Source organism: Eucalyptus grandis, chromosome 3 (assembly GCF_016545825.1).
Source record: "Eucalyptus grandis isolate ANBG69807.140 chromosome 3, ASM1654582v1, whole genome shotgun sequence".
Classification (NCBI taxonomy): Eukaryota; Viridiplantae; Streptophyta; class Magnoliopsida; order Myrtales; family Myrtaceae; genus Eucalyptus; species Eucalyptus grandis.
Genome location: NC_052614.1, coordinates 16,463,574 through 16,524,521, shown reverse-complemented (window position 1 = coordinate 16,524,521; position 60,948 = coordinate 16,463,574). Strand labels below are relative to the sequence as shown.

Here is a 60,948-nt window from a genome sequence, read left to right as displayed (position 1 = left end):
CTTGTGGAGGAAAGATAGAATAACTGAGTGTCTGCTTATATCAGCTAGTTTGCTTTAAGTGTTTTGAGTGTGGTGAGAGAAGGTAAATTGAAATTGTTGGTAGAGAAGAATTGTTTGAATGTTATACTTATCTCACCGTTTAGTATAACGAGTGTCTTATGTGACATCTTGAATTTTTAGTATTATATTCAATTGAATAAATTAGACCTTTCATCGACGCGTCTATAGTGTTATTCTCAAAGCCGATCACTCGTGAGATAACTAGACTATCACGAGAAGTCATTAAGAGATTTTAATGCAATGGACTTGAGAATTTGACCAAAAGTCGACTGCTAGTCTGCAATGGTCATTACGGTATTGTCAAAATTGATAAGAGATCAGGGATAGATCAATTCGACTGAAATGTGTGATCAAAGTGTGGGTGATTCCACTTGATTGTAAAATTCTCGTCGATCGACACTAGACTGATTTTCTATTGTTTTGGGTACCCTGTGCCCATAATTGAAACCTTAAGATTTTCACAACCACCGAGAGTTGCCAATGTGTCAAGTGGTTTCATTGTGGCTCGAAGAAAATCGACCACGAGTCAATTGTACTAAAGTCTCTGAAAATTATCCGATAACCTAGGTTACGCTAAAATTGCTTTGAAGTAAAATTAACTATGAATTTGAACTCGATTTCAGGAATTGAAAGTTCTATCATGTCACGACCTATTTTTAGGAACATCGACTCGCCCTCCGAAGAATTTTTGGAGATTCCGAGGTTTTTACGAAAAATCGATTCGGATGTTGTGGAAAATGAACGGAAATTCAGATGTGCCAAATTAAAGGAAATTTGGACTTCCAAGCTGAGCCTTTGGATGTCAGGGACTTATAGAAAATTGTTCGGGATTTTTCATCATCGAAATTGGACCTCAATTTGGGAAATTGAATGAGAAAATTAAAGACTAAAAATGGAAATTCGGAGCTTTACAAGGGTCAGCAATTTTGAGCTTCAAAATTGGTTAATTTAGAGAATTTATAAGTTGGAAAGTATTGGGGGACATAAAAGATAATATTGAAGACTTTTGGGGGCAAGCATTTATGGAATTTGGATCATCTTCTTGATTTTCTTTATCCTTATCCCGCCGATCTCCCTTGTGCGTCGATGACACCGGCTCATCCGCACGCCCCAAAGTCCACGGTTTGCCCTGCTTTGTTCTTTCATTTTCCTCGTTGAAGCCGTCCTAACTCTCTCTCTCTATTTGCAATCCATGAAGCCAACATCCCCCACGGAGAATTCTCTCGCCACGTTCAGTCAACCCATCATAACATCGAACCCTCCCGTTGACCCCCCACGCTGCTAGCACGCTCGAGCACACCCTCATCCACGCGGCCGGCGCACACCAGCTCACGGTCCACCAACAGCTCATCTCTCTCTCCTCCATTCTCTCGCCAACGCATCACCATCTCACACCGCAACATCAGCCACCGAAGATCGACGAAGCAGCTCCCCTCTATCATTCGTCCGCGTTCCCCGCGCGAAGCAACCCCATCTCCATGGACATCTTTGCCCGCAGTTGCTTTCGTCCATTGTCTTCAGCGTCGTGGATTCCAACTGCACGAGGGCCCCCATCCAACATCTACAACCTAGACTTGAAGCCTATGTGAATTTCCAACAGCCCAAGCAAGTCCAACCGTGAATATTAGCCCACTGCTTATTTGTTTAGCCCAAGTGCAGCAACCCAACAGCTCGACCCAAGTTGGTTCAATTCGGTTCAACCCATTCAAGGCTGTCGAGTCCAAAGCAAGCCCAGTTTTTGTGGCCCAATTCCAGCTCACTTGAGGCCCGCGCAATCAAGCCCAGTTCCGAGCCCAAGCCCGCGAAGCCAAGCCCGGTCCAACGCAATAACAAATCTCAGTTTGGAATGAGATTTGTTGGGCCAATTCTAGGCCCAATCCAAGCCCGTGAGTGTCGTCGCGAGCCCAAGTTCGGCCGCCGTCGCGCTGTCGTCGCGGTGATCCAATCTCCGTTTTTAATCAAGTGAGTTTTGCTCACTAATCCTTTATTAATATGATAATGATGCTTAGGGGTTGATTAGATTTAATTAAGTGCAATTATGTGGTTAAATTATAGTAAAATAATTAAATTAAGGATTTACTTATGCATGTTAGGAAAATAGTTAGTGTAATTAGCGAGTAGACATGTATTGTTATTTATTGAACGAACCTCGAGATTTTCCCGGTTCGTCTCGGCCTCCAATTAAGCATTACGGGCCTAAAATTGGATTTATTGGATTTATTTATTAACTTTCAAAATTAATTCATTAATTATTTATTTTCCGAAAATTAGACGAGGATGATCGACAACCAGAATTTTATGCTAATTAGTATGGTGTAGTCCATTTATTTATTTGAGCATTGATTTGTGCTGAATTGAATTAATTATGATTTTATGATTTTATTCCTAAATTAATTAATTTTGGTAATTGATGGGAAAATTACCGAGCGTCGGTTTAAAGAGCAAAAGTTATGTAATGGGCTGTTGAAACCGGTGAGTTGTTCAAAAAGTAAAATTATGATATTTTGGCTAAGGCCAACCGTGTCTCCACACATGGCTACTTTATCGAGAATGATAACAAGATGGAATTGATTGAATGGTCGGGATGGTATACTATATCGACCTACGGGCAATATGTTAGCTTAGCAAAGAGCAGTATACTAGTATACTGTATCAGCCTAAGGGCAATATGGCAACTCAGTAGAGAGCAGTATACCTTATCAGTTTATATTGAATATGTCGATATACTATATCATCTTACAAGCTCTAATATGGCAGTTTAGCAGAGAGCATTATACCTTATCAACTTAGCATAGAGCAATGTTGGTATACTATATTAGCCTACGAGCGACTAAACTGAGCAGTATACCCGATCATCTCAGAAGCGGGCTATACTATCTATTTATCAGCTTAGCAGTAAGCGGTCTTGATATGAATGGACTTTATAGATAGTATGAGATGAGCCAACCAAGAAAGGATTGAGATGACATGTAATCGGCTAAGGGCGTGTTTGATAACGATTCTATTCTCGGGAGTAAATTCTGATTAAAAATGATTCTTTTTTATTTTGTTCCCAGGAACTGATTCTAAGCACTTTAAGCCGTTTGGTAGCTGTCCAAAATTTTTGATTCTAGAAAAGAATTGTGTTTGGTATCATGCTCATTAATTATGTTCCAAATAAATTTATTTTAATTTATAAATAATTTTTTACTTTTTTTCCTTTTTTCTTTTCTTTTTTTCCTTTTTCTCCTACTCTTCTTCTTCTTCTTCTTCTTCTTCTTCTTCTTCTTCTTCTTCTTCTTCTTCCCGTGGTCAGTCGTCAAGTCGGCGACCGGCTAGACGAGGGCCGGCGACCTCACCGGAGTGTCACTAGCCCTCGTCGGTGGCCAGGCCGGCCTCGCTGGGGCTAGGCGAGGCCTACCTAGCCACCGGCAGGCTGGGAAGCCTCACGGGTTGCTAGGCTTACCTCCGGCAAGCTCGCGAATCGGCGAACGGCGGCGGCGAACGGTGACCGGTGGTAGCGAGTGGCGGCGGGTTGGGGTGGACAGCGATCACAAGATGGCTAAAGGGAAGAAGAAGAAAGGTTGGTTTTTTACTCTCAAATTTATTCACGGAACAAGAATCAACTTTTTTTTTTATTCTTGATTACACTCCCAATTTGTTCCCCGGAAACAAAAATTTTAACAAATGCGATTCTCGGCCAAAACGATTCTGGGAATAAAAATCAGAATTTAACCATGTTTGGATGGTTACCAAACAGGGCCTAAGTCGATTGATCGATGATTCGATCTAATTGATGTGATGTGATGTGATGTGATCGTGCATATTCGATATATATACTGACTTGCATGGAAGAACTGAGGTCAAGGTAAGTCCTCTGATCCGTGTTGTACTTAGGCAACCTCTAAAGTATATTAGCTTCCTAATTAGGTCTTAAGGGGTAAAACTTGCTAAGACGTAGTCTCATCCCGGTTATGGGACAACATTTCAAGTCCCTAGATGCAGCAAACCTAGATTTTGAAAATCTCGGAAGTCCGATGCAGTTTGTTGAAGGCTCCAGTTAGAGTGGTGGAGGATGATAAGGAGGAGGACGAGGCCTCGTAGTTCGTGGAACCCCCACCCCTGCATATAGACCTTGTCCCTGAACTCGTTTAAGTTGAATCTAACTTAGTAGTCCGCCTCATATATATGTGCACTGGTTTGCAATTATATAAGTATGGTTGTTTTTTAAGGTTCAGAATTTAATCCTACTTTCTCATCCCATTATTTTATTGTCTGGAGATTTTTTTATATGCTTCTGCATGCGTATTAAAATTGAAGGGGTTGGCAATGCGTCATGGGACGTCGCTATAAATCAACCAAGATGAGGGATGGGTGCGTGCCCTAGGATCGGAGCGTGACATCTTGAGCTATTTGTTACAATTCTCCCATGTTACCATCACAACGCTTCTACATATCCTACAGGGGTCACAAACCCTATAAATGGTATTAGAGCGAAGCTGCACACTCTATAAAGCATGAGCCAAGAACAATATTTATAGTACATTCAAGAAAGACCTCCAATATGAGGTTTAAACAATTCATTGTTGAATTGAGTTTAGCAAAAACATGTTCTAGCTTGTCCAAAAACCAGTCATGTACACGTGAGGTCCCAAATCAAGTATATAGGGGAGATAACTTACAGAAACACCAAGTTTTATAAAGATCCGATGGAATCTGTTATTGGACCATAAAATCCGCAACCAACCAGGATTCTTGCATTTTGAGAAGAAAAGAAGGGTTGGTCATTTTCGACTTTGAAGTCAGGGGACACACATATTAGAAATGCTGAGGTATATATAGCTCACAAACTCATGAGCTTCATCAAGTTTCCAATTTGTACAGGAAGAGATCCAGTCAGACCCTTGCTGTAAGATGGGTCCCTACACGAAGGACTTATTATACTTAACAACAACTTACAGAGAACATTTTTGGCAGCTAAAATAGATTAAAGGACCAAATTCTAGACATGAATCCCCCTACTTGCGCATCATCGACAGCTTCACATGCAATTTAGAATGCATGGAGAAAATATTCAGTGGTATGTGTGCGCCACGTCATCTGCTAACCTGGTGCACACATACCAATGAAAAGCTGGCACGTGTCCCCGAGCGAGACCCGCTGAAAAAGGGAGGCACTGATTTTTGGTTAATTCGGCTCGGCTCCAAAGGACGGTCAGCGTATTCCTTTCGCTCAAAATTTTTTTCTCTCCTCACTTGAATGGGTGAATTTTCTCTCTCCTCATAAAAGAAAGAAGAACGCGAGCCTTCCTCTGTTTCCTTCTCTCTACCCTCGCTCTTTTTGTCCAACGAACTCGCTCTCTCTCCACCCTCCCTCTTTCTAACCGGCGAACCATCACGAGCAATCAACGAACCAGGAGGCGTACCTAATATTTTCTCCCTCCTTTGATGCCCGACGCTCTCTCTGCACTCTACCCCAACTCACTGAACCTTTAGGTCTAACAGTTCCTTCGACGACCGTTGCTCCCTCCCAACAACAGCCTTTCTCTCTCCACTCGACGGCCTCATCTCAGGGCTGCATTCTCTCGGCGCACCTGATGACTGTTTTTGCTAGCGGCATATACATTTGGGAGGGTCCCCAATTGAATCATCCGGATAAAGGCATTTTTATCAAGCAAAGAAGAAGCTGGAGATAGATATTGAAATCAAATGATGATTATTGGAGATGCTAGAATTGAGTCCCCAACTGTGGCTCTTATCACGCGGCCCTTAGTTAGAGCAAAAGGTAATACTGAGATGCAAATGAGCGCCCTTGTAATCGACATGCAGCAGATAGTACACTGAGATGCATAGATGGTCAACTTCGTTCCACCACCCACCCTAAGTTCCACCTTTGCAATTAACACGACGGCGTTGCTTTCTTCCTTTTGGCGCCCTATCATTGTTGCTAAGTGGCCTCCCCTTAAGGAGAGGAAGAAAAGGCCACTGAGGAAGGGGAGGCCACTAAGCAACAACGACAGGGCACCAAATGGAGAAAGCAACGCCGTCGTGTTAATAACAAAGGCAGAATTTAGGGCGAGTCGTGGATCGACGCTGACTTTCCATGCATCTCAGTGTAATGAGATGCATCTCAATACTATTTTCTACATGTTGATCACAAGGGCACTCATTTGCATCTCAGTACTATCTTCTACTCTAACTAATGCATGCGGGATAAGAGCCACAGTTCGAAACTCAATTCTAGCATCTCCAATAATCATCATATGATTTCAATTTTTGTCTCTAGCTTCTTTTTCCTTGCTTGATAAAAATGCATTTATTCAGATGACTCAGTTGGGGACCCTCCCAAATGTATATGCCGCCAGCAAAAACAGAATCATCAAGCATACCCATGCCTCGATCACCACTTCAATATTGTACCCCAAATTTGCGAGCACTATGGCTCTTACCACGTGGGCATTAGTTAGAGTAGAAGATAGTATTGGGATGCAACTGAGCACCGTTGTGATTGATATGTAGAAAATAGTACTGAGATGCATCTCATCACACTAAGATGCATCGAAGGTCAGCGTCGATCCAAAACCCGCCTTAAGTCCCGCCTTTGCGGTCAACACGACCGCATTATTTTCTTCCTATCGGTGCCTTATCATTGTTGCTCAGTGGCCTCCTCTTCAGGAGTGGAAGAAAATACCACTGAGGAAGAGGAGGCCACCGAGCAATAACGACAGGGCGCCAAAGGAAAAAAGCAACGCCGTCGTGTTGACCACAAAGGCAGGATTTAAGGCAGGTTTTGGATCGACGCTGACCTTCGATACATCTTAATGTGATGAGATGCATCTCATTACTATTTTATGCATATCAATCACAACGGCACTCAGTTGCATCCCAGTACTATCTTCTGCACTAACTTATCCCCACCTGGTAAGAGCCACAGTGCCCGCAAATTTGGGGTACAATATTGAAGTTGTCATCAAGGCATGGGTATGCCTGATGACTCTGTTTTTGCTAGTGGCATATACATTTGGGAGGGTCCCCAATTGAATCATCGGGATAAAGGCAGTTTTATCAAGAAAGGAAGAAGAAGCTGGAAATAGATTTCGAAATCACATGATTATTGGAGATGCTAAAATCAAGGGATTGACAACTTTTATAATATAATGATCTCTTCATTTATTAATTTCCATTGTTATATAATTTCCTTACGAAGTGTAACATTTGTAAGATCTATATATAATGAAAATCATCTGAACAATTGTAGTTGAGGTCAATAATCAAACACTTTATTCTTTCATGATATCAGAGCAAATTTCTTCAAAAGGAATCAATATGAAACATGAATTAATAATAAGAAATGGATAGTAATTACAACCATGATCAAAGAAGAAAAGAGAAGGTTTTAGACCCAAAGAGACAATTATGGTAAAGCCATCTGTACAATACCATGAATGATAATCCTTACAGATGATATCCCACTTCATGGCACAATATTTGCAAAGTGTTAAAGAAAAAAGGTTACAATGATTACCTTTCGTCCTTCACTCAATTTTTGCCTCACTACCTGCTCCAATGTTGGCTGAAAAATAACAGGGAATGACATGATATCATCTTGGCGTTGCAAACCTTGATCCATGAACTTCTCATTTCCTACACTAAGCTCAAAAATTTTGTTGCAAAACAAGTTAAGACATGAAATGACTTTGTTACATACTTTCTTCATGACTTATTTGAAGTTTAGGAATCCATTGCACAGGTTCACCGGGATGGAAAATGAATCATTACTGTCACCGGTGCACAATTTTCCTATTGTAATTATCCATTTTCTCATTTGTACCTTAAATTGGCTAATTTTCATTAAGAGAGTAAAGTTTAATTCAAGGTACTTTGAATTGTAGAAGGTGTTTAATTCAAGGTACCTTGACTTGATATTATTCTGGTGACATCTAAGCTCAAGGAAGAAATGCAACAAAGGAAGCAAGTCGATCTATGAGGACTGTGTAAATGCATGAAAGTCATGTCATGGGCTTCTCCAAGAGGGTGGAGAAGTACCACTCGTTCTTCTGCGGCTCCCAATCGACCTTCCTCCCAGCATTCCACCTCAGCTTCTTGAACCCGACCCGGTCCATCATCGGCACGTACATCCCGTTCAGCTGTAGGCCTTCGCAGAAGAAGTGGTCAAGCTAGAATAACCCGCCCGGCCTCAGCACCCGATAAATATCGTACAGTGTGAACTCCAACATTGTGTTCAGGATCTAGTTGCTCAGCACGTGCAACAAGTGCACTATGTTCAGCATGTTCTCAAAGAAAGGCAGCCTCTGCAACACGCTCATGTGCATCGAGATGAGCCCTCGGGATGCAATGAAGGTGTTGAACGGGCCATCTAGGTTCATCGTGGTGGTCACAATGGTCACGTTGCGCTCCCTCAACTTGGCCATGAACATCCTACTCCCTCCCCCAATGTCTAGGCCAATCCGAATGGTGCCCGGTGGCTTAGTGGCCAAGACCTAGTCAATCTTGTAGTCGAGGATGCCGTTGTCGTACATCCAAGTGCCTTTCCCAGCCTTCCACGTCGAAGCAATCCTTACAGTCGAAGTAGCCAGGCTGAGAAAATATTGGGTGGCCCGAGAGCGCCATGTTAGTGTGGTCCCCGACCACTCACGCGACGCCACGTGGAAAAGTGGACCCCTTGCTGTCTTTTGCATTTTTTCTTTCTTTCTCCTCTCCGTAGCTTCTTCCTACCTTCTTCTCCTATGCACGTCGATTCTCCCCCTAGCCTGCACAACTTGCACATTCTCTCTCATCTACAATGCATTTATGATGGCACAGGAGCTATTCCCTTTCCTCTTAAAACGAAGGAAAAGAGAAGCAGAGGGGCTTTTCTCTTTCCTCTTCAAACGAAGGAAAGAGAAGTAGAGGCTCTGCACGGTTACTCTTTAATAGCTACGAATTCTTTTCACCCGACAAAGGTTTCAAAATTTTGAATCCCAAAATCTCTCTATGCTTGTCGCTGCTCCGCCGTGTGTCAAATGATTGTTCCCTGCCATTGCCAACAACCTACATTGCGAGCGCCCCTGCTCTGGCGCCGCTCACTTCTCTCTCCGCTCTCATTGCTACTCTGGCATTTGTTCCGGCGTTCGTCAAGCGGCCATTCTCCCGTCAACATCAACAAACCACATTATGGCCGCCCCTACTCCGGTACTCGCTTGCTTCTCTTTGCGCGCTCCTTGCTGCTCCGGCGTTCGTTTGAAGTTCATCAAGCGGCCGTTCCCCTACTGTCGCTGGCAAAGCAGGGGCCCCTACTACAACGCTCACTCGCTTCTCCCCTACTATAACGCTCACTCGCTTCTCTTTCCGTGCTACTCTAGCGTTTGTCAAGTGACCGGAGGAGTAGGAATGGCCATTTCTTCCTAAGGCAGAGGAACGGGGACGGAGATTTGCCCGTGGTTTTGCAGGAGCGAAGCTTGAGGCACATATCACACTTGAATAGAGCCGATCGATGACTGGGCTCAATGATTACACGCTACTCTTGAGACCCAAGCCCCAGAGGGAGGAATCAATTCATTGTATACTAAAAAATCCATCAAGCAATGTCTTAATCACAAAAAATGGTCTCAAACATACAGATCCGTGGACCTTTGCAATATCATTCCTAGCTACAACAACAAAATTTCTGCCGGAAAATGACAATGCATCACATAAAGTGAAACAAGGAGTTATCTAAGCCATTAAATTCTAATGTAGTTTAAAGACTAAGAAAGTAAATAGAAATGAACCTGGAAACAATTCAAAATGCTGCTTGGATTCTTTTTTGGGAAAAAAAGATTAGTGGAATAAATCTTCAATGCATTAAAGAATATAATAAGCAATATACACAATCATCCTTTGACATGGCAAGCCAAAAAATGGAAGTAAAATCCTTTGACTTACCTAGTGAAATAATAGTGCATGAAACTAAGGTTCCGATAGCGCCAAATAGCATGATGGTCATAAAGTTTCTAAAGAATTGCATCTTTTTCACCTGAAACCTAAAAAGGATGATTAGCACCAATAAATAACTTATTAAAACTCCATATCATAAGCCTATAAGAAATTATTTATTCACTCAACAGAGATTAGAAAATAGAAATGAGATAAATCCCATAAAAAATAGTCAAAACACTTTCAACCCTAGAAGATATAGGCAACCTTCTTGTAAAGTTCAAAGATGAGACGATAAATTAAATTATACAACTTGTCTGTCAACTCTATATTTTGTAAAGTATAACAAATTAATATACATGGACATTTTGCTGACAATCAAATTATTCAAATCTTCGATGATCAGTCTTCTGTCCATCTATATAGTCTATCCCTCATAGTTTATAAAGCCCATGTCAGAATTCTTTCAAAGCCTGTTTACAGTTCGAAGAACTCTTTACAATTATGGAAAAATCCAACCCAATCTCAGTCAGTGGAGTTACTTATATCTGAAGACAAATTCGAAAAAACAAACATGTAGCAACAAATGATGCCTTAACAGTTACCACGTAAAAAGAATGATGCCTAAATGCTACTGTGTAAGGTGATCTGAGAAAAGTTCTTCACCACTCCAATTGGAAATTAACTTACCCCGCATTGAATATGATAGGTGGCAGAAGATATATGAAGAAGAGATCTTCACTAAACACTAAGAGATGGAGCTTTTCATTCCCATGGTCAGTAAAATAACAATACCAGTACATAATGCCTACAAAAAAAATCGAAAGTAATTACTAACAACCTACTTGAATTAAACCAAAAGCCTTCAGCCTTCGGCGCAAGACCAAAAGAAATGTTTGCACATCTCGATGAATGATCAGGGGATGGCAATCATGGTGGAGATAAGCAAGACCTTGGGCAACACCAAGCGGTATAAACAATCCTAATACCAGCTTCTCAATCTCTTGCTTCAGACAAGGAGTGACCAATTTAGGCTTAGAAGCCTCTAATCTCTTAGGAGGACTATATCTATATGCAAACAATCTCAAGAGATACCGCCCTTTCACTTTCTTCCAATTTTCACTAACTATCTGAATAACACAGCAAGTCAGCAACAAGTAAGATAAAGCAATACCTAATGCAGATGTATTTTCGAACCTAAACATTAACATGGCACCGAATTCTACTAAGTAGAACCCAAAAAAAAGAAAACCAACCTTTGGACATACGGGAGTCGCCAATGGGGTGCCTATCAATGGGGCTTGGGAAAGTGACGGTGGGAGGCGACAATGTCGGTGGCGTCGACAGCGTCCGCGTTCAAAAGCAGGGGCGCTTCGCAGTATTAAGCAATAGGTAATTTCAGGCATACTTCTTGGCATACCATATAGACAATTTTAAAAGAGCTTGAATGAAAATATTGGAGATCATTGATGTAGTAGTTATCCCACAGCATATATCATGTAAGAGTTAGGATATCCAGAATGTTTGAAAGAGGAATTTACCTTTAGCTCGAGAAGTTCATCGTGAATTTCCTTAAAAGATATTGTCTCATACTTCCTTCGCTTTTCATTATCGTCAAACTTGAGATCAGATGCTACATAAAAAAAGATGGCACATACATGACACAAAAGAAACATTAAGGTAACGGCATTTTCTTAAAAGAAACAATTAACAGAGTGCAAAGATGAAATAAAAGTTACTTTAATGAGAAGTGATAGAGAAAAGAGAAACTGAACTGCTAAAGAGGAATTACCTTTCTCAAAAAACTTGAATATATCATTCCATAGTTGAGGTTCTTTAGAACCTGGAATTTCTACTTGATGGAATTTGTGCAGCTACTTAGCAATTTCAGCTACCAGCTTTGGTTTTCTCATATCTGTTGCATTAGGCCAAAAAAAAAAAAATTGCAGATGAAGTCAAGCAACAAGTTATAGGTGGAACTAGGGCTGAGCATGGTTCCCGGTTCTACCCGGGAACCGGAGAACCGCACCGGAGGGTCCGGTTCGGTTCTCGATTCTTGAGTAGTCGGTTCCGGTTCTCGGTTCCATTTTTCGCGGAACCGGGAACCGGAACCGAGACCGGGAATACCCTTCAGAAACCTGATTTTTCTTCTCGTCTCCACTTTCCCTTCTTTCTATTTCCTCTGCATCGCTCAACCCTAATTTTTCTTCTCTTCTTTGCTATCCCTTCTTCCTATTTCCTCTACAATGCTCCACCCTCGAGTCACCGATGACCCCACACTGGTCGACGGCATTCAGGTCGAAATCCATGGCCCCGTGCATCGGAGGAGTCTCGGGCTCTTAGGGTTCGGGCGCGGCGGTTCTTGGTTTTTTTTTTTTTTTGTTTTTTTGTGTCCCTTCCTTCTCTCTCGGGGTGGCGGACAGAGCGATTGCGAATGCGGGGGCGGAGAGAAGGGAAAGGGAGCGAGACGAAGCGGAGGAAGGGTGGTGGGTGGGTGGGTGCGACATGGTTGCCGGTTTCAAATTTGCAAAGTGAGGAAGTTCATTAAAGAGAGAACTGCCAAAAGGGATGAGGGAGGAGGGTGGTGATGATGATGATGATGAGGACGGCGAGGAGGAGGAGGAGGAGGAGGAGAGGAGGAGCGAGCCGCTCCTGAGCTGGATTGCCATATGGGGGAGGGTCTCAACGTGGCGCGAGACGAGAGATAGAGGGGAGAGAGAAGGAAGATGACCGTTTCTCTTCTTCACCTCGCCTGGTTTGACGAGTTGCGGCCGTTTCTACCATTGCTCGGTTTGACGATGCTGCCGGCTCTCGCCGTCGCGCGTGCTGCGTCCCAAAGACGAGCTACTAGGGGGCCGTGACACTGCTGTTGTTCCACCGTCAGCCGTCCTCAACCTCGCCCACTTCTCCGATCTATCCCTACTTCCCGATCAAGTCCTCCTCGACCTCTTCTTCGTAAGCTCTCTCTGTGTCTGTTTTGTGGGTATCTTTATTTGGGTTTTCTTTGTTTTGTTTGATTTTTGTGTCTACGGGTAGAAAGGTCGGAGCTTGAGCCGAGCTCAAGTGGTCGATGGTTTTCATAGACCAGTCGATGGTTTTGGGGATGTGGTCGAATCGGTGTTGAACAGGTGTGGGTGCCGATGTGCACAAAAGATTAACTCAGTACAGAGAATTAGCAAAATAAGGAGCTGCCAATACATAAAAATCAATTCGATGCATAATCTGAGAAGGATGTAAAAGTTCTGCTAGGTTTTTGGTTTCGAATGTCTAACAAGGTCCCATTCCTCCATTGACAGGGCACAAAGAAAACCAACTCCTTCGTCGAAGGCACGTCAACGCAAGCCCCCATAATGCGTGATGGAGCAGGGCAAGATCTTGCAATGTTTGATGGAGTAGCAGCAACATTCTTACGTTGCTTAACAATGTGTATACTCATTGTTAAGCAAACTAACATGGTAAAGTTTTTGGCTACTGGTTATGAAAACTCTTGTGCAAATAAAAGATATCTAACTTGCTGTTGGGCTGGTTGCTTCTGCTTGTTATGCTATTTAGTATACTTCAGTTTGTGAATTCACGTGTCTTCTACCTATCCTACATCTCCATTGGGGATTGTTGGTCCAAACCATTAAATTTTGAGATGCTTTGCTGTTGAAATACTTCATATAATCAATAACTTTAATGAGCAGTTATTTATGTATCACATTCTGGTTTGATCAACTCTGCAATATAGGAATCAAATAGGGAGGTTGATCCAAATTTAAGTTCTGCTTTTTTCCTTTGGGTTTAGCAAATGGTAATGTGGATTTTAAATTCCATAGGAGTTTTGTCTTTTTCCTTTTTCGTAATAGTTCAAATCTTAAAAAGAAAAAAAAAAACTTGTTGGAACCTAGAACCAACCCCGGAACCTGTGAGGGGTAGGTTCCAGGTTTCTTGGTTCTGACGGGTAGGTTCCAGGTTCCAAAAAATGAAGAACCTATACCCGAGGGTAGGTTCCAGGTTCCGGACGGAACCGAACCGGAACCTGGAACCGCTCACCCCTAGGTGGAACTTATTAAAATACACAAGTAACATGTTACCAGAAGTAATTGAGCACCATAAGTATTAGAAGCATTTTTCTTTTTCCAAGTCTGTTGAAGAAACTAGGCATCCGTCGTAGCAGTCCTAAATACCGAATGGTAATGAATGTGTCAAATCACTGTGGAAGCAGTTCATGAGTTATGCTAGCAATAATTACTTGTGCAAGTGGTTCAAGGAATCGTATATGATCCATTCATCTACATTTCTCTCACAGGTTAGCATCATAATCATCACATTTCTTAAACTTGACGACCACCACAGAAGTAACGAAATGGACCCTTTGAACCATACAAGTCCTTTCGACACTATCTCGCCGAGTTTCAGCTCTAGATTCTATCAGGTTGCATTTGCATGATTAGAGTGTGTCCGGATTCAGGAGAGGCACATCCAACTGTGTCCTTGGAAAACTCAAGAGATATAATGCTGTAACACAGGCATCTATGGAAGTTAAGAACCTCATGAATACCAAAGAGATCAAGAACGAAAAACCTTAACTAAAGGAAATAATACATGCTGGAAAAATGAGATTACAGAACTCTCCATTAAAGCACTCAGGAAACAAGTCCAGTCTACTAAAAAACAAGGAATTAACATACAACACAGTTATTCAAAATAAAAACTCACGTGGAATTCTCTTTCGCGGTCAATGACATACTCGGTGTTCGGCCCATACAATCTGACGGTAATGGATTCCTCATTTCCGCTTTCTTCTTTCACAGAAACCTTCAACACTACACCAAATTCTCAATGAGCTCAAAAACAAGTCCAAGCTAGTCATCTATCCCTACAATGGAATCGTCCATACATCCTACTTATAATCACACCGCAGCTGATGATCAGAACTCACATAGATTCGTGATGCCGCCGGACACAGTCTCGGCAGGGCAGCGAAGGTGGCGATGCCAACTGCAGAAAAGTCGACCACCGCAATAAGCACAAAGCATCAGAAACAAAACACAAAAAGCCCTACCTGCTGACCAAATGGCGCACCACCATATGCAACAGCAACCTTCACAACGGTTTGATATGCAAACTTTTTCGCCTCTTCATATATCTGCACAGTGAAAAACCACACAAACCACACCACAACCTCATCGTAAGTTACGGCCATAATCATGGACTGATAAAATGTCAAGCAAAGCTTACCCTTCTCATCGTGGGTCATTCTAAAAAATATCTAACGTACAATGATTCAAACCCGGTCACAATGCTTACGTCATGCAACTGTGACCCAACTTCTCCTTTTTCTTTTCCTCCCACAACCCCAGAGAAAGAGATGGCGCTTACCTGACAAGCCAACTCCCTCGTCGGAGACAGAACGAGGCCCGAAGGACACGCGGTTCTTCTCGACGACGGGTGCCTGTCTCTCTTCGAGCCCTCGCGCAAGACCCCGAAGACGATCGGCAAGCAGAAGGCGGCCGTCTTGCCGGACCCGGTCTGTGCGCACGCCATGAGGTCGCGCCCGGCGACGGCTATCGGGATCGCGTGACGCTGTATCGGCGTCGGCTTCGCGTACTTGCAACGCCTGATGTTCAGGCTCAGCGCCTCCCCAAGTCGATCTCCTCGAACGTGCCCGCCGGCGGCGGGACGTCGGAGCCGCTGGCCTCCACCGGCACGTTCTCGTACGCGGCGAAGTTGATGGCCCCGCTGCCGGCGTCGTCGCTCTCCTCGACGACGACCTCGAGGTCGCCGAACTTGGCAGCCACGTCGAGCGAGCCGAAATCCCGCTCGGGCCTCGCGTCCCGCCGTACCTCCGCTCGGCGGCCGGGGAAGCGATCTCCACAGCGGCGGCCGCGGGGGGCCCGGCGTCGAAGGCGCCGAATCGGGGGCGGGACCAAGCCGGGTCGGCGGCGCCGGGGCCGAAATACCCGTCGTCGTGGGGAGGGGCGTAGAAGGGCCGGCCGGGGGGCGACCGGGCCGGTGAGCCGGCTCGCCAAACGGCTCGTTCCACGCCATCTTCTTAGCCTTCACCTGCAGCGTAAAGCTTCACCCGGAGGAACAGGCAGACCGCCAAGAATGGAAGCGAAACCCTAGAACGAGGGTACGCCTCTGACGATGCGGGGGGCCGTACGGGGCAGCGAAGGTGGCGATGCCAACTGCAGAAATGTAGAGAGAGAATTGGTGTTTCTGGCGCTTCATCGTCTCGCTCTCGCGTACGGGATCTCCTAGAGAGAGAGAAAGAGAGGAGATTTGAATTTTGATTTGTTGCGGAGAGAGAAGGGGCGAAGTGGGCGAGCCACGTCGCACGATCTCCAGATTCAGGAAGAAAATTTCTCGGAATTATTTGCGCAATAGAGAGAGAAAAGAGAGAAGGCAGAACAGGGACATGCCCTCTTCAAACTCTGTTGTTCATTTAATGCGGGGAATGCGCGACGTGGAGAAGTCACAACAACTTTTCCCCGAATCCCGAATCCCCCGGCCCGAATTGACCGAACTGCCTTCCACGCTCACCTTTTTAGCTCGGTCTTCCCTTTAATTCCTCATCGCCAGCTGCTTAAAAGCGCCTTAATATCCTCGTACATGAATAATAATACTGACATACGAAATTCCGCAAGTTTTTTTTTTTTTTATGCACTTTTTTTAAAGACGAAAGTCAAGGCACAAAAGAGAAAATTTCCGTGGAAGCTCTCTCATGCCTCCCCCTCTTGATGCCTAGCTTTGGATGCAAGGAAGGTTGCAGTACGTCACCCTTTTCCAATCTCGTCCGCGTCCGAACTATTATTTGTATTTTGAAGGCTACAAAGTTATATGCCACTCCATGGCACTTGAAAAAGGTCAATTCAAATACATACGAACATGCTAGGGTTGAAAGTTTAAATAATAAATCACGTATCCTTCTACGATGAAAATGAGCACCTCCATTGTGATTCATACCTACTTTTGAGTCAAAATTAAGATATTTCAAGCCGATACGAATGACAATCCATCATGACATGAGAACACGAATTGCTAGTCCTCCAAGATACCTCAAGGATACTCGGAAATTATGTGGGTATAAAAGGCATGAGGGTACAATGGAGGATCAACGTAACCACAGTTGGTGGGTCTAATTACTTTTTCCACCCCTCTGATCGTTAATTGATGGTCTTTTGAATGGATTTGAAGGTTTATATGGATTGACTTTCATTTTTTTATTTAATCAAATCTTAAGTTTCACACGTAAATTTGAATATAATTTTTTTTTTGTCTTTTTTTGAAACTAGAGTGATATTTTAAATTTTGGTTAGATTTTTTGCTTTTCATCTAAGTTGCAACAAAGAGGCCCTTATTTATTTCTTTTCACCTACTGAAAATTATCACGTTGGGTAACGAGCATATAGAATATTTCTTTTCACCTAATTTGACTACCCGAAATCATTACTGGCTGTAGAAAATTATTGAGTTAGATGATTAGGCGACACTATGATAATACGAGATTTTAGATTGGTTGAGTGATCACATTTCATTTGAATATGTTATATGTCCATATCACATAATCTCTCAAACATATCAATTTGTAGGGCATGCTTGCCACTCTATAGGTGGAACCCCATATGATGTACGGGTTGGGTGGCAATTTATAATGTATTCACAAGGTTAAATTAGAGTATTATATTTTATAAAGTATGAGAAGAGATTAGTAGGCGAACACAGTGTTGCTTTTGCTTCCTTTTCCATAAACCTTCTAAAATGAGTAGCCTTAGAAAGTGGAGACCAGAATACTTCTTAATATATTCTTCCTATTTCATTTCAATAGTTCCATTCATATCTTCTGGTATACAAAATCAATAGACACCTAAATAGACGTTGAAAATATATTTTCTAAACCTGATCATTACATAAACTCACCCATTCTTGCTTGAAAAATCACGTTCACTTTGCACAAATTCAAATGAGATATTCAATCAAAAAGTCATATATGACTCAATTGAACACAAATCAAGCTCGTCCAATCCAAAAACTACTATTTTCATGCTATGGTCAAATTCAAGCCAAGAAGTCACCCCGCTCGTGATCCAAAAGCCATCTTGGAACCGTTCGCTATTGAATCAAGTTTCTCCGTATCTCCTCGTGAGAACTTTTTTCCTTTTGCCAAGGTTATGAAATTGTCCTAATAACCCATCCTACCTTCCGGCTGATTCTCGGTACTTGCCGTGCTTCGGCCGCTAATCTCAAGGTCAAACTCACGGCATCGTGGCCAAAATTTGACTTTTGTGAAGGAGCAATTAAAAAAGAGATGATGAGGAGCAATCATCCAGCAGTTTGACCGACCGCGTCCAACAGCGTTGTCCACCCAAGGAGGCAATTATCTCTATAGATCGTATCAAGAAACGTGGAGGAGAAAGATTTGAAGATTGGGGATCTTCGTGCGGGACCCACCCGGATTCATTCGTCGTCGTTTGGTCGGTGTACGTTTGCGGCTATGTTTCGACCCGAGAAGCAAAGGGCGTTCGACTAGTTATCCGCGGAATCGGTCCAAGTAGAGCAGCTGATCTCATCATCTTTTTTGCGTCCTCCCTCTCGCTTCCGCAATTGCGGCTTGTTCGAATAAGTTCTTCGCTAGTCCAAGGTTGTGTTTTGCTTAAAAGAAAGTGATTTTTCAAAATTAATTTTCTGAACTTTCGTTCATTTGACTTTTCAAAAATGATTAATCAATCAAAAATACTTTTCAATTGAGGAAAATATTTGTGCATAAGAATTAAGAAAATACATTGTTAAATTTAAGAAGCTGAAAACATTTTATAGAATTTTGCTTTTGAATTTTTAAAATTTTATTTTATTTGAAAACTAATCTTTTAAATAAATATTTTTTAAAATTTTCTTTTCCTTCTTCCTCCTCCACTGATTGCCGGGTCTAGATGACCGACCATAGGCGTGGGCTAGTGTAGGCTGACCTTGCTAGCCTTGCAATGGCAAGCTTGAGCTCGTAAAAATCTAGCAACTTCACCTTGATTGAGGCTGACAAAGCTTGACCTTGCTCGAGTCTAGCTAGGTTGGCCTTCGGGCCTTGGCAACAGCACTAGTGGCCTGTCGTGGTCGTTGCTGAGGCTTGGTGATTGGTGGAGGAGGAAGAAGGAAAAGAAAAGAAAAGAAAAAAAATAAAAATAAAAATGTTTAAAAAATGATTTTTTTTGCATGAAGTAAAAATCGTGAGATTGAAATCGTTCCGTAAATGAGATCCATACTTCATAAAAGATTTTTTTATTTACATATTACCAAATAAAGGAAAACTAATCATTTTCTTAAAAAATAATTTCCCAAAAAGTATTTTCATTTTTCCTGAAGTTTTTCTCCGAACAAATGCACCTTCAATTTATGGTAGATGCCCCTTCAAATACAAAAAACATTTGAAACTTTCACAATATGTTAATATCTACAAAGGATATTATACTATTTGTCATGTAGTCCTTTTACATATACATGACAAAATAAGGTATCGGGTTTGGACACCAATTTTTTTTTTCTGAATAACACGATGAGATTTTAAATTAGACGTGTGCAAAGTTTGATGAATTAATTTTTAGTATGGGAGCACGTATGAATTTATTTGCGAAATCTTTAAAGAAATAAGAAAGAGTTGCCCAAGTTTATTTCAAAAAGGGTTATTGGGCAAGAAATAGAGAAAAAAAAATGAGGTGTTGGGTTTGGACGCCAAATTTTTTTTGCTCAATAACACAATGAGATTTTAAAATATTATTAAAAATGTTCACATCAATGCCTATTATGCCATATAGAATGATTGGTGTTCACGTGAGTGGATTTCATCTAAAATTGGCTAGAAGTATACAATTGGTATAATTAAGAAATTTATGATGGAATTGTCAAAAGTGCAATAGGTTTACAATTTTTAAGAAAATTCTCTTAAACATGAAATATATAAAAGTTTCGCATTACGAATAATTCATAGCAATCAATTGACCAACAAAAACGTAGTAGGACTAATATTTTTTATTTTTATTTTTTTGGTTGGAGGCGCTCATCCTGAATTATATGTTATCTATTCGGAATTTCTCTACTTTCTATTCATATATGAAATGCTCTCGTTTTTTTTCCTAAATGTACGAAACACTTTGATCTAATAAGACTTTCGTGGAGAGCGTTTATGTGAAGGAATGTGGGCAATACCATAAGCAATGGTTGAATCAATAAAAGTACTTTTTTATATACAAACACCGAGGATATGATTACTTAAGCTATTGTAATACATGAATTCTAAATTGCAAGGTAAATGCAAATTTACATAAAAAAAATTAAAAACATAATTAAACTTCATTCAATTACATTTTCTGTTACTTTGTGTCACTTATCCAATTTAAATAGGAACCCTTTATAAAAATAATCTCAATTGGCGGGATGACCATTATATCAAATTTCATCCAAATTAATAATATATTCAAGCTCATTTTTAAATTATTTTTTCATTGGAACGTTATTGTTAAATATTAAGTGAAGAATTAAGTTTTTTTTTTAATTTAATGTAAAGGAAGGTGAAGGGATAAAAATTTCTGATGACGTGGCCCAACTGCAAATCGACATTTCAACCACTTTTTGTTTTTTGTTTTTGTTTTTATTTCTAAATTTAGATTTTCCAGCCAATTTGCATAGACACAATGCATAATAGCAGAAACTTCCATGATGCCGTTCTACTTTTATGGACAGGAGTTGACACATACCGGGCACTTTGCATGCACCGCATGCAGAGAGCAAACGAAAAACGTCATCGATCCCCTCAAGCCAAGACTCTTCATCCATCTCGAAGGATTCGTGGGAAGTTGTTCCGTTTTCTTTTTCCTAATCCTCTCCAAATTTAGTGTGTTGGCAGCCCTTCTTAACCAAAAGTGTACATATTAATTGCCTGCGCAGTGTGAGGTAGATGATCTAATCTGCTCGAGCTCCGGGAATGGGAAGAAGGAGTTCTTAATCATCAAGAAAACCCTGAATCGCCGATTTCGAATCCGCCAACTGACGGAGATTAAGCAGCATCCTTTCGCTCTCTCTTCCTCATTTGGATCTTTCTCCTTCGTCCTTGAGAACCCGCAACAATGGTGGACATTTGGACAGCCAGAACGATCGTAGGCATTGTTGGTGAGTTCTTGATTGTGACATAATCATTCTGCTAACAGTGCATGGGAACCATTTTCCGGGAGCCCATCGTTGTTGTTACGGTGTGTTTATATATTCATATGTGTATCCGCAGTGGAGACATAAATATATACAAATGCAAAATACAAAAGATCCCTGAAAAAAATTTAAAAAATCCTTAAGTGATCAAAGAATTACATAATGAAATAAAGTAGAGTGGAGAAGAGTTAATGACTAATCGATTGTATAATAAAATGTCAACGTTATGACCATGAAACTCAATTTTTTGATTCGACCATTTTGCAGGAGATGTGATGACCATCACTTTATTCCTGTCTCCCATGTAAGCTTAGCTCGCCACCTTCTACCCCTCTCATAAGTTGACCAATGAAATTCTTGCTGTCTTGTTTATTTTGATCAATGGATTGACATTCGAATTTGATATATTTTGCATCACGGCGGATCTCATCAGCCCGACATTTATCACGATATCAAAGAAGAAAAAGGCGGCGGGATTCAAGCCGGATCCATATGTTGCGACAGTACTCAACTGCGCAATGTGGATGTACTATGGTATGTCCCCGTCCGTCCAAGAAGCCCGCTTGTCGTCATAATCAACGCTTTCGGTCTTGGTATCGAGCTCATCTACGTTGGGATATTCTTCATGTACTCTCCATGGTGGAAGAGACGTGTAAGCTTTTGAAACACCTAAGTTGTTTAACAAAGTAAGAGTGCTCCTCCCATCTTCATTTCCCAGCTTCAGCATTCTGATTTGTTTTTTTGTGCTTTTTTCGCCATTTCTCAGCGGAATATCTTGCTTGTGCTCCTCGTTGAACTAATCTTCATGGCTACATTAGTTGCCTTATGTAGGAGTTCTGCACTTCTTCAAATGTTGTGTATCATCTTCAACATAGCGATGTATACTTCGCCATTGACAATCATGGTATGTTGATTGTTTGGCTTTTCCCAGAAACTAGTAAGTCACTGATCAAAAATCAAGAAAATGGGAATCAATTTCCTTCTTTTTGGTATTGGCAGAGCTGAGTCATCCAGACAAAGAGCGTCAAGTACATGCCTTTATATTTATCACTCGCCATGTTCTTAAACGGCATCACCTGGGCTATCTATGCACTCCTCAAATTCAAACCCTTTGTCCTGGTATAATCTTGAAACTTCATTCTCAGTCACATGTAATTTGCTACATCCAATTCTTTCAGAGTTAAACGTGTTCTGCTGTACTAGTTGACAGTTTAGAGGAAATAGAGAGAGTGAAAGCATACCTTTTTTGAGTTCAATGACTGAGATTTTAGGAGGATGAAGCCTTCTTTATGAAGGCATCTTTTGGTCATTTACTTTTGTTAATGTGTCCACGCATTTTTGTAGGTGCCGAATGGTTTGGGAGCCTTGTTGGCTCTGGTGCAGCTGATTCTCTATGCAACATACTACAGAACCACCAAGTTGGACGAGCCAGAGAAACTGATGTCCGATGTTGAACTCTCCGGAGCTTATGGCCGAGACACTTAATTGACACAGGCTCCTCTGCTCCTCAAGATTCAGTTCTTTTCTTTACCAGAGTCCTTAATTTTTATGAGTACGATATTTGACATTAACCGTTGTTGTAAAAATACAATGTGTACTTCCAACCAAATGGTAACAAGCAAAGTGGAAAAGCAGGAATGCGGCTGACAATTTGAGTATTAACACATGCTGCAATCCATCAGTTAGATGCTTACACACCAAATGGAAGGACACGGAACATCTGTCTCCTGTATGTTCGGCCGAGCATGTTCTCCGCTTAATGAGATAGATGATATAGGGAGCAAAAATAGAGCGCTAGTCTTAAAATTCTTCTTTATTAACAGAAAGTGTAGTCATACATTATAGGTGGCCAACCCAGTGTTTCCTAGCAACGTATGCCAAAAATAGTAGAGAGTTCTGTGAAATCCCCAAGCTTCTAAAACTGACATGCGAAAGAGGAATAGAAGAACAATAATTAGAAAATGAAGCTTTACACCATTCGAGAAAGAAAGATGTAGCGGTATGCACTCTCTCCTTGATCTATATTGACGAATCGCCATCCCTATTCTTCTGGATAAATCCCATGCCCTAATTCTCGACTGTAGACACAATAAGCAGACACCATCCCCCTAAAGGTTGATAGCACCATAGTATTTGAAAATTAAAGTAATAATTATACCAACTAATTCCTCAAGGTCCGCGATACCTACGGAAGCAAAGACAACCCTGTGACTGATCGACAGGAATCATGCCATCCCCTTTTGACGTGTCGATAGCTTCAAGCAAAGAGACGACCTCGTCCATCTCTGGACGTTCGTTTTGATGAGCATCCCATCATCGTTTCATCACATTTGCAAGAGAACTCGGGCAGCATCTCGGAATTTCAGGTCTCAGGTTCTGTAGCACGTACAGTCCCCAAAGATCATTAGATATCAGAGACAACTACTTCCCGATAGCAGCAGAATTTCTGCTCGCTATCTGTCTCTCATAATGCAAGGGATAGAACCGGACAATACCTGGCGCACCACAGCCGAAGTTTTCTCTGAGAAACTAAGTTCAGGGTACGTCATATCGCAACAATATATATCCCATAGGCAGATGCCGAAACTGTACACATCGCATTTTCTATTATATGGGTTTCCATTTAGTACCTGCACCCAGTTTTGTTGAGTCACCTATTATTTATTCTGTAGCAAATCTGCCTTTTACTTTTGTCCTTCACTTCATTTTTTGGTTACTTAAAATGATGAAAAACCAAATCATCACTGCAATTTAGCTATACATGCTGCATGCTGAAAAGAAGAAACGATAGAAACAGGAACAAGAAGATGAAGGAAAAAGGACTCCCGTGGCCCTTCTGGATGGAACTATGCAATTTTCAAACTCCAGAGGTGTGAACTGATCAAAAACTGCTACAACTTAGCAGGAAATAAAAGAACCAGAAATTTCTATAGTACCTCAGGAGCCATATAACCCAATGTCCCAGTCTCCCCAGTCATGTCATTGGGATTTGAAGCTTCAACATGAGCCACCCCCAAGTCTGCGATCTTCAAAGTATGTGACTTGTCCAATAGCATGTTCTCTGTCTTCACATCTCTATGGACAATCTTCTGTGAGTGGAGATAACTCAAGCTGCAATAGTTAAAATGAAAAATAACTTGACCACTTAGGGATGTAAAAATCTATGGTGTGCCTAATTAAAAGCAGTGTGTTTTTTTATATACCCTCTGGCGAGATCAAGTGCAAGCTGGACAACCACCTTGAATGCTAGTTTCCTTCTCCTGTTCTTGATGAGGTAAGATTTGAGAGCTCCCCAAGGAAGATATTCAACAACAACACAGCAAATATTCCTGGGCATACTGATTGGACCATTGTCAGTTTGTATTTGTAGATCTGATGAGCCCATTGTTGCCCCAATGAACTGAAAAGGAGGCAAGACTGAAATTTAGAGCCCGTAGAAATCACTTCTTGTGTACAAGCAAAGAAGGACAATGCTAATGTTCTTGCACATCCTATTCTGTCATTTAACATTCTGCTCCCTGAAAATACTTCCAGAAGCATTCTTGAATTAATTAGTAATGGAAACATAGATATGTTACCATCAACCAAGCTGCAGCTTTGGAGAATGCAGAGAAGATGGATATACGTAGCAAGTGAACATTACCGAAGAACATGGAGAATAAAGCTCCGGAGAACTCTATTAAGTACGAAAAAAAAAGTTTATACAAAGATAAAACAAACCGGTAGATCAAAGTTTGGCAAAAGATCTATACAACACTTTAACTTTCATTTATCTCAGCCACCTTTTTCAGTAGACATTGAGTTATGGCCATTTTGCTACTCCCTCTTCTCCCTCTATCATTCTTTTTACATGGTGCTTGACATTTAGGCGTAAAACCTGACTCATCCGTAGTCAAGTCTTCTCCCACGACAATAAAAATGGCAATTTTGTCAACAAAGGATACTTTTACAATAGAGTACATGCTTATGATGCTTAAGGACTGAACTGATGAAACTCATAAATGTAACCAGCCTTTAGAGCATCCAGCTATCGACAGCAGGGGAAGTTGAGGTTCTCCTACTGTAACACTCATGGTAGGCAGATAATACACACCAAAGCGGGCTAGGCATTCTTCATTATCAAATTTTCCCTCAAAACACAATGATAGAACTCATACATCATAAGGTGGTCCATACGCAAGCTAATTGTGCAGCACTGAAATGCATACCAAGACTCTGCATACCATTACGGTCAAGGAAAAAGCATTATGAGAGAAAAGAATAGGGCGAAGCATAAACCTTGTTAACATTAGGATGGTCAAGCTTGTGCCACACCGCGACTTCTTGGGTAAAAGCAGCCCTCAGTGAAGCGATTTCAGCGTCGGTCCTCTGTCCCTCTCCACCCCAGTCAAGAAGTTTAACTATCAAAGGACATACTAGGTCAGCGAGGCAAAACAAACAATATCCACTGAGCCAGTCAGAGGCAAATCACCAATAGAAATGACGCCAATCACATGATCGCATGCGAGTTAGCTAGATTTGAGGGAATTGAACGAATAGTTTACTAAAAGGTGTTCCATGTACTGATGATAATTTTCCAGTAAGGCGAACCAACCATTCCCTAAGTGATCGGCATGGCCACCGGATCAGTATGAATCAGTGCACAAACGTCACAGCCTATATATAATCCAAATCGCTGCTAATACAGACATATATCGCCGCGGACATTCAATCCAATTCCTTCCTTCGACTCACGGTTTCATTAAGAGCCACAAAAGGTCAGTTTTCAGTATGTGAAGAACGTTGCAGATCCTCTTGCTACTGAGACATAAAAGGTAGTATTCTAAAGAATAAAACACGAGCGGCAGGGAGGACCAAGTAATCCATTCATCTCTAGACCCACAAGTTATTCAAGAAGGAACGAAATTGAAAAAGAGGATCTCGTCCAAAAAATGACCATCGAAAGAGACCCGACATTAAACCATGCGAAGACACTGAGAATGGAAAAAATTATCACGGGACGACTCCGAGATCAAGAAACGAAGAGGCTGGGGCCGCCGTTGACTCACTGGCGACGAAGCTTTAGCTTTAGATTTGCTCATGTCGAATTGCTGTCGACATCCCATGGTTCTGTCATTTTGATTATGTTTTGTATTAGCATCATATATATTTTCTTAATCGCACTTCGTTTTTGTCATTCTGTTTCTTAAGATAGCAATTGTATTGCTGAGGCAATTTCCTCAATTTGTGTTATTTCAGCCAGTTGTGCTGCGTGTTGAAGTTGTTTTCTTCATTTGTGCAGAAAAGAGTTCTTCAGGCCTTGGAGTATGCTGGAGTCTTTACTTCAGGTGGTCTGATCGAGGAGAAGGTACACAAGTATCTGATATGAACCTAAGCTGGCCTATGGATTGTCGCATGGGCAATATGCTAATAATTTTTACACCCTACATCATCGTCTATCCCAAGCATTTCTTCTTTCTTTAATTTAATCGGATTCTGGGTTGGAGGGAACTTCTTCATGGCATTTATTTTTCTAGTTAAACTATATTATGAACACTGTTAGCAGTCTATCATCAGATGCTACACCACGAGAATATAATTATGTTTCCTTGTGATCTTCATCATAGCCAAACGCACGTTCGACCTAGCAGCACAATTGACTTATTACTCCTAGCGTGTTGAAGGTGAAGAATATGTTGATAAAAACAAAGCTGCACTGTATGATTAGGCAATAGTAAAGGCTCTATGATCTGTCTCAATTGAATTGATATGTATCGTAAGCAAGCGACTCAGAAGGTCTGAACCTGTTGAGAGTAATTGTGTATTTTTGCAACATCAGTTGGGTTCATAAGCATAAGCCTTGGAAGAAAATTACAGTGGTTTCTTTGCTTCGTAGAAATTGTTTGAAAAGAAGAGTTTCTAGGCATGATGCAGTCCTTCCTTCTAGGATAGGTGCAGAGTCTTTGCAATTAGGAACCAAGTCCCGTGTGAGGAAGGTCATAAAATTACGTGGTGGATATTCTCACTTTCCGAAAATGCAACACATATGTATTATTTAGGTTAGAAATGGTACCGATGTTTTTCAAAGAGGATTCTAGCCCACGCTAGATATATTTTTTTTTGTCAACGATTTTGATTATTTGAAAGGATTGCTTGTGCAAATTTGGTGGTCATGGATTGTAGCCACGGCACATTATATAATTACCTTTATTTTAAATCGATCACGTTGCAGAATGAATTTTTATGGTTAGGTGCATTAGAATGGAAGAAGTAGTCGTGTGTTAAACAAAGCGTTTTATTTTCTCATAAGAGAGAAGTTGGTGAATGATGAGTTTACCTGAGATTGGTTAGGACCAATTTGCTCTTTTACTTGTACAGAAATCTTCTCATGAAACCCCAAATGCATTGATGGGGAGAGAATGAATAGTGTAAAAAAAAAAAAAACCTTCTAAGGACGTCTGATTCAATTTTATTTTTTTTTTTAATTTGCATTTACTTGCTATTAACATAAATTTTTTTATTCTAGCTATATAGATAAAACCGTACATCATTTAGGAAAAATAGGATGTACTACTTTTACATTTATACGTTCAGTTTGCAAAAGCACGTCCTCATAATTTTTGTGAAGTTTCCAAATATTCATGAGCTAAAAATCACTTTCATATGCCATTTTTCATAAATTTATTCAATTAATGTGGGTCGGATTGATGGTGTTAATTAAATATTTACGTTAGCATTTTCAGGTTAAAATTAGCCTTGAAGTGACTACATTAAAGTTTTATTAAATGATTTAATAACAAATTTACAAAATTGAATGTATTATGATTGAATAAGATATTTTAGTGATCGTTTTTTTTTTGGCCCCTAAGTACAGGAATAGACGCCGAGTAGCGCCGCGCCACCACCATGAAATCAAGAGCAGCAGGAGAAGCGTGGACCACAACTCGGGATTGAGAGTTTGCCGTCGCTGCCTTTGCCAGAAAAATCCGCAGAGTATTCTGGAACTTGAGAGAAGAAGCAATCTCCAAATGGAAGTCGTCTGCCCAATCGACGAGAAGTGCGCTCCTGAAATCTCCGCCCTTTTCGAACGAGCAAGTTGTTGCAATCTTAGAATAGAAGGAACGAGTCGCTAATCTCGAGGTCAAACTCACGACATCGTGGCCAAAATTTGACTTTTGTAAAGGAGCAATTAAAAAAGAGATGATGAGGAGCAATCATCCAGCAGTTTGACCGACCGCGTCAAACAGCGTTGTCCACCCAAGGAGGCATTATCTCTATAGATCGTATCAAGAAACATGGAGGAGAAAGATCTGAAGATTGGGGATCTTCGTGCGGGACCCACCCGGGACTCATTCGTCGTCGTTTGGTCGGTGTACGTTTGCGTCTGTGTTTCGACCCCAGAAGCAAAACGCGTTCTACTCGTTATCCGCGGAATCGGTCCAAACAGAGCACCTGATCTCATCATCTTTTTGGCGTGCTCCCTCTCACTTCCGCAATTACGGCTTGTTCGAATAAGTTTTTCCCTAGTCCAAGGGTGTGTTTTATTTTTTAAAAAGTGTTTTTTCAAAATTAATTTTCTAAACTTTCATCATTTGACTTTTCAAAATGATTAATCAATCAAAAATACTTTTCAATTGAGGAAAATATTTGTGCATAAAAATTAAGAAAATACATTGTTAAATTTAAGAAGCTGAAAACATTTTATGAAATTTTGCTCTTGAAGTTTTAAAATTTTATTTTATTTGAAAATTAATCTTTTAAATAAATTTTTTTTGTTTAATTTTCTTTTCCTTCTTCCTCCTCCATTGCCGATTGCCGGGTCTAGATGACCAACCATAGGCATGGCTAGCAAAGGCCAACCTTGCCAGCCTTGCAATGGCAAGCTCGAGCTCGTAAAAATCTAGCAACTCAACCTTGATCGAGGCTAACAAATCTTAATCTCGCCCAACACTAACTAGGTTGGCCTTCACAGGACCTTGGCAATAGCGCCATTGGCTTGTTGCAATTGTCGTTGAGGCTTGGTGATTAGTGAAGGAGGAAGAAGGAAAGAGAAAGAAAAGAAAAATGAAAAAATGATTTTTTGTGCATGAAATAAAAATCATGAGATTGAAATCATTCTATAAATGAGATTTGAACTTCATGAAAGATTTTCTTTTTTAATCACTTATCACCCAAATAAAGGAAAACTAACCATTGTCTTAAAAAGTGATTTCCCAAAAAGTATTTTCATTTTTCATGAAGTTTTTCTCCAACAAATGCATCTTCAATTTTATGGCAGACGCACCTTCAATTTTCTTTTTTTTTTTTGTTTTTTCAAACACGAAACATTTGAAACTTTCATGATATGTTAATATCTACAAAAGATATTATACTATTTGCCATATAGTTCCTTCACACACACACACACACACACACACACATATATATATGACATAAATGTAAAATGTTTAGGGCTGAATTAATAAAAAAATGTTTATGATTAAATTGGAAAATTTATAATAAGTTTAAGACTATATGATAACTTTTCCCAAGAAGTGTTGAATGGGAAAATAATTTGTTCATGCTCTTTTTTTTTTTTTTTTAATTCAACATTTGAATGGCATTTTACATTCTAAAAGTAGAAAATAAACACGTTTTGAATTGTATTCTCAATACTATAAATTACACGCAAACATTTCACATGACGGGTGGCTTATAAACGAAGGCACCACTCAATTCCACGTTCTCCATGTTCTGTCTTTATCATTGATGATGCTTGCTAAGACCCAGGCATATATCTTATGCTTAAAAAGGTATAAGCATCTTCACAAATTAATAAATTACACCGACCTAACGTCATCATAGCAAATTAATAATATCTAAATTTTAAAATTAATGAGCATCTTAGTCCACTTGTTAGCAAAAGGGTTAATATTACAAAACCTCAAAACTATACCACTTTGATACAAAAATACCTCGAAATCCTAAACCCATCTATCATGACACAAATATTTTAACTTTTTTTTTTTGTATTATAAAGCACCTCGAATTTATATAAGTGAGGCAAAAAGTTGGATTGAAATGGTTAGGATATTTAAAGTTTATGATTTTTGATGATATAAAATAAAAATTTGGTTCTTTTCCTGTAATTCCCTTTAAGAAAGTACGTTGCTAAATTTGAGAAGGTAAAAACACTTTATAAAATTACTCTTGAATTTTTCAATTTCACCAAAAAAAAAAAATTTGGGAGTATCGTACTATAATGTCTTTCATGGTATTTTTTTTTTTTTTTTGTTGTCTTTCATAGTATTAGAATGCCAATTTTTTTGAGAAATAAAAAAAAAAGCAAGCAAAATAAGAAAATAAAAGACGAGCGATCGATGATTGATTTGGCCACGCAAAGCGAACCTTTCCCGGCAAATTAGGAGAAGAAGAGCGTCCCTTAAATCGTTCCGTTGCGCAGCAACGTAGGAACCACGCTCTCGCCTCCGCCCTCCCCAATAGTTTTCCCCATTTTCCACCGCCTTGACCTTTCAAATCTCCGAATCTCAATCCCACCACCGCCTTTTTCCGAGAAACATCGCCGGGCGCAGAAGAAGCGCGTTCTCGAAGAACCTCCAGAAGCACGAGCGATCCGGTCAATGGTTGCCGCGAAGATCTGGAACGCCATGGAGGTCGCCGGCGAAGCCAACTGCGACAACGGCGGCGGCCGCCGCCCCGCCATCCGCTCCTCCGCCCTCGCCGTCGACACCTCCCTCTCCCTCCCGGAAATGTCCCCCGCGTCGTGTGCGTCCCTCTCTCCCCCGCCGGTTCTCGCATTTCCGTCGTCCGTCGCGATTTCATTAGCTTAGGGTTTGGTTTCGGCCGATTCGCGTGCTGTGTTTGTCCTTCGTGTTTTCGTGCCGAGCGGATGTCTCGTCGCGCGAGATTCGGTCCTCTTGGGATTTTCTGTTCGTTTTTTTTTTCTTGCTGTGGCGATGGTTGTTTCCGCTTTTAGTGAGCTTGACGTCGCGTTTGATTTTGCTGTGAGCAGAGAGCTGTGCAAGGATTTGTTCGCGGAGTGGTCGAAGCTCGACGATTCTCGTTTCGCTGTCGAGACTGTGTCCGGCGGCATCACGAATCTATGTGAGTTCTGATCATCAGCTGCGGTGTGATTATAAGTAGGATGTATGGACGATTCCATTGTAGGGATGGATGACTAGCTTGGACTTGTTTTTGAGCTCATTGAGAATTTGGTGTAGTGTTGAAGGTTTCTGTGAAAGAAGAAAGCGGAAATGAGGAATCCATTACCGTCAGATTGTATGGGCCGAACACCGAGTATGTCATTGACCGCGAAAGAGAATTCCACGTGAGTTTTTATTTTGAATAACTGTGTTGTACGTTAATTCCTTGTTTTCTAGTAGACTGGACTTGTTTCCTGAGTGCTTTAATGGAGAGTTCTGTAATCTCATTTTTCCAGCATGTATTATTTTCTTTAGTTAAGGTTTTTCCTTCTTGATCTCTTTGGTATTCATGAGGTTCTTAACTTCCACAGATGCCTGTGTTACAGCATTATATCTCTTAAGTTTTCCAAGGACACAGTTGGATGTGCCTCTCCCGAATCCGGACACACTCTAATCATGCAAATGCAACCTGATAGAATCTAGAGCTGAAACTTGTCGAGATAGTGTTGAAAGGACTTATTTGGTTCAAAGGGTCCATTCTGTTACTTCTGTGGTGGTTGTCAAGTTTAAGAAATGTGATGATTATGGTGCTAACCTGTGAGAGAAATGTAGATGAATGGATCACATACGATTCCTTGAACCACTTGCACAAGTAATTATTGCTAGCATAAATCATGAACTGCTTCCACAGTGATTTGACATGTTTGTTACCGTTCGGTATTTAGGACTACTACGACGGATGCCTAGTTTTTTCAACAGTCTTGGAAAAAGAAAATGCTTCTAATACTTATGGTGCTCAATTACTTCTGTGTGTAATGACAGCCTTCAATACTGTACTCTGCTTTATAATTGCTTTACCAATTTGTTTTAGGCTATCAAGTACCTTTCGGCTGCAGGATTTGGTGCGAAGTTGCTTGCAGTTTTTGGGAATGGCATGGTTCAGTCATTTATAAATGCTCGTACACTCATTCCAGAAGGTATGGATTTATCATTCAGCATAATAAAGAATTTCACATGATGTTGTGGATTTCAGGGAATTGCTCTAGAAAGTAATGGAATGTAAGAAAATGAATATTGCTTCATGATGTAATACCTTAAGGACTTCAGGTATGAAATGTTTGCAGTTCTACAGGTCTGAAATGGTTTAAAAAATCCCATTGACCATCTTTTGATTGAAGGCATTCAGAAGGGGATAGTCATCTTGTATATGGACCTGTCGGGTCAGCTCTTCAGACTAACTTGAGAAAGTTAGTTGTTTCCTAGTTCAGTCTTTCAAATTTGTTTGCCCTTTTTTCTTTGTTGTAGCCACTTTGAAATCTAATTCAATTTTTAATTTGTTTGACTTTGGATGTCCCAACTTTATGTGAGTTTTTGTGCCAAAACTTTTAAATGCATAGCTATAGGATTGATAACTCCATTTTATTAAATTAAATCAAAACATCTTATCCTGGTGATAACATATGAGCTCCCATACCTGTGTATTTTAATAAGTTCCACCTATAGCTTGTTGTTTGACTTCATTTGCAATTTTTTTTTTTTTTGGCCTAATGCAACAGATATGAGAAAACCAAAGCTGGTAGCTGAAATTGCTAAGCAGCTGCACAAATTCCATCAAGTAGAAATTCCAGGTTCTAAAGAACCTCAACTATGGAATGATATATTCAAGTTTTTTGAGAAAGGTAATTCCTCTTTAGCAGTTTAGTTTCTCTTTTCTCTGTCACTTCTCATTATAGTAACTTTTATTTCATCTTTGCACTCTGTTAAATGTTTCTTTTAACAAAATGCCTTTACCTTAATGTTTCTTTTGTGTCATGTATGTGCCATCTTTTTTGATGTAGCATCTGATCTCAAGTTTGACCATAATGAAAAGCGAAGGAAGTACGAGACAATATCTTTTAAGGAAATTCATGATGAACTTCTCGAGCTAAAGGTAAATTCCTCTTTCAAACATTCTGGATATCCTAACTCTTATATGATATATGCTGTGGGATAACTACTACATCAATGATCTCCCATATTTTCATTCAAGCTCTTTTAAAATTGTCTATATGGTATGCCAAGAAGTATGCCTGAAATTACCTATTGCTTAATACTGCAATGTATGATGTACAACTTACTGAGAGGTCTTCGTATGTTTTTTCATGGGTTCTCACTTGCTTTCACACGATACCATGCAGTGTCGACACCTAGAGGAGTAATTATTTTCTGATAGCGTGCATGTAGATTAAGTTTTGTTGTTGCACATCGGTTAAATTGAACAATCTAACTAGATTTTTTGGAAGGATGATGTCAAAAAGTGGGATTACTTTTTACCTTGCTATATGTCTGTTTCTGCTAGATTTGAGGTACTCTAATGCTGCAGAATTGTCTCACGAGTTTCTGAGAATTTCTTGTCTTTTTTATGCTTTTTGGGGACAATTTCCTTTAAGAGCAAAAATTAGTATTCCCTACAGTGTTTATAAGTGTTAATTCACTTTCTCCAGATTGATTAGTATATTATGTATAACAGACTCTTGTGCTCTTATGTGATGAAATCTGCTGCTGATGGTGGAGACAGGAATTAACTGGTCTTCTTAATGCTCCTGTGGTGTTTGGTCACAATGACTTGCTCTGTGGCAATATAATGGTCAACGATGAGGAAGGTATACATTGTTTCATAGGTGATAAATTCTATGTTTCATTCTTTCATCTTTGTTCTTGACTGGCATGAACCAAACAGTCATTCTCAGAAGCATTTAGTTTTTCCTCCTATTCCAGTTTATCTTTTGTTTGCTTCATGTTCTCTTGATCTAACTCTAACTCTGTGAGCAATTAGCATGCCCAAGCGGACCGGTCACGTTGAGACACATGCGTTGCATGCTTGCTTGTGACTTGTACTTTCTTACACGTACCTTTCCTTTCTTTTTATACATTGTATTAACTTTTCTGCTTACTTCTGCTCACTTTTCAGGGAAACTCTACTTCATTGATTTTGAGTATGGGTCATATAATTACAGAGGGTATGACATAGGAAATCACTTCAACGAATTCGCAGGCTATGAATGTGACTACAGTTTGTATGTTCCTCAAATTATGCCTTTCCATGTCCTAACAATTGTATGAGTTGATGTTATGTGACTTATGTTGTTGGTAATCAAACTTTGACATTTTGCAGGTACCCAAGTAAAGATGAACAGTATCATTTCTTCAGGCACTATCTGATGCCAGACAAACCGCAGGAGGTATCTCAGGATAAACTCATGCATCTCATTCTTTATCATTTCCAGTAACTGCGATCATGCTTATGATTTGTAGAGGGGGCTGGTATGACAATATAGAATTATGTTGATTAACTTCATTTGGAATTAACTGTTCTCCAGTTGTGGGCGTAATCCCATGTTAGAACCAGAAAAATAAAATAAATGAAGTGCCTGGGGGATCTTGTGTACTCAGTCAACAAGCAGATGGTCTTGTATACACGTCATGTCCCTGATGCTTCAATTCAACTCTCAAGTTGATGATCTATGTTTCCCTATATTGCTGTGCTGTTTCTCTATGGGGCAGCATCTATCTTCTGATATTGAAGGAGATTCTTCTGGGTGCATATGTACTTTAATGAGATGGAGTCTATAGCAGATGGCATTATTGCTTATTCAAGCTCAATTTGTCATAGCCTCATAGTAGGTTTTCATTTAACTCTTCAACTTAATGCCTTATGTCTGATTACTAAAATTAGTCACTATTCCTGCTCAGTTGTTCGATATTCTAATGCCACTGCTATAAAATTCTAAATTGCCTTAGTTTACCTGTCAGATCCTCATTGCACTATCACAATCTCAAGTTGAAATGCGCCTCTTTCTTGATAGGTTTCTGATAAAGATCTTGAAGCTCTGTACATCGAGACAAACACATACATGTTGGCATCACACTTATTTTGGGCATTGTGGGGACTAATCCAGGTACTGACTATTTTCATGTACTGAAATCTTCATTGACATCATGCGTTGTTTCTTGAGTATATGCTTACATAAGAACTGATGATCCTACCAGGCAAAGATGTCGCCCATCAATTTCGATTACATGGAGTATTTCTTTCTGCGGTATAACGAATTCAAAAGGCAGAAGCAGAGTGCCATCTCACTGGCCAAAAGATACCTCACAGGATTTTGAGCCGGGAGTGTGTGTTTGTTTGTATGGCCACACATAGCCACCTGTCTGTAGAAGCTTTTGGGTAGATTTTTCCACATTTAGGAGTCATACTGTAATGCAGGACACTAGATACAGTTTGAAGGAAATTGCTAGAAAGCTTGGGACGCGGTGTCGTCTGCAGTCGTAGCCTTGTTGTAGCCTTATTTTTTTCCCTATTCTTTTTTCACTATTAAAGATGTCATGTTCAACTCGACATTTTTAGGCATGAATAAAGATATGCTCTCTTTCGTTCCCTTCCTCTTGAACTGCCTCGATAAATGTTTATGTAGGCTGCGATGAAAATGGAGTTTGCTCTGGACTTCGGCTTAATCTAAACGAACATGTCAAAACCCCTGCCAAATCAGCTCGTGGTGGAGTGCTGCGTCTTAAACGTGACTACTTTTACTACGATGCCTCGGAATCCGGTGGACATTGCCTCAGGAACTATGGCATAAATAGAGTGTGCAATGGGAATCGCCCAAAACCGCTCGGAACCAACCTACTATATATATATATATTCTTAAAAAGCCATAATCTTTCCCAGTTTCCAAGTATGTATTCTGTGACGTTCAAAACTAATTTTTACTGGAGATGATATATTGACAATTTGCTCTGACCACTTGAAGCCCGATGTACATCATAATGACAAAACATGCAACGGATCTGTAAAGCCAAGTCCAAGAGGAGCTCCCTCAAACCAAAGCAACACTCGTTCATCCGCAAAAAGTGACTGAAAATTGATATGCCCGGATCGCTTTATTGGATTGGAAAAAATAAATACGTGACCGATTCCATTTGAATCAGATTGAACCCGTTAGTCGGTCCGGTTCCAGGTCCCGAGACTAGCGGGTCTAGTCCCCAGTCCCAAGAACCAGTCCTTCCACTCCGGTTCCTGGTTCCTTGGTGGGAAACTGGACTGGGAACTGATCACCCATAGGAATAAATACATTCAGTAGCATCAGGCAGAAACCATCCTCTCAATGTATATGTACCGTGAAATATGGATCCATGGAACCATGCTGGATTAAAGTCTAGTATTTGCCAACGGACAGAAATAAACATAAAAAGCACTCCAGATGATTAAAGAGCTGAGACAGAAGCACTCAAGACATGCACGAAAATCACCGAGAAGTTTTGCCGAAGATCAAAAGTCACTAAATATGACAATTAAATTACCGTGCACAGCTTTGCTATGTAGAACAAGAAGAGGATGCAAGGATGCGATACTCGACCATATCAACTCAGGTAACCTAACAACCGGTTTCCTGTATATCACAAATGTGTAAAGACAGATGAGCACGAAGCGGTCCACAAGCCTCAGAGGCCATAAGAAAGCAAGCAGGTGCAATTTGTTCCAAGACTTTTAAGGCGTTGTCACCTATTTCACTGACAAGAGAGGGTAGAGATTCTCCAGAATGCACTTCAGGAACCATATACAAGGGCGGCTCCGGACTGCTTTTGACGATCAGGTCAAACCAGTTCACAGCATATATTAATAACCAGCGTTGAATAGAGAACATAAACAAGGTCTAAAAAGCAAAACCCGAAAGTCGAACAAGCTACTACAGACAAGGTTTCGTCACTTGATTCCCCGTCCTCTACCCGAAGCCAGTCATGTATCTTCTGAAATTTCTTTTCCAAGCCCCGAAAGGTAAAACTTCCATGCATACATAGCTACTCTAGAATGGGACATTCGAGCTTCAAGTTTGGATTGTGCATCCATTTAACATTGTCAAATCCGATTTTGAAAAGCTTTTGGCCTCATCTGGATGCAGTTCTATATCGCCGAGGCAAGAAATTTCAGAAAATACATAACCATGGAACAGAGTTTAGTGTACAGTGTCTACGCTTGAAGAACCTGGCAGTGAACAATGTGGCTTTTCAGGCGGTTCCTCCCTGCGATGTTAGACCAGAGATTAGTGACCATGGTCCTTAATTGGCTTTTTCCTGCTATAGTTTCCCACAAATGTTCAGCAGTTGCACCCCTGCCGCCATCAGATTTTGAAACATCGACGACGGAAATGCTCATGTTGTTTCTGATAACGCACAGTTTCCCATTGAGGGGAACGAGCGCAGCTGCCTCTAGCGCCTGCGAATTTCCCAAATGCATCTTACTGTCAATGTGCTTACTCCAAGAATCAGTCACTTCATCATAAACCCTCAATTTGCATCCATCCTTGCAATCCAAAGCATAGAGGTGCCCATTAAATGAGACACTGGGGTTTCTCCAGCCAGCGACCATTCCATCGTACACCGGGAACCAGCTATCTGTCTCCGGCTGGTAGACCTCACTAAGAACTTGCCGGTGTGACCCGAGCCCCTTCAGATACCACTTTCCCTCATAAACAACCCCAATGAAGGGCACCATGGCTGTGCTCATCTCTGAAATGAAGGACCAACGGTTTCTGTTGGGATCATATACCTCCGCTGATCTCATTGTACGGTGAACACCCTCGTTCTCACCGCCAGCTACATACAAGCAGTTGTTTATGACACATGAACCAAAGAAATGCCGTCTCCGAAGCATATCAGGGGCACGGTGCCATTTATTTGTCCTTGCACTATAAAAAACCACTCGTCTCATCGAGCCTTTTAGTGGGTCTTTGCCACCAAACAAGTAAAGGTGGCACCCACTTAGGACTGCACATCCGAAACCTAGAGCTTCTGAGTATTCCTTCGGCACTGGAGGGAGAGGCTGCCAGAGCTGATATATGGGATCAAAAGCATGCCATGAGATCTTCCCATCTCGGTCTCTCTTGATTACGTATACCCATTCTTCCGCAATTCCAAGGCTCTTACGCAAGGAGTAAAAGAAGTTGCCTGAAAGAAGCTTGTACCATTTTTTGCAGACTAGGCGGAGCTTACAGTGTTCCACTCGTGGTACCCTAATGAGGCATGCGATGGCCAGGTCATCGGGTAGGCCTGGAAGTAGAGGGGATTGATTCCGGTTTCTATCTCCTCGTGCAGGCTTGTTCCTTGTTGGATGAATGGATGGTTTGATGTCAGGCTGGAGACAGAGCTTTGTTCCAGGCACATACTTTTTGGCCCCAGCAACAGTTTTGAGGCCTGCATCAACTCTACATAGACATGCTGTCGAATCAACCTGAAGACATGCAGGCGAATAGTCATTGACATTTTCAGCCACTCTAAGCTATAGGACAGAAGCTCTAGATCATTTGTCTACATGCATTGTGAGATGCACACAACATCCAAAACCAATATGGATAACCTACAATATCAATTTAAGACAAGTCATCAGAAGAGATGACAGACATGACATTCCCACTGTTTCTCAAGAAAAGAACCAGAAGTGACCCTTCTGAAATAACCCTTTCCAGGTTCTTATAAAACTGTTAAATGAGTGTCCAACATATGCAATATATTACCATGTACCCTACCTTTATGCTGTCATGGCCATTTGTCAAGAAGTAGTAGCATAGTAAGTCACCCTTTGAAAGGAGAAAATTGGGCATCTTTCAAAGAGAAGAAAGACTATAGCTCATAAAAAATGATGCCAGAGTCCAGCAAAATGTCTCTTATAAATTGCGGTGATGAAGAATATCAGGATCAGATTTAGGAACTATCACCAAGACAACTTGAAGTTGCTAGCTACATGAAAATTAATAAACTTCCAGTTCGACATAAGTTTCCATCAACCAAACTAAGCAAGAAAACAGCATAATCTCCAAGACTAGTTGGACAACATACAAGCTATTCACTCAGTCAACAATTTCGATTTAAGTTTTCCAAGGAATTTTCTGTCAACAGCAGCGGACTGCACCCACTACACATGAAAATCACATCACAGATCATTGCATTAAAATTCACAACCCAACATCTTGAACAACTCCAAGGTCCCCAGTAGCTTTCACTGCTGAAGCAACCAGAGACAGAGCTTGCAATGAAGCTCACACCAAAAATGAGAAAGGGGAATCACTACATCTTGAAACAACCCCAAAATGCATCGAACTGTTCAAAGGATGCGTGAATTTGCGTCGACACAATTAACAAAGAAACGATTATGCTTAAAGCACCACCGAAAAAATAGCAGAGAGAATGATGAAAATAAGAACACAACACTTACCAAGGGAGGTTGGATCACCCTGTCCATATCTCTTCTCATGATTTAAAACCCCCCACACCAGAAACCCTCACAGTCTTCCTCCAATCTCAGACTCTTCTCCTCAGTTTTCATTCAAACAAAGAACGTGGAGGCAATTGCGTTGAAAACAGCTAACCAAGAAACTGAGCTTTCACCGTTTCCCCATTTCCACATTTGACTCCAAGTAAAATAAAAGAAGATCAAGACCTTTAAGATCGACGTCGTTGACCTTCTAGAGCACCCAAAAAGCTCCTAATTTTTCTCCAACATCAACCTAGTAAACTAAAGACCAAGAAACCAACCAAAAGCTCTCACGGAACCTATGCTCCCTGCAGACGCAGAACACACCAATCCCTGGTCCCCACTAGCCGATTCAAGAGACAGAGACCAAACCCACCTCCAAGACCACAACCCCAGACGGGAAATGCTCCACAATGGCTTAAAGAGGAAGCGACCGAACCGAAGCCCCAAACCTTATCTTCACGAAGAGAGGAGAAAAGAGGAGAAAGAAAGAAAACCCAGAAACCGGAATTGGGAGACAGCAAGAAAAATGGGGGTGGCAAAGGAAAAGCAGAGAAAGTGAGGGAAAGAGACCTCCTTTCACCATTAAAATCCCTCCCCTAGTGGAGTTGAGGGCCCATCGCACACACCCTCAACGGCACAACCTACCAAGCAGAAGAGGGCAAATTCTTTCAAGAAAACGTAGGAAAAAGAGACAAAGAGGAGCAAACCTAAACCACTAGCCAGAGAGAGAAGGGGAAAGAGAAAGGGCACTTGGGTTGGTGGTTTTTGGACAAATGATGAAGAGAGCAGATCGCAGGTGTCGATTGCAAGATTTTAGCTTCGTGCGTGGAGGGTGTGGGGGAAGAAAGTGGAGAGGAAACTCAACAAAACTCACAAACGAAAGTGGGAAAAAGGAGGAGTCAAACGTCGAAAACTGGCAGATTCCCTTTACCATTTTTTCCTTCTTTTTATTAATTGTGTTGTAGAAAAGAGGGGAAAAGATTTAATAAAGCTCGGCTCAACTGAGGGAAATTTCCAATTTTGACGCTTTCAGCTGTCCTTGCTTCACTTTTGCCCCCTGAAATTTCTTTTCAGGTCAATTTACACGCCTCTTTTAGTTCCTATTTACGCGCGGATTGGAACCAAAGGGAATTTTGAGAGGAAATTGATCGAGCGAACAATTAGAGGTTTTTCAAAATACGATGAAGTGAAAATGAATCCGTTTAAGGTTTTTCAAAATATCAAATAAAGGCTGAATTGAAAGCTCATGAACTTTTATACCCCTGCGTGTTGAATTGGAGTTATTATCCACATCAACTAAGGGTGTGAGTAAAATCGTGAGGGTAATGCCCTGTGCAGTAAGCCTCGATGCTCTATTTAAAACAAATTGAAAGGGTTCTTTTGTTCGCATTGAAACGAGCTAATTTTTATAGTTCTCAAGGTAGATTTTACTCCAATTTTCTGCTTTTACTCACTTTTGTTTTCCTTTTGCCTCAGTTAACCTTCTAAGCAATTCCTTTTCCCCCAATTATACATCATCGAGTTGTCATTCCAACATATTAAGTGATCTCTATAGTCCTTTATGTATTGAAAAGTTGCAGCACCTCAAAATCGGCTGAGATACTTTTCCAAAAACTATTGCTAGTTATTATGATGTTAGAGATGTAGATGCGATATATCTACCAAATACCTTCATAAAAGACCACCGTGCTCGTTTTTCATTGTTCCATCAGAAAAATTATACCAATTAGGCTCTAAATCTCGACCCGGGCTATAGGGCTCAAACTCCTACAACTCCTTAAATTGTAATTTTTACAACGGAATACTCCTCCAACATATATTAGTGAGTTAAGATAGCTGGTCTAACCCACGCTTCACCAAGAAGAAGTCTTTAGACGGTGTCTTCAAGCAGCTGTCAACCAAGTTAGGTCTGACTGGTCAAATTAAAAATGATGGGTCGGTCCTCACAATGTTTTATGGGGGAGATAATAAATAATTCAACTCAAGGTCATTTAATTAAGTTTGAAATGAACACATCAATGGGCATGCCATATAGAGTCATTGCTCGAACCATTCGAGAGAACCCAATTTTCGTGAATTTAAATTGACAATTTTTTTTTTATATAATTCATAGATAATGCGAGGCAGTATTGGATTATCTAATTTAACCCTTTATCTTTCTAATATGCCTTGACCCACCACATGAAAAGTAAAGACAGCACTTACTGTTCAATCCCAGCAAAAAATAAACGGTTATTTTCGTAATTTCGCCCGTCACTGTTCGATCTTCGTTAATCTGGGATTAGTGGGGGAGCTCTGTGGGACTTCTTTGTGAAATCGATTGCAGTGATTGGACTATGATAAGCACCTGCCCATCCCATCAATTGCTCTCCCCCTTCCTTCTCTCTCTCTCTCTCTCTCTCTCTTTCTCTCTCTCTCTTTCTATGTATATTGATCTAATCATCACATCAAAGTTCATTGGAATATTATTCTATTGTAGTAGTGTTGTCGTTGCTAAATCATTATTTATTATATAGTACAAGGAATATAAGCTCATGATGCAATATTTTGTCTAGGGAAGTTGGGTAAAACCCATCACAAACTCGAATCATTTTGGTACACAAAAGGGGTTGACTTCAACCACCTATTAGGTTGGCAAGTTCGATTTCGTCTAACCTAGTTCGATGCGAAATTTAGTTGTCTGAGCTCAGTAATGTACATAGGTCGCTCTTGAAATTGAATAACTTCGCATTGGAAAATGAATAAGGCCAATGAGAATTCAATTCTCATGATAATCTTTATACTATGAAGGTTAGTAAATTGAAATTATGTGGATGGATAGGATGGCTCGAACTAGGAAGGACATGGTTATGTGTTTTTCATTGGCATGGAATAGATTTTGGCAAACGAGGATGGGGTTAAATCTGAAAATTGGACCATGAATAGGTCATGGATTTTTGTGCCTCTAGTGAGCATCAAACCTTAATGTATGATTTTTTGTTGTTGGTAAATTTGTCAATTTGTTTATGTCCATAGTGATTTACAAGCATAGATATCATAACATATTAGGGATGATCGATTCTCGCTTCCCAAAATTGGGAACCATGGACCAGATCGGTCCAATCCGATTCCATCTTGATTTAATGGAATGTTCACTTTTTTTTTTCACTACTTGATGCTAAATGTTAATGAAGAAATGAAAAAAGAAACTTGTTAATTTAATTTTTTTGAAGAAAAAATTAATATACTTTATATGTAATTGGTTTGGTTCGATTCCCCTTTGGAACAAGGAACTAGACTGGCTGGACATTGGTTTTGTTTTTAGGAACAAGGAACTAGATCGATAATCTTGGGAAATTAATTAAACCGGTTCAGTCCGGTTTGGGCGATCCATTTTGCACACCCCTATAACACACAAGAGTAATTCCTATTTGTCTAGCATTGATACCACCATCGTTGTGACCTCATACAACCGGTACCAAGTGATTGCATGATTATTGCATGTCTTGATCTCCTTAATTGACCACCACCACATTGGTAACACTTCTCACTTGCTTCTCACTCTCTCAACCATTGGCCATTGTGAACAGGCTGTTAGTGGTCACCGTCATCAATGATAGCAATAGGGAGCGACGATGGCTACAATTTGTAAAAATAGTTTTTTGTTCTTTTAAAGTAACTTATTTGAATTTTTCTTTCATTCCCAACCTAGGTGCATCCAACATTTGAAGGATTGGATATAACTATATCTTGTTGTTATTGTTGGAAATTATATCCAAAGAAAACAAATTGTTTGTTGTAATAAGAACATAAAATTGGAGGTGAGGTACGGATATCTGAATTTCCTTAAGGCAATTAGTTCCTACCAATGGTACTCCGCAAATTCATGAATTATGCCTCCCAAAATACAACACCTCGAACCTATGATGACCTAGACCGGGGCAGTATGGAGGGATGGACTGAGATCGCCTTGGCAATACGCGGGTGAGGCCAAGGACATGTCTCCCGTCCCACATTGCTTAAGGGGGAGTCCTGGGTTAGTTTATAAAGGCTTAAGTCCCTTTAATATGTATAACGCATTTTAAAGTCGTGAGATTTCAGTGTCCAAAGCGGACAATATTATACAGTGAGGCTCGTGTTGTTACAAATGTTATCAGAGCCGACTCCCGATCGCGTGTGGGGGCCATAGTGAGGACGTTGTGCTTTAAGGGGGGAGAATGTGATGACCCAGACTCGGGGTAGTATGGAGGGATGGACTAAGATCGCCTTGGCAGTACATGGGTGAGGCCAAGGACATGTCTCCCATCCCACATTGCTTAGGGGGGGAGGAGTCTTGGACTAGTTTATAAAGGCTTGAATCCCTTTAATCTGTTTAACGCGTTTTAAAGCCGTGAGAGTTCAGTGTCCAAAGCGGACAATATTATATAGTGGGGCCCGGTTCGTTACAAAACATGTTTGGATTAGCACTATACAAACATGACTCAATCGAACCATTCAATTGAACCAGCACACCTAGAAAAATCAGAAGAGTAGAAAAGTATATCAAAGCTTTTTTTTTAATCGAGTAAAAAAAACAAAAATTGTAATGAAGCTCTATGCTCCTATCTATTTATAGAGCTTTTTAATTCATGTATCTCTTTAATACATGAATTAAGTTGACACATGTATCCACGAAATTCATGAATCAAAAGATATGTGAATCTAAGCACGTGAATTCAAAAGATTCGTGAACTCAATAAATACATGAACTAAAAGATACATGAATCTAGAAATTCATGAATCCAATAGATACGTGAACAGAAAAGTTTAGATAATTCATGAATTCAATAGGTACGTGAACATAAAAGACATATATTAATTTATTGGCTTTCGTTGATCCATTAACCATAATTATAACAATCCCCACATTAATGGATTAACAAAACATTTTTTACTCGAAGGAATCTGAGCATGCTTGTTGAAATACATAGCATCAAAATAGGTAACTTTCACTTTGGACCTTCTTTAGTGAAAGCTTATCAGACTTACTTAACTAGTCGATGAACTAAGCCTTGAATCGTCCAGTTGTTTGTGTAAGCCTAGACAATAAACCTCATACAAAGTATTTCCAATTTAAGATTGGTTCTTGGTTGTGTTCGTTCTTTTGGCCCTGAACCTCTCGGGAATCATGCGTGCTTTAGAAAATCTAGCTTTTAAAGATTTTCATAAAGTCGGCCATCTCTATGCATATAGATGCATTTCTATTAAAGATATCCTACTATATCTTACTTGGATATTACATTCCAAGTTATAGGAATCATTAAACGCATAGCGTATTCTTAATAATGTTATAGGAAAGCATTGTTGCATCATAGGAATGGGAAACAATGCTTACACTAGAGTTTCCAGAATTTGCGTTGTCCTATTGAACCTAGACCATAGGATCTCCAATCGCATAGGTTAAGTTTCCACCATAGAATCTTTTTATTGGGTTAAGGCTCTTAAATCCATTCCCCTCGATGTGTAGTTTATATGTACTCTTGATAAACCTTTTGTCTGTAGATCGGCAATATTTTCCTTTAACTTTATAAAGTCTAAAGAAATGATTCCATTTGAGAGTAACTGCCTTACGGTATTGTGTCTACGACGAATTTATCTAGACTTACCATTATAAATTACATTATGTGCTCTTGCAATTGCTGCTTGATTGTCATAGTGTATGCAAATTACAGGCATAGGTTTTGGTCACACCGGAACATCTTCTAAAAAATGTCAAAGCCATTATCCTTCTTCAACAGCTTTATCCAAAGCAACAAATTTTGATTCCATTGTAGAGCGTGTTATTAGAGTTTGTTTAGAGGATTTCCATGACATTGCGGCACCTCCTAGCATGAACACATATTTACTAGTCGATTTCGGTTCATCAGAATCTGAAATCTAGTTGGCATCACAATAACCTTCCAAAACAACTGGATATTTGTCATATTGTAGAACATAGTTTTTTTATCCTTTTCAAATATCCTAATACTCTCATTAGAGCATTCCAGCGCTCGTGACCTAGGTTACTAGTATATCTACTCAGTTTGCTTACTGAGTATGCAATATCAGGTCTAGTGCAATTCATGATATACATGATGCTGCTAATTACTTGAGAGTATTCCAGCTATCTAACACTATTTCCAGTGTTCTTTCTTAAAATTAGGTGTGAAAGAAAATGATTGTTTGTATCTTTAATGTCGAATCTTTTAAATCTCTCAATTACCTTTTCAATGTAATGAGATTGTGTTAAACCTAAGTCATCATAATTCCTTAGAATTTTGATGTCGAGTATAACATCCGTTACACCTAAATCTTTCATCTAAAAGTTCTTTTTGAGAATGTTTTTGGTGATTCTAATAACCTTAGTATTATCTCTAAGAATTAATAAATCATCGATATATAGACAAATAAGTAATATCCAACTGTTGTGGATTTAATGTACACACATTTGTCACACTCATTGATTCTATACCCATTTTGAATCATTACTTGGTCAAATTTCTCATGCCATTACTTAGGACCTTTGTTTAATTCCATACAACGATTTGACAAGTCTACACACTTTGTGTTCTTGTCCTTTGACCTTGAACCCTGCGAGTTGTTCCATATAAATCTCCTCGTCGAGATCACCATTTAAGAATGCAGTCTTCACATCTATTTGATATATCTGCAAATTGTATAGCGAAGCTATAGTAATCAACATCTTTATTGATGTTATTCTTGTGACATATGAATAAGTATCAAAGTAGTCAAGACCCTCTTTTTGTCTAAACCCTTTGGCTACAAGCCAAGCTTTGTACTTATCAATGGAACCATCAGCTTTTAATTTTTTTCTTGAATATCCATTTACATCTAATTGGTTTATTTCCAAGTGGAAGATCAACCAATTCCCAAGTAAGTATACTTAGGATAGAATGGATTTCATTGTCAACAGCTTCTTTCCAAAAAGGAGCATCTCTAGATGACATTACCTCTTTAAATGTTTGGGGCTCACCTTCTAACATGTATGTTAGAAAATCAAGTCCGAAAACGTTTTTAATTCAAGACCTTTTACTCCTTCGAAGTTCGGCTTCTTTGGTCACAACTTCATCATTCTCAGATTATGATTCTCTAAGCATTTTATGATAAAGTTCTCATTGATTTTTTTTTGCAGGCTATATATCATAAAAAAATTCAGCATCCCTTGATTCTAGGATTGTATTGACATGGATTTCTGCATTTTCATATTTGTGAACCAAAAATCTACATGCGCTACTATTTTGAACATAACCAATGAATATGCAATCCACTGTTTTAGGTCCCAACTGAGTTTGTTTAGGAGGAGTAATTGCCACATTGGCCAAGCACCCCAACACTTTTAGAAAATTGTAGGATGGCAACTTTCCATTTCATAACTTGTATGGAGTTTTACCTGTCTTTTTGTGGGGTATTTTAATAAGAATATAATTTGTTGCCTCCTCCCACATGTTCCGAGGTAAACTTGAACTCAAAAAGCATGGCATTAGCCATCTCCTTTAGTGTCTTGTTCAATTATTCAGCAACTCCACTTTGTTGTGGAGCATAAGGTGCAGTCATTTGGAGAATTATTCCAAAACTAACACAAAACTATTTAAAATTGATTGAACTGTATTCTCCTCCTCTATTATACCTAAGCACTTTGATTAGTTTATCAAGTTGGTTTTCAACTTCATTTTTATACTTGACAAACATGCTCATAGTCTCATCTTTGCTAGTTAGTAAATAAATATAGCAAAATCTAATACAATCATCCACAAATGTGATGAAATACTTATTTCCACCTCTATTTTCTACAAACTTTAAATCACATAGATCACTATGGATTAATTGTAGAGGTTCACTTATTCTTTCAACGGATTTGAAATGTTTCTTAGCAAACTTGGCTTCAACACAAGTCTCACACTTGTAACGGGCATCCAACTCAAATCTTGGAATTAACCCCGAGTTTGTTATTCTCTTTATCGTACCATAGTTTACATGTCCTAATCTACCATGTCATAGATAATGAGACACAATAATGTAAACTGAAAACTTTTCTTTATTAATAATCTTTGGGTACACATAATTCGAGTTTACATCAATGACAGCCACATTGGCTTTAAACATGTTATTACACAAACACACTTTCCCCACATACATTCCTCATTTTAAAAGTACAAACTTGTCAAATTCAAATACAGCTTTAAAACCCTTCTTGACAAGTATGGGGCTAGAAATTAGGTTTTTCTAGATCTTCGGTACATGCAGCACATGCAGTAGGGCGACCTCCTTGTCAGATGTAAACTTCAGGATCACATTTCCTCTTCCGGCAATCTTTGCTGATTCGGAGTTAGCCATATAAAACTTCTCATCTTCTTCAGCCTTCTCATAAGATGAGAACATGTGTTTATCTGCACATATGTGATTTGTAGCACCTGTATTTAGCCACAAACCATTAGTGTTCGACACCAAAGATGCTTCGGACATTATCACAGTAGACAATATCTCAATATTGTCATGTTCTGTCAAATTTAGTTGTTGGGCTGCACCATTGTTCTTGCTTTTCTTTTCGAGCGCTTCTTGCAATCCTTAGCATGATGGCTAGACTTGTTGCATATAAAACATGTCCTTTGGAATTTATGGAACTGTTCCTTCTGCTTGCTTTTTCCTTGAAAATACATCTGTCTTTTTCTATCTTGCTTGGATTTAGAAGATTCCACAACGTTGGCCTTTGGCTCAAAAGGAGGGTTTGCACTCCTTCTATTGTCCTCCTCGATTCTGAGGTACAAAATGAAATCTTCAAGGCTCATCTCCTTCTGTTTGTGCTTCAAATAATTTTTAAAGTCTGACCAGCCCGGAGGTAGTTTCTCAATCATGGCCACCACTTGGATTGATTCACTAAGTATTATTCCCTTAGCAGATATGTCACTCAGAATTAATTGTAATTCTTGAACTTGACTCATGACAGATTTCGGATCATCATTTTATAGTCCAATAATTTGACAACCACAAATTTCTTGGTGCCAGCATTCTCATTCTTGTATTTCTTCTCTAAGGACTCTCATAACTGTTTAGCAAATTCAATGTTACAATAAACATTATATAGATAATTCACTAAACAGTTAAGAATATAATTTTGGCATAAGAAGTCTCCATACTTCCAAGCCTCCAATGCACCGAGCGTCATGACATCGTGCTCATCAAGAAAAATTATCAGGCACACCTCCGATAAATATTTTGTCAAATTTAGCATGGTCAAATAGAAGAACATCTTCTACTACCATTGTTTAAAGCCTACTCCGATTAATATCTCTGATTTCTCATTAGCCGCAACTAAAGGTGTTGCCATCACAGTAGGCGAGGTTCATTGAACTACCCCTCTAGAAATGAAGCCAAAAGCCATTTGGCTTGTAATGTTCTAAAAATAGTCCCAAGCATACCAATCGTATGACTTGTACCCGCATCACCAAAATTGGCGTTAGCCCAAGAGCCCGTAGCATTGGTTGCTACAAATTCAGACCCTGAGGGCTGAACATCTTCCATAACAATGATCGAATCGACCATAGGAATGTCTCCTGAAACATTCTGGACATTGAAGTGCACTTGATTGTTTTCAGCCATCTTAATAATCTGACAAGAACAATAAACAGTAAGTGAACTAATCGCCTTAAGATTGTTGGAAATTATATCTAAAGAAAATAAATTGTTTGTTGTAATCGGAACATAAAATTGGAGGTGAGGGACGGATATCTGAATCTCCTTAAGGCGATTAGTTCCTACCAATGGTGCTTCGCAAATTCACAAACTATGTCTCTCAAGATACAACACCACAAACCTGTTTGGATTAGCACTATGCAAACATGATTCAGTCGAACCGTTCAATTAAACTAGCACACCCAGAAAAATCAAAAGAGTAGAAAAGTATATCAAAACCTTTTTTTTAATTGAGTCAAAAAAACAAAAACTGCAATGAAGCTCTATGCTTCTATCTATTTATAGAGTTTTTAGTTCATGTACTGAAGAGTTACATGAATTAAATAGACGCATGTATCCACAAAATTCATGAATCAAGATATACGTGAATCTAAGAGATTCATGAATTCAGAGGCACGTGAATTCAAGAGATTCGTGAACTCAATAAATACATGAACTAAAAGATACATGATTCATGAATTCAATAGATATGTGAACAGAAAAATTTAGGAAATTCATGAATTTAATAGATATGTGAACTGAAAAGACTTATCTTAATTTATTGGCTTTCGTTTATCAATTAACTATAACTATAACAATTATATCCAGTATTTTCCCAAAAACGAGATAGAATATAAGCAATTAGGAGGAGTTGTTACCCTGCTTCATCAAATCCTACCCTAATCCTTCTATTAATATGAAGTGAAAACACAAAAATAAGTTTGTGGGTCATTAGTTTTTTATTAAGTATAAGGAGAAAATTGGCAAGCCATTCAAGTCCCATCTTCGTGATAGTGAAGTTCCCCGGTATGTAAGTCAATATAGAAAAATTATTAAGTTAAAATTCTAATTCACGACCAAGAAAAAAAATAGAAAGAAAAAAAGAAAAAATGCTTTATTTCACAACAAAATGATGGAGAAGCGCAATTCAACTTTTAGTATATATATTCATTGATTCATGACACATTGTTTTGTGAAAAATAAATGATTAAAAAAGTATCTTCCTAAAAATATTCTTTTTTCTTACATAAATGAATGAAAAAATTATTTTCATAGTTCTTGGAAGTATTTAGATATAAATCATTATTGAAAATGAAAAATTTTTATCGACTTATTATTTCTAACGATACAAATAATTACTTTTAGAAAAATGTATTTAAAATCCTTCATTTTCAGTAACAAGCGGAACCTAATTAGAATTTCAGCTCCAATCAACTAAATTTCAACCAGAAATTACGTGAGATATTGTGACCAATTAGGGTTTCTTTGCGTGCATTGGCTTGGCTGCACGTCAAATGTGAGATTTTTTTTCTTTGTTTTGTCCCACAAAGTAAGTAGCCCACGTTGGACGGCACACAAGGCACTGACCTCCTGTCTCCATTCATTTGGATTCTTCTAATTTTCCTTCCAGTCAACGCTCGTTCTTCTTCTATTATTGGAAAATAATTGCACATGAGGCCAATAAATATGAGGTAATCCGAAATTGACCAGACAACAACCGTTCATGACTGCAGTTTTTTTTCTTTGCTTCATTTTAATAATAACAAATAAAAATCTGTACTCGTATATCAATAATATTTTAGGTTAGCATCTTATATTAGGAACAAGATATAGTTACAACGGAGAGAATTATTTTTGAAAGTTAGATCTTAACATTGAAAAGCTTTTTCTGTCTCATTTTCAAGTAGACCACCAAACAATTGAAGACTAAGAAATTTATTTTCGTGGAAAAACATTTTCCTCCATTTATAAGTTCTCTGCCAAACAAAACACATCCTAAATTAAAAGGAATTAGAAGACTACTTAATTAGCTTACAAGGTGACTTAAGCTTCAGTTCTTTTTGCCTCTCTTTTCACCGTTCCTCTCAGTGTCGTAGTTTTCACCCGAACAGATCAAAGATTGAAGAGCCTCGAGTCCTTCGACATTTTTCTAGACATGTTCGTGGGTTTCTGAATGATTAATTTTCTGACTCGGTCAATTCTAATCCACGGCCAAAAAACGAAAAAAAAAAAGAAAAAAGAAATTGAAAACAAGAAAGGAAAATAAGAGAAAGTTGCTGCCGCTCTGCATTTACTTTAGAAAGATATCTCGGGAAATTGAATTGGTCAGCCGTGATTCATTCCACTATTGATGCCGACTCGAACAAGATTGATACACATACATATATTTGTATTCATATATTTATTTATTTATTTATGCTATGGACAGACATAATAAGTCTATGAATTTCTTTGTTTTTGTGAAAGAATAAAAAATTGTATTCATATCATAGCGTTGTTTGGATGGTTGCAGATAAAATCGATTACTTCAAACAAATAAAAAAAGCAGCATAATTTCTTACATTTGCAATAAAAAAGTGATTTTGATCATCTCATGATCGTACTACTTTTTTGAACTTTCTCCTTTATTTTATTTTATTTTTAGCTTATCCTTAATATATGTGTGTGTAAGGACGTGGAATCTAGTAATTTACAAGAGTAATTCTTGTTTGTCCAGCATCGGCACTACCATCGACATTGATGTTGGTACAAGTGTCGTGGTCATTTCTCTCATTCAACCACTACGTATTGGTTGCGTGATTATCACGATGTCTTGATCTCCTCGAATGACCATGACCCCCATATTGGTGACACTTCTTGCTTGTCTCTTACCCTCTCTACTATCGACAATTGTGACCACGGTGATGGTGATTGCCATCGTCAACGATAGCAATAGGTAGCGAAAATGGCTACAATTTGTAGAAAATTTTTCCCCCCTTTTACACCAATATGAATTTTTATTTTCAATCCCAACCTGATGCATCCGACATTCAATGGATTAGATATAACTATATCACGCTATAATATCTAGAATTTTCCCAATAACAAGATTGAGTATAAGAAATTAGGGGGAGTTCCTCCACACAAAAATAAATTTGTGGGGTCATTAATTTTCTAAATATAAGGTGAAAAATGGCATGCCACTCAAATCTCCATCTTGGTGATAGTGAAGTTCCCTGGTATGAAGTCAATGCAGAAAAGTATGAAGTTAGAATTCTCATGCACGTGCCAAGAAAATAGAAATGGAAAAATCTCACAACAAAATTGTGGAGAAGCATAACTCAACTTTCAGCTTATTTATTCATTGAGTTATTTATTACAATTTCAGCTCCAATCAAGCAAATTTCAAGCAGAAATTACGTGAGTTGTGACAAATTTAGGGTTTCTTTGCATGCATTCGCTTGGCTGCATGTCAAATGTGAGATTTTTTTCCTTGTTTTGTCCCACAAGATAAGTCGCCCACGTTGGACGGCATTCGAGCAGTGACCTCCTGTCTTCATTCATTTGGATTCTTCTAATTTTCCTTCGAGTCATCGCTCGTTCTACTTCTACAATTGGAAAAGTGATTGCACATGAGGCCAATGTATATGAGGTAATCGGAAATTGACCCGACAACAACTGTTATTGACTGCAATTTTAGAGCTGACTATACAAACAAATAAATGTGACAAGTAAATTATATTTAAGATTGAGGTTTTATTTTTTATTTATTTTTTGGTCGAAAATAGCATCCCATACTTTCATTAAACAGAACAAGCTTTACAAGATAAGTTGGATTCATAACATAATATAGACATCAAAGGGGTTCGCACTGCCAATTGGAAGGGAGGGTTTTTTTTTTCGGAAAGCCTTTGTTCACAATTGAGGTTATTAGAGACAAATTGTTCACAATAATTAACGATAAAGAGGGATATCTAAATTTTTTTCTATCTCGAATTCATGTATTAGATACCTCATTTATGTGATTAAATATGCTTAATTTCTACCTGTATACACATTTTTAGAAGGGAAACAAATAAAATTAGAAAGGGCAAGATCGATTCATTTGACTAATTGTTCTTCTATTCTCTAGTAGCTTTGCTCAACTCCATCAGTTTACTCAGCTAAACAAACACATGTGAGGACTGTACTCTCCATTAATAGAAAAGCACGGAAGTCCCGAGATGCCATAAAGCTATTATTATAGTTTGGACTTCTATATTATTAGTAGTTTGAGCTTGGACATATGAATATATACTGCATATATATAATCTCTTTATCTTATAATTAATTGGAAGGACTACATTGATAAATCATCAAAAGATTTACGACGAAATTAATTTGTTTTTGGCTAAACTGAGAAGTTCAGGAGGGAAGTAATTAAACTAAATTGAAAGAAGGGGCAAAGCAAATTTTAAAAATTGATTTCTAAGTCCTGTAAAGGCTGATTTATGCGGCAGGTAATATTTCCTCATATGCATAAATTTTTGCTGAGTTATATCTATGGGCGGCTATTTTTGTGGAGAAAGCACCAAAACCTTTTCTTGAGATGATGAGAAGACCATCCTTGTGGGCTTGTAGCAGCAACAACAACAACGATGATGATGATAATAATAGGCCTACTTAGAGACGATACTTTAAGAAGACTATCTTATAATGCATTTTGATGGGTATGTCTGGCAGTTGTCATGCTAAGGAAAAATCAGTATGACCCTATGAGAGTGACCCCTAGTAATTAACTTGCATTATATAGATGTCTACATATACCTACATACATACACACAAATACCGACGTACGTGTATATACACATTTATATACCTACGTGTGTGTGTATACATATAATGCATTATATACATATATATGTATGTATATAATGCATTAAATACTTGTCACGATAAGGTTTGCCAGCGGTACCTACTATGTTTGCCCTTTAAAGTCAATCACATGCGGTAGATGTAGATGGAGATGTAAGGGAGGAAACGGGAAAATGACCTCCTAGATCCGTTATATCTATTTATTTATTTCTTCTAGACCGTACACATTTTCCAAGATCTATGTCTGGAAATATTCGTGTCGTAGTGCTTGGGAGAAAAATGAGAAATGGGTCTCTTGTAAGGGCTACCGGTAGTGCTTTTCTAGAAAATGATATGCACAATTGAATCGGCAACATGTTCAATTAGAGTAGGATATTCAATAGGGGTGAGCCTGGTCCGAATTGGGCCGATCCCGCACCTAACCTAGGGATTGACTTGCACAGTGTCGGTCCTTAATATTTTGGACTAAGGACCAATCATGTTGAGCTTGGAACTAAGGACCAGACTGACCTTTTGAGTTTGGTTCGCTTCTAAGGTCAACCTAAGATCAACCAATTATTTTTTGTTTCATTTTTTATATTTATTAAAAAGACAAACATACTATTTCAATTACATATTCATCAACAATGTGACATTGAGCAACCAAATCATGAATACCAATACATATCAAACATAAATGTGATATAAAGTGACAACAAAAATTTACATTTGTTAAAAGCAACAAACCATAAAAAGGAACATGCGAGGTAGGCGAGTGAATAGAGGCAAGCGACAAGGCAAGCAGGCAAACGAGGCCAAGGCAGGCGGGCAAGGCTGATGTGAGTAGTGAGGTTTTTTTTTTTCCTTGTCAAATAGGACTAGATTTCTTTCTACGTTTTAATTTACACGACAAACTGAATTGTGAAAAGAACAAAGGAGCATGCACTAGAATTTAGAGTAGATAAAAGCATTTATATATTAAGTATAGGGTTGGTCCAGGTTGGACCAACTCTAAACTCCTAGTACAGAGAACTAACTTGCATGGTGCAAGGTTCAAAGGTTCGAAGATCAATGACCAACCCAGTCCCCTTAAAATTGGACCAACATTGGTCAGGTTGGGCCGATCTAGGGTTAGTTGAGGGTTGACCCTAGATTAATGCTTCCTCCTAATGCATGATTCACGGATCGCATGAGGATCGGCCCTTGATTCCAACACCACTGGCGGTGCACTACCATTCGCTGCTAGAATTACTTTGCTTGGCTGTTTGGTCTATGATGGTCTAAGAAAACACTGGTCTTTTCTACATTGTAATCTCGGTTGGCGTCAGCTGATACGTCGGCTTGGCTATGTTGGAATCGCAGATTGGAAGTGATTCAATTGGAAAGGTTTTAAAAGTTTCAAGTACGGATTATGAGTTCGAGAACCACACGCTAGAAAAATGGGGCAAATTCAGAGACCAAGTGTTTGTAGTTCCCCCTTACCCCTTCAATCTCCGATCCCCATAATCTCAATCGCACGTAACATTTTGAAAAATGGAACAATTAATCAGGATAACTCAAATCGGGTTATGGTCTCGTCTCCGCTCCATTTTTTTCCAGCCGTTTTTTAAACTCCCGTTCAACCGCATTCCACGAGCAACATAATTACCTTTGCTTTTAAAACTACTATTCAAGTATTACATCTATCTTTGGTTATTCCCTCAATTAAAGAACCAACTTTCTACCGCATGGTGTTCACAATTATATTATTTCGTAACTCTTTTTAAACTAGAGGTGATCTAGGCGACGACGACTGATTGTGCCCCTTGGGCCAGTTAATTGAAGGTGAGAATGAGTAGACCTGGACAAGTATCTACCTTCTTCAACCCGACCAGCCAAGGGCTGATCAATCTTCTTCTATGTAAAGACTTTTCTTTTCGAGGGTATTAGAAAAACTATCCTCGATGATAGGTCTAGCCTGCCCATTCGTTAGGTCTTCCCTCCAAGATCGACCAGGATAAAATCGTGCAAAAGCACGCAACCTTAGGGACTTAGGTTGATGTCGGACTTCTATCGGTCATTTGATGTAAGTTACCAACACTGGTCAAACTTTGACCACGACTTCCATCTTTTCTCGCTTTCGTAAAGGACAGGCGCCTCCTAGTATTGCATAGAAAATCATAGGTATTAATCAATCACCCTAGCTCTCTAGATTCTCTATTTTAGGGGGACCTACAAAAAGGGATAAAACCTATAAAAGTAGGAGGAACTCATTTAAAGATCAGCAATTGATTAGCATCGATCGGAGTGGATCGGTGCCTTTTTGACCAAGCTATAAACACGTTTATGAGAGACGGCGGAACACGACCGAAAAGCCACCGCGTTGCTTGCATGTCTTCTTAGGGAAAATAATAAACATTCTCAAGTGGTGCAAACTCTTGCTGCATTTCCAAGACTCGCCATGCTTTCCAGCCTGAAATTCCTCTTTTTAGGAAGAATCTGCATCATGCAGCTCGTTGCCAATCTAACGTTACGCGTTGTACATAAGAAACCATACATCCTTTTTGGGGACTCGCTCCGCTGGACAATGAAGAAAACCCTCGTATCAAGAAATAATATAGTAAACGTAGGGTCTAGCGCAAAACTATTTGTTTATGTAGGAAGACGGCGAGATCTACGCCATATTTGGTATGCAATACGGTTTTGAGGAGTTCTTTCGTAGACTTCAAATAGAATTAAATTGGTCTCGTACAAAAGATGGCGGGAAATGAATTGGGTCACATAGAAGGGAAAAAAATAATGCGAGGTTTGACGTGTTTTTTTGTAGCGGATTAACACTGTCTACCACATCATTCACAGGAACAAAAGAAAATCCACTGCATGATCGATAGAGCAAGACGTATTACAATGTACGTAAGTTAAAATTAATAACAGGGAAGAGAGCAATAAAGAATTTGTGCATACTTCAAGGTATATAGAAAATAGTACATGGAGGCTTTTATTAGATGATTATTTAAGTTAATATATACCAATCAAGTTATGTACGGTCAAAGAGAGAAATACGAATGCAATCTCTAGAGATATATAGAATCAACAAAATTGTCAAGTATTTCTAACATGGAAAATTAACCTAGAGAAATCCGTGATTATCTTTGACAACGTAGAATGCTGAATAAGAACCTGCCTGCGAGGCATATTGGTCCCTCCCTGTTGTCAGCTGGTGTGCAATATAGCTGCGACCATGATTCATTTTGTCAATAGCATCGCCTTAGTAGTGACTCTGAAGTAATATATTTCGTGTCCGCAATACAATCATCGTGCTACAAAGTTGTCTCCCTAATCCCGTCAGTAGAAATCCGCCAACGTGGAACCTACGTGTTATGGATAATATTCCCACATGGGTGTTTGAATTGCACACGTGAACTTTTTCTCTTCTCCGTTTTGCATCTCCATGCCCCTATTTATACCCTCCAACCTTGGCTGAACTCTGATATATTCGCTCTAGCTTACAATCTTTCTCCGTGTTCCTTAATTCATCACGAAATTAAGCTGTTGAAGCTTTTTCGCGTTTTGGGTTTTTGATTTCTTGCAGTTTTTGAGTTTGCACTGTTGCCGTCGTAGAGAGGGGGAAGGGAGAGATGTTTAAGGAAATGATCAGCAAGAAGAACCATCTGCATTTGAAGTGCTTGAATCACATATCAATGCAGTGCCGGTCCGTCGAAGAGTCTATCAATTTCTATTGCAACGTCCTCGGTTTTGTTCCCATTCGAAGGCCTAGTTCGTTTGACTTCGATGGTGCTTGGTATGTATCGTGCTATTGATGTGATAAGAATGCAGTTGCATTGTCTTTTGAAACAAGGGCTGAATGAGAAGTGGAGCAATTGCAGCGATTGCAATTTTATTTTTTTCGTAAAAATGTTGTTGTCTTGACAGAATTTAGGATATGATAACTGTCACCTTGTAAATGCAGGCTATTCAACTATGGGATCGGCATTCATCTGATCAAATCCGAGGACCTGGATGGACTGCCGGAAGTCGGTCAAATCAATCCCAAAGACAGGCACATTTCTTTCCAGGTCATCTATCTCTTTCCCTTTGAATTTGGAGTATCGCAGACGTCGCTGGTTATCTAGCTTGTTCAAAGCATGGATAAAAAGTTATCTATGAAAATGTACATTTCATGACATTCGCGATATCACTATGTTTACATCCAAAGCTTTCAGCAACTGAAAATGAGACAGCAATGTCAATATAGCCAAATTCTCACCGGTGCATTTCATTAACAGTGCGAAAGCATGGAAACGGTGGAGAAGAAGCTGAGGGAGATGAAGATAGAGTTCGTGAACGGCCAAGTGGTGGAAGGCGGTATCGCCGTCGATCAGCTCTTCTTCCATGACCCTGATGGCTTGATGATCGAGGTCTGCAACTGTGAGAACATCCCGGTGGTTGCACTTGACGACGATGGAGATGCCATTTGAGGGTGCTCGCTAGTGAACGGCGATAACGTGGAGCAAGAGGCGACAATACAATCGAGCTGTGTTCGACACCATATTAAATGAATTGGGCTGCGATTTTCATGCATGATAGTGTAGAAGAAGAAAGGTGGAGAAATCAGAAGCTGTTATTTTGTAGGATCAATTCGTTCATTCATATGTGTATGTATTCTTTTGAGTTTGAACTTTTTTGTTGCTTTCGGACTCGAGTCCGGCGATTAATGCATTCTTTTTTCCTCTTTGTATACAAAGCATGAATGGTTGATTTTCAAAGACAAGGATGGTGTTCAAATTCTCTGAGAAGGAAAACGCCTCTCATACCCTAAAAGCTTGTTTGACATCTCAAATGCAATTAAGGATAATGACACAAATGATCTATGAATTTTGATGTGATATACAATATGAATCATGGACTTTTAATTTATTTAGTATAGTTTTTGAACTCAGCTTAATGTGCAATATGATTCTTGAAGGTTTAATTTCTTCAATACGATCTTTAGACATTTGGTCATATTCAATTTAGTCCTTAAACTATAAGAAAATCTTCAATATTGTCTTCTTATTCATTCAAGTTCAGGGACAATATTGAATATTTTTGTGTTGTTCAAGGGCTAAGTTGGACATGTATCAAAATTTTAGAGACCACATTGAACAAATTAAAATTTCAAAAACTACATTGGATAAATTAAAAGTTGAGAGATTACATGGTACATTGAGCCAAAGTTTAGAGTCTATTTGTGTTATTTTCCCAATGCAATATTATAACGCAATGCTTCTCGAAAGTTGGTGAAAAGATTCAAAGTTTACACTTTAAGGGTGTGTTTGATAGCAATTCTCTTTTTGAGAATAATTTATATTTAGAAATAGTTTTTCCATTTTTATTTACAGGACGGGTTTTGAGCATTAGAATGTGATTATTAGTTACACAAAAATTATATTTCCAGAATAAAAAAGAACAAGAAGGCATTTGATATGACCTTCAATTTTTTTTTGTGACGTAAAATTTCTTCTATTTTTTTAGAATAAATTTATGAGTGTTTTCTATTTTTTTTTTAATTTCTTTTTCGTTTTTTTCTTCTTCTTTTTTTCCTTTCCTTCTTCTTCCTCCTTTAGCCAGTCGCCAGGCTTTGATGATGGCCAATAACTAGCTAGAGACAAGAGTTGACGACCTCTCATGGCTGGGCTAGGCCTCGCTTAGCCATTGTGAGGTTGGCTTTGCCTAACCATGGCAATGTCAAGCCCTTTGAGGATAGCGAGGTCGTCAGACCTTGTCTCTATTGCCGAGGCCCAGTAACTAGCTAGAGGAGGAAAAGAAGAAAAGAAAGAAAGAAAAGCGAAAAAATGAGAATGACCAATTGCATAAATTGTTCTTGAGAAAAAAAAAAAATTCCATTTCTTGTTTTAATTCCAAATCTACTCTCTCACCACTAATTTGTATGAAAAAAAAAATCAGCAGACGCTACCAAATGAATTTCTATACCTTTTCTGTTTTGCGGAACCAAAGAATAGAATAACTGAGAAACAAAAAATGTTACCAAACAGGGTCAATAAGTTGAATTCTCTTAGTTCAAAACTTACTCTGCACAATCACTTGGGATGAGGACATAAAATAAATAAATAAATCATTGGGATGATGTTACTTCTCCATTCGAAGTATCGGTAAATTTCTAAAAGCGCTGGCAAATATTATAATAATGTTGGTGAGGAATTAGTAATCACTTGATTTCCCTGTAATTTCTTATATACTTTAGACACTTTTATGAAATTACCAAACTCTTCTCTATAATAAGCAAATTACCAACTTTTTTCTTTATCTTTTACCAACTTTCATGTGTTTATCTTACCACCTCCTTAAATTTACCAATTTTCGTATGAATTTATCAATTTTTATTTGAGCGACTTATCAAATTTCTCTAACTAGAATACATCTAACTTTGGGTTACCAACTTTAGTTTGAATTATTTGCCAACATTTATTTGGTTATTTTAAAGTTATCAACTTTTGTCTATTACATGAATTTTTTGTGGCATGTTCTCTTATATGAATTTGCCGACCATTATTTACGTGACTTATCGGTTTTGCTCCCTCTAATCCCGTAATGCGAGCTTGGGCCTTGCATGAACCAAACGAATAGGGTGGTGAGATTGTGAAGCTGTGTACAGTAGACCAAATTTACCGCAAAAATTCCAATGATCTCTATCGTTTAAGTATGAATTAAAGGTACACTTAATTGTTTAAGCCCACTAATGCTAAATTCCATAGGTCCTGTAATCTAAGAATCTTACAGACATATTATGATGACTCCATCTAAGATGGATGACTAAGGGGACCGATTAGTGAGCGACCTGGATTTAGCACCATAATCACGAGATAAATGGCACGCTTGGCCTAAGCATTTCATTGAATCCCAAATACTCCAATCTCAATGGCTGGTCGAAAACCTTTCGATTGCTTGTTGCTACGACGCTTCTTGTTCGGGAATTACGGCAGAATGTATATCTCCATGCTGCGTTAATACAGTGCATCAGTCCGCGCTCCACCGCGTTCTTTTTCATTAACTTAATAAAAGCAAAGCATTGAAGAGTAGCACGACAATTTGGACGGCAAGGAAATCAACCAAGTACAGCTTGAGCTATCAAAAAGCTGATGGA

General features: G+C 39.3%; 4 protein-coding genes, 1 long non-coding RNA gene and 2 pseudogenes across 8 annotated transcripts; 3 read left to right on the top strand and 4 right to left on the bottom strand.

Moving 5' to 3' along the window:
- Positions 1 to 7,360: 7,360 nt before the first annotated feature.
- Positions 7,361 to 12,336, bottom strand: LOC104436672. Of its 4 annotated transcripts, XR_005549860.1 has the most exons (5): positions 11,746 to 12,336; positions 11,495 to 11,586; positions 10,644 to 11,324; positions 9,963 to 10,060; positions 7,361 to 9,555 (listed from the first exon to the last, which is right to left on the bottom strand). It is a non-coding gene; the product is annotated as an uncharacterized LOC104436672 (long non-coding RNA). The 4 variants fall into 4 exon arrangements; XR_005549857.1 differs by lacking the exon at positions 7,361 to 9,555 and having other exon boundaries at positions 9,579 to 10,060; XR_005549858.1 differs by lacking the exon at positions 7,361 to 9,555 and having other exon boundaries at positions 9,579 to 10,060; positions 11,210 to 11,324.
- A 2,153-nt stretch (positions 12,337 to 14,489) lies between these two features.
- LOC104439104 (DEAD-box ATP-dependent RNA helicase 52C) lies at positions 14,490 to 15,986 on the bottom strand. The gene is made up of 4 exons (XM_039309365.1): positions 15,318 to 15,986; positions 15,001 to 15,084; positions 14,878 to 14,936; positions 14,490 to 14,761 (listed from the first exon to the last, which is right to left on the bottom strand). The coding sequence occupies exons 1-4, from the start codon at positions 15,984 to 15,986 to the stop codon at positions 14,725 to 14,727; spliced, it is 849 nt and encodes a 282-aa protein (XP_039165299.1). The 3' UTR covers positions 14,490 to 14,724.
- Positions 15,987 to 21,052: 5,066 nt separating this feature from the next.
- LOC104439103 lies at positions 21,053 to 22,616 on the top strand (annotated as a pseudogene).
- Positions 22,617 to 22,998: 382 nt separating this feature from the next.
- Positions 22,999 to 28,463, bottom strand: LOC108958114 (annotated as a pseudogene).
- A 2,155-nt stretch (positions 28,464 to 30,618) lies between these two features.
- On the top strand, positions 30,619 to 35,676 carry LOC104436667 (probable ethanolamine kinase; the record flags this gene model as incomplete). The annotated part of the gene is made up of 11 exons (XM_010049515.3): positions 30,619 to 30,875; positions 31,123 to 31,214; positions 31,331 to 31,437; positions 32,124 to 32,229; positions 32,809 to 32,931; positions 33,091 to 33,182; positions 33,810 to 33,894; positions 34,203 to 34,308; positions 34,407 to 34,473; positions 35,098 to 35,190; positions 35,282 to 35,676. Coding segments are annotated over 11 exons (1,248 nt in total), but the record flags the coding sequence as incomplete, so codon positions are not given.
- A 989-nt stretch (positions 35,677 to 36,665) lies between these two features.
- LOC104436666 (F-box/kelch-repeat protein At1g55270) lies at positions 36,666 to 40,463 on the bottom strand. Its single transcript, XM_010049514.3, has 2 exons — positions 39,504 to 40,463; positions 36,666 to 38,522 (listed from the first exon to the last, which is right to left on the bottom strand). Exons 1-2 carry the CDS (start codon positions 39,540 to 39,542, stop codon positions 37,263 to 37,265), a joined length of 1,299 nt encoding a protein of 432 aa, XP_010047816.1. The 5' UTR covers positions 39,543 to 40,463; the 3' UTR covers positions 36,666 to 37,262.
- A 16,853-nt stretch (positions 40,464 to 57,316) lies between these two features.
- On the top strand, positions 57,317 to 58,544 carry LOC104436665. The gene is made up of 3 exons (XM_018870599.2): positions 57,317 to 57,606; positions 57,775 to 57,880; positions 58,091 to 58,544. Exons 1-3 carry the CDS (start codon positions 57,443 to 57,445, stop codon positions 58,280 to 58,282), a joined length of 462 nt encoding a protein of 153 aa, XP_018726144.2. The 5' UTR covers positions 57,317 to 57,442; the 3' UTR covers positions 58,283 to 58,544.
- The last annotated feature ends 2,404 nt before the right edge of the window (positions 58,545 to 60,948 follow it).

Excerpts from the sequence above, each read along its gene's own strand:
- LOC104439104 (XM_039309365.1), bottom strand. The coding sequence starts at position 15,986 with ATGGCGTGGAACGAGCCGTTTGGCGAGCCGGCTCACCGGCCCGGTCGC. Across the intron at positions 15,085-15,317 it reads CGAGGGAGTTGGCTTGTCAG|ATATATGAAGAGGCGAAAAA; the intron begins GTAAGCGCCATC and ends TTCACTGTGCAG. Across the intron at positions 14,762-14,877 it reads CGGCGGCATCACGAATCTAT|TGTTGAAGGTTTCTGTGAAA; the intron begins GTGAGTTCTGAT and ends AATTTGGTGTAG.
- LOC104436666 (XM_010049514.3), bottom strand. The coding sequence starts at position 39,542 with ATGAGAAGAGATATGGACAGGGTGATCCAACCTCCCTTG. Across the intron at positions 38,523-39,503 it reads GGGTGATCCAACCTCCCTTG|GTTGATTCGACAGCATGTCT; the intron begins GTAAGTGTTGTG and ends GCATGTCTTCAG.
- LOC104436665 (XM_018870599.2), top strand. The coding sequence starts at position 57,443 with ATGTTTAAGGAAATGATCAGCAAGAAGAACCATCTGCATTTGAAGTGC. Across the intron at positions 57,607-57,774 it reads TTTGACTTCGATGGTGCTTG|GCTATTCAACTATGGGATCG; the intron begins GTATGTATCGTG and ends TTGTAAATGCAG. Across the intron at positions 57,881-58,090 it reads ACAGGCACATTTCTTTCCAG|TGCGAAAGCATGGAAACGGT; the intron begins GTCATCTATCTC and ends TTTCATTAACAG.